General features: G+C 36.0%; 6 protein-coding genes across 7 annotated transcripts; 3 read left to right on the top strand and 3 right to left on the bottom strand.

The window, feature by feature from the left end:
- The first annotated feature begins 20066 nt into the window (after positions 1-20066).
- On the top strand, positions 20067-20708 carry LOC133032979 (uncharacterized). Its single transcript, XM_061107471.1, has one exon. It carries the CDS (start codon positions 20067-20069, stop codon positions 20706-20708), a length of 642 nt encoding a protein of 213 aa, XP_060963454.1.
- An 8385-nt stretch (positions 20709-29093) lies between these two features.
- LOC115720099 (MADS-box transcription factor 23-like) lies at positions 29094-29620 on the top strand. The gene has a single exon (XM_030649262.2). The coding sequence runs from the start codon at positions 29147-29149 to the stop codon at positions 29618-29620; it is 474 nt and encodes a 157-aa protein (XP_030505122.2). The 5' UTR covers positions 29094-29146.
- A 6898-nt stretch (positions 29621-36518) lies between these two features.
- Positions 36519-37541, bottom strand: LOC133032954 (MADS-box transcription factor 23-like). The gene has a single exon (XM_061107440.1). The coding sequence runs from the start codon at positions 37227-37229 to the stop codon at positions 36759-36761; it is 471 nt and encodes a 156-aa protein (XP_060963423.1). The 5' UTR covers positions 37230-37541; the 3' UTR covers positions 36519-36758.
- A 1288-nt stretch (positions 37542-38829) lies between these two features.
- LOC133032926 (uncharacterized) lies at positions 38830-44625 on the bottom strand. The gene is made up of 13 exons (XM_061107397.1): positions 44432-44625; positions 44179-44274; positions 43900-43977; positions 41814-41894; positions 41514-41733; positions 41364-41422; positions 40872-40921; positions 40692-40779; positions 40323-40580; positions 39977-40069; positions 39724-39828; positions 39431-39547; positions 38830-39340 (listed from the first exon to the last, which is right to left on the bottom strand). The coding sequence occupies exons 1-13, from the start codon at positions 44495-44497 to the stop codon at positions 39269-39271; spliced, it is 1383 nt and encodes a 460-aa protein (XP_060963380.1). The 5' UTR covers positions 44498-44625; the 3' UTR covers positions 38830-39268.
- Positions 44626-47202: 2577 nt separating this feature from the next.
- On the bottom strand, positions 47203-49351 carry LOC133032921 (uncharacterized). The gene is made up of 8 exons (XM_061107393.1): positions 49109-49351; positions 48963-49019; positions 48800-48875; positions 48403-48482; positions 48205-48254; positions 48043-48127; positions 47854-47952; positions 47203-47748 (listed from the first exon to the last, which is right to left on the bottom strand). Exons 1-8 carry the CDS (start codon positions 49349-49351, stop codon positions 47491-47493), a joined length of 948 nt encoding a protein of 315 aa, XP_060963376.1. The 3' UTR covers positions 47203-47490.
- A 186-nt stretch (positions 49352-49537) lies between these two features.
- On the top strand, positions 49538-53590 carry LOC133032922 (DNA polymerase zeta processivity subunit-like). 2 transcript variants are annotated; one of them, XM_061107395.1, is made up of 6 exons: positions 49538-49675; positions 51001-51125; positions 51240-51311; positions 51504-51616; positions 52901-53090; positions 53244-53590. In XM_061107395.1, the coding sequence occupies exons 2-6, from the start codon at positions 51095-51097 to the stop codon at positions 53429-53431; spliced, it is 594 nt and encodes a 197-aa protein (XP_060963378.1). In that variant the 5' UTR covers positions 49538-49675; positions 51001-51094; the 3' UTR covers positions 53432-53590. The 2 variants fall into 2 exon arrangements, with proteins under 2 accessions (XP_060963378.1, XP_060963377.1); XM_061107394.1 differs by having other exon boundaries at positions 50913-51125.
- The last annotated feature ends 18499 nt before the right edge of the window (positions 53591-72089 follow it).

Genomic DNA, 72089 nt, shown 5'->3' with positions numbered 1-72089 from the left:
AGGAATTCAATGATAATTTGAAAAGATTATCAGAGTAAAATCAGTTACCAATTATTCGAAGTCAAACATAATGTCAACACTATAATTGGCAAAGCGGAAGCAAAACTGAATTACTTAAAAGGTAAGAATCAAGAAAGGATTGTTCAAAACAATCTTAACACTAAAGTGTAATTCAAGAATAAGTGTGCCAACATAGATAACATCAACTCCAACATAAGTGCCACTTTAAGCTTTGACTCCCTCTCACTTATCTTCTTGAGATCCCTTAGCCTCTGGTTGTGGTTGTTGTTGGAAATTATTTTACCAGGATCTAGATTTACTAACAAGTATGTTGGATTAACAACCTAATATGAATTCTAAAATAATGAAAATAAACACATATAAAGTTAGAAAACCTTACAGTGGGTGCAGCGGAATAATATGACTCCTTCCGTTCAGATCTCTAGCCCTTGATTCCTTTCTGTAGAAGAGCATCACCAAGATCTGAACCTGGATCTTCTTTTCTCCTTCTTTGATGCAGAAATTCCATAGTCTTACATACTATGATTTAGATACCACTTGATGTGTGTGGGCACTACTCATTCACTCAAAGTTTCGAAATTTAGAGAGAAGAAAAGAGAGAGAGGCGTGTGAGGCTTTTTCTGAGAGAAACAAAGTGATCAAAGATGTGTGTATGTTTCCTCAAGCCAACACTTTCTATTTATAGAAAACCCTCTAGGTTTGGGTTAGAATTGTATGGCATTAAAATAATGGAAACCACAAATGGAATTTCCTATGCATAGGCTCGGTCATACAAAGGGTATTGGGCCTCACTTTTGCAACTTTCCCATTTTGTTATTTTCCATTCCCATTTTCTCAAAAATGCCAATTTTCCAATTTAACCTTTTAAATGCCAATTCTAATTATTTAATAACTTGGAAATAATTATCAAATAATATTGCCATTTAATATATTTATTAATTTAGACATATAAAGTCTCTTAATCAATAAATAAACCTAAAATCTCTTTTCTTTACAATTTCGCCCTTGCTTAGTGAAAATTCATAAAGTAGACATAGTCTAACTTTTAGAATTTTAATTGATTAATTAAAATCAATTAACTGAGTCTTACAAGCAGTATGGTCTCAACTAGTATGGGGACCATGGGTCTATATAACCGAGCTTCCAATAAGTCGAACAGAATTTACCAAGTAAATTCCCTAATTTATTAATTCCTCATTGAATCCACACTTAGAACTTGGAATTGCACTCTCAGTCATATAGAACGCTCTATATGTTCCATGATATAGACACGTCATTAGTTATCCATTGTTATAACCCTAATGTAATCAATGATCCTCTATATAGATGATCTACATTGAAAAGGCACTACTGTTACCACTACACCTTCAATGTATTTTATCCTTAAAACACTTAACCCTGTATAAATAATATTTCACCTAAGTGAAATGAGATCTCCACCATTTATCTTCCTTTGGTTAAGCTCGAAGGAAATCATCCTTTACTTCTATTTGCCAAATAGAAGCTATAGATTCCATATTTATGTTAGCGCTCCCACTCAATTGCATTACCGTGTTCCCAAAATGTATGTATTACCTTGACACAAAAGTAGGCTTAACTTAACAAATCAAAGAACACGAATAACATTCTTGAGATTGAGCCTAACCATATCAGGATTGAGATCATTTGATCTAGGATCAACAGGTGATATTGAATTGAATAGATATTACGGTAAATTTTAACATATCTAATCAAAGTTCAATATCGGTCCCTTCCGATGTATACTCCATACATCCGATACTGGTAAACTTTACCAATGTCCTGGAAAGGACATAACACTTTTCCAAGGTGTAAGAATACCTATCGCTGATTATACCATGTCAGTCTAAATCCAGTGTTCTGACAAATCAGGGAATAAACTTTTGAACATATAATAAAGATTATATTCCACTATGCTGACAACACTATAATCTTTAACAAACACATATGTTCTGGACTTAAAAGGAATTCATACATTATATACATATAATCATGAAATAAATCATTTGAACCATGCAACATAAAATGTTATTTCTGATCTTTAATAATAAGTAAATCTGATTATATTGAAATGAGTTTTATTTAGGGCATAAAACCCAACAGTTGTTTCTTTTCATATTTTGTTTATCCTTTGTTGGGCTTGAGTTGAGAAACAAAGTGAGAAGACTCATTCTTTTCATTTTGTTAGCTTGCTTGTTTCAGCTACACACTGAGAAATAAGGTCACTAACACTCCATCCTTTATTATAAGTGTTTAAGCAATCTTGATAAAGCTAAAAGAGGTAGGAAGTTCATGAAGAACTTGAAGAATAGTGTAAAAGTCGGGAAAAGGAATATTATGACCTTTCAACTTGGAGTGAACATTAATAATTTTCAAAATAAAATTTTGCACTCCTTTGGATTCATCATATGTAATGGTTGTCATTTCATCCATAAGATGTCCAGTGTTAAATAGTTTTCATATTACTTTGAAAAACTCATTAGCATTTGAGGTGTTTGGCAAACCATTAAATGAATGTTCAGGAATTGAACTTTCATAGCAATGAGAGTAAGATGATTTGAATTTTCCACTGTGCATGAAGAGAGTTCTGGGCAACAATGCTGATACTAGTAAGATCAGCAGATTTTTCTTCTCGAAGGCATAAGTCCAAATCTATTATGCCTAAAGTAATTTTCACATCTCATTTCCATGTCTTAAAGTTGGAAGCATTCAGAATTCAGATGAAAACGTTATTGTTATTCGCAGAAAAGAGACCAAAAAATCCAAAAAATTAAAACTTGATCAAGCTATATGAGGCAAGCAATTAGAAAATATTGTAGAGTCAACTGGTCATTATAAACTCTCCTTTGGGGTGAGAATATAACACACACATGATCTACCTTCATGAAGTTAATAATAAAGAAAAAATACATATCAATTAAGAATTTATTACCTTTGGGCAAATAAATTCTTAAATAATATATATTAATTCAAGCAAAAAATAATAATAAATATATATATTTAGATTATTATCTTTGGGCAAATAATTAAAATATACACATTTAATATTAACTCACTTCATAGAATATGAACTAATATATATAACTACTACCTTTGGGCAAGTAATTACACATATAACCAACCAAAATAAATATTTTCTATAACATATGAAATTTGGTGATAAATAATCATTAAAAGATTAATAATTTTCAACCAAATTTTCAAAAGGTTATATATTAATTGCTTGTAATATATTGATAATAAAAAATAAAGTGTCCACCATAACACATTATTTTTACATCAAACAATCAAGTTTTACAATTTTTTTTTAGAACAACAAATAATGAAAAGATGTGAAAGAAATAATATTGGTGGAGATTACATAGTCAAGATAAATCAAATAAGAGAGTGACTATGTCAAATAGAACGAGAAGAAACTCAAAATTTTTTATATGATTTACGGATTTCAAAAAATCATCAAAAAATATTTTTAATAATTTTTTAACTGCATAATTATCATTAAAATAATAATAATTATTAAATGGCGTCAAAAAATAAATTAAAAAATCACCAAAAAATCAGAAATCAAATTCTAATAATGCTGGAAAAAAGAATCGTCGAAAACGGAGTTACGAAACTACCTCACTCTCTCTAACTCTCCGGCAACCGCGAGTGGGCTTCGCCCCAGCAGGTTGTCTTCAACCTCCAGCAGCCCCAAAACCAGTCAAGTCTGACCCAGTTAAGATCCGATCGGGATGAAATTCTGGCCAAAAATACGATGAAACCGACGAATCTTTGAGGGATTTTGCTTAAAATTCTAATTCTAATCCTTCTATTCATTCAATTTGAAGTAAGAACAACTAAAAGAGGATAGATCTAATTGAAATTCAACTTAAAAACTAAGAACTAAAAACAAACCCAAATATCCAATGTATCTCATGCAATTTAAAAAATTAATTATGTAAAAATATTGGAAATAATTCGGTAAAGAAATTTATCCAATCAATTTTAGCCAATAATCAATATAATCAAAAAAACTTAAAATTAATTTCATAAAAAAAAATACATAAACCCTAAAAGTTTAATCTTAAAATTCTCTTAATTTACTCAATAATTGTATGCAAGTAATATATCAAAAGAAAGAGAATTTGATGAGGAATAAAACCCCTAAACTTTTAAGATTGAAAAACAAAAAATTGAAACATAAAATAATAACAAAATTAATATGTAATTGAAGAAAATTAACATATACATATTAATTATTATACAAATTATAAGTTCCAAATCATATACAATCGAGCAATCTGATACCACATGTTAGAAAAATTAATAATAATCCCAAAATTCAATTTGTATATAACATAGAACACAATAATAATATATAATATAATAATTAGGTATGCGTACCTGATTGTTCCATAGCAATTACCTCAATTCGATCCATAGCAATTACTTCAATTCGATAGTGCAATACTATCAACTAAGTCTTCCTCCCTAGATCTCTAAATCAAAACCAGCTTATTTATCTGATTATCAAAAAGGTATACAATTGTGATGAGACAATATGTATTTATAGAGTTAGGGAGGGGACTTAGCTACATAACCCTAGTTGGACTGGGCCTGCTCATCAAAGGCTTCAGTTAACTAGAAAAGCCCACACTTCTGCTTCACCTAGACTTTACACACAGATGCTAAGCCCATTAACAAGTGATCACCAACAATATGGGCTAACGCAGCAAAGAACTATCCAATCAACCCAAATTTTAATAAAACCAATAAAAGTTAATGTAAGCCCAAATAAAAAGTCTAACATCGACACGATATGAATATGAACACGAATTGCCACCCCTACCTTTCCATCTTCAGCGATACCTCTGGCCAGTTCCTCCCCCTTCCAATGGGTACCGCCACAAGTTGGTCATTTAAACTTGAATATTGATGCAGCTCAAGATACTAAATTATAAAATGGGACTGGCTTTATAGTAAGAGATTATAATAGTGTTATCATAGTTGATGTTTCCATTGCTTGGTTTGGGGTCTTCTCACCACTTTTGATGGAAACTCTCTCTCTTAAACAATATCTTAAGTAGTGTCTTGAAAATTCCCTTAAAATTGGTTACTTAGAATCGGATTGTAAGGTTTTGGTAGACAGTGTCAAACAATCTACCATTACCAATATCCATTTGCAGGATTTTATTTCTAACATTAATAGTTTGTTATCTTCCCTCCCTTAAGCTACTATTAGCTATGTTGCTTGAGAGGTAAATACTGTTGCTCATTATCTAGCTAAGTACACTTTAGGCTTTGATAAGAAAACTATTTTAACAAAAGAACATTATAATTTGCTTGCTTAACTTTTAACTCTTTATCAATAGATACACATGTTTCCTTTAAAAAAAAGGAACAATTTTGTAGTTTTACTAATGAAGTTTTCCACTATCCTTCCTATTTCCTGCCACACACCTAATACCAAACTTTAAGTATAGAGGAGATTACTCTCCATCTCACTCTGGCTCATTCCTACCAAACATAACCTTAAAAAAACACAATTTTTTTTTTAAGTGTGACTACTATTCAGGTATTGTGGGTGTCTTAGGTCCCGTTGGCTGCTGCAAACAGAACACTCACCACACTCCTTCCCATCTCCTTCGTCTTCCTCAATTACGCAGTCAACCAATCATCACTCACGCGACAACCGTCATGTACCTTCCTTCTCAATTTTTGTTTTATTTAATATCATTTGGCCATTCTTGTCTTAGAAATCAAATTAAACCTAACTCGTCTATCTCATTCCCAACAACTATTAATAGAGAAACCAAAAATTAAAGGATTGTTGTGTGTTACATTCATATTTGTGTGATTCAACTCGATTTGAAATAAGATTTTCTATTATTGATTTCTCGTTCTGAATGTGAAAATTATATTTGATTTCAACCCTGAGACTATTCTTAGTAGTCTTGATTTTTTTTTATTATTATTTTCTTCTTATTTATAATTGCCCAAATGTATGTTTGCTTGACTTAGAATTTCTTTTTTTGCTAGAGCAAACTGCTGTTTTTTTTTTTTTTAGAATTGCATTTTGTGAAGAAAAAAAATTGATATTGCTAGAAGACATCTGTTTTAAATAGCTTCATAGCTCACTTGTTCTTACATTCTATATGATCCCATCCCATATTGCGATTTCACAAGATGAGATGGGTTTGAATATGGTGTTATAGTGAGATTTCTCTCACCTAGAAACTCGAGACCAGACTCCTATTTAAAAGACACGTGTATTCAGATTTCCAATGAAAGCTGAAATGTCCGTGAGAGACTTCTCGAAGTTTAGACCTCGCCCAGGATAAAACCAGCGAGATACTGCGAGTACGACCTAAGTCGAACCACGTAACCGTAATTCACATTATGCAGGGTAGATCCAACTCGCATGTGTCAGGACATATGCGAGTATCCCCTCTATATTTCTGCGAAAGCATAGAGACCAACTCTCTATGATGCAATTTGGTCCCAACGACCCAATAGCCCTGACAAACCGATATAAATTCGCATGTCTAGGTTCTACCAGCCCGACATGTGATGTCTACAAGAGGCGATTACCTAAGGGCGCAGACGTTCCAAACGTACTGATGACCCTGCGAGCTCAACAAACGGAACATGAACAGTCAACTCGCAGATGCGGAAGACGCATACGTTGATGGACTTAGTAATTGTCACACATTTATTAATGTTAACGTTGTTTGGGTTTAATTATTGCAATTCAATATGTAAATAATGGATGAACAATGAATGTGATCCTTATGTAACCGATTGGACACCTACTTTGTATATAAAGGGGTGATCCACCATGAAAATGGCACCTACGAATCCTTTACTACAGTGGACTAAGCAGATCACAATCTGACTGAACCACTATAATTCTTTGTCTTATTGATATTTTTCCAGCCTTGTTGATTGTTCTTGCATTCCCAGTCGAGTACTCGCCATTCTAGGTCGAATACTCGCACTTGTCACTTCCCTGAAAATTCTCTTTTTATATTAATTAAATAATACATTTTGGTGTTGCGAAATTCACTCGACAACATTTGGCGCCGTCTGTGGGAATTCGACTAAAGATTTCATTCACTTCAAAGAACACTATTCATCATGGCTGGAAATCACGCTAACGAAGCTAACAACGGGTCCATCAATATTGGGATGATGAGTGTACCACTGCCTGGAGCTGGAGTGCCACCTGTGGACGTCATCAACGGCGGAGTAGGGAAGAGCAATATCAGACCTCTCAACCTATTCCCGGAAACGACTGGCCCCCAAGTCGGGGACACGTCCACACCACCAGCAACCATGCATTTTCCCCCCGTCACTCCGGCCGTGGTATTCGAGGGAATGGTCCAGCTCACCACTGATCAATATGCTGCAATTCAAGATCAACTGCGGGTACTACAAGCCGAGATAGATGGACAGAGTCGAGCTCGACGCCCTCCTCGAGTTCCCGCCATTCGCAACGATAACCCTCAGGTAACAACTTCTAGACGTCATACTAACCGTGTACGCAGGGAACGAAGAACTAACCCTGAAGCTCTGGACTTGAACCATCCGATGTCAAGAGATCAATCCGCAAGGTTTCCTAACCAGAGCGCACAAATTGACGAAGATCCTGAGCGCCGTAATCCTCGCAGTCGACCATCGAGAGACAACGACGCAGAGTCAGCCTCTTCGTCATCGCATGGACGCACTCCGAGCAGGTATACAAGGTCCGGCTCTGTACAGACACAACAGGGAGGACGTTATCAAGTACACCGAGGTGATCTACGTGATCATCTCAACGCAGTTTTCAGGGCACGCTCCCGCGGCCCACATAATACTGAGACACTCCGTGATCCCCAGGCGGGCGATCAGGGTGTCAACGCAGGTAATAACCCGCCTATCGCGCCGATCGCGACCACTGGGATTAATATCCCAGCAAACCTTGCCGCAGTAGTTGCGAGCCCCGCAGTCGCAGCGACTCCAGCCCCTGCGACAGGAGGAATCGACCAAAGCATGCTTCTGCAAGCTTTAAAGATGCTCGAGCAGCAGCGCAAGCCTATATATAAGCTGCATGGCACCTCGCCTTTTACTGCAGAGGTGCGGCAGGCTCAACTTCCGAAAGGGTTTCGTTTATCCGAATCCCTCAAGTATAAAGGTACTTCTAACCCGATAGACTATTTAGAAAAATTCAATACTATAATGGAAGTAGACCAGGTACCACAACTCGCGAAGTGCCGCATTCTTGCGGCAACACTCGAGGAAAATGCTCATGATTGGTTCACCCAATTACCTGAGGCATCAATATCGACGTGGGAAACCTTCGTCGACTTATTCCTCACGCATTTCCAGGCCACAATGACGTATAGACCACCCTATACGACTTTGGCCAACATCAAACAAGAACCTGGTGAGTCTTTACAAGACTATTTCAAGCGTTTTAACGCAGAAGTAACAAAGGTCGAGAAGGCCCCCGAGTCTTCGCTTGTTTGTATGTTGATAACAGGTATCTTGCCGAGGACCGACTTTTGGAAGGAACTACAAGCTCGAAGGCCGGAGTCCTTAGTAGAGTTCTTCGCCATGGCCGAACCTCACAAAAGAATCGAGAACTCTCTAGCGGAGTTAGAGAAGGGGAAGGACAAACGTCGGTCACCCATACCGCGGTCACGATCTCGCAGTCCGCGAGGGAAGAACTCCAGGGGCCGAAGCCCGAGAAGATGCAGCCCGCGCAAACAGCGAAGTCCGAAGCTGGCTAAGTCACCCCCAAAGAAGGAGTCCTCGCCAAAAAGGAAGGGAGGACCTCGCTTCGTCAATTATACTGAACTCGCAGTACCTCGAGACCATATCTATGCGATTGAAGAAAGGAACGGAGTCTTCAAGAAGCCGCCCCCCATCAGGGGGAATCGCGACCGGAGGGATCCTAAAAAATTCTGTAAGTACCACAAGGACATTGGTCATACTACTCTAGAATGTTGGGTCTTGCAGGATGAAATAGAGGAGCTGATCCGGAGAGGGAAGTTCGACAAGTATAAAAGGAGCGAGGAAAGTCATCCCCAAGCGGATGGCAAAGGAGAAACCCAGAACGCAAGTGGCTCCAAAACACCCCGCAATATCCTAACTATAATCGGAGGACCACACATCGCGGGCGACTCTCGCAAATCACAAGAACGGTATGCCAGAGAAGCCAAGGAGAGGCCGCTTACCAATGTGAATAATCTTGGTGAACGGCCTGAGAAGCTCTTTAAGAAAGAATGCGACGACATCGTCTTTATGGAGAGCGATGCGAGATGGGTCCATCACCCGCATTCTGACGCACTGGTAATAGTCGCCAATATTGGTGGGGACAATGTCCATCGTATACTGGTTGACAATGGGAGTTCAGTGAATCTGCTGAATTTCCAAGCCTTCAAGCAAATGGGGTTGCAAGAGAAGGATTTGCGACCTATGACATCAAGCATTTATGGCTTTTCGGGAGATGTCATAGCAATTAAAGGAATGATCAAGCTCCCAATCACTTTGGGAACTGCCCCAGTAACAGCCAAGTCAATGGCCGACTTCGCAGTAATCGACCAATACTCAGCGTATAACGCCGTAATTGGTCGACCAATCCTGAAGGAGATGAAGATCATAATCTCGATCTATCATCTGACGATGAAGTTCCCTACTCCCGCTGGAGTAGGTTCGGTGCGGGGAGTCCAGTCTGACTCACGAGAATGTTATAACGCAGCCGTTAAACTCGCAGAAAAAAGGACGGTAAATGTTATCTACCTTTTGGAAGCACCACCTCCTCGCCAGGAGATCCTCAGGATCGAGGAGGTGCCGCATATAGACGAACCAGACTTGGATCCAAGAATCCTCGATCACACCGCCGCAACCCAAGCCACGGAAGACACAATCGAGGTACCTATAGATCCTATAGATAATAACAAGGTTTTAAAAATTGGTTCTAAATTAAATTTACAGCTGCGAGAACAATTAACGACCTTTTTAAAGTAAAATCTTGATATCTTTGCCTGGAAACATTCAGATATGGTCGGGATATCTCTGCAAGTCATGTGTCATCGCTTGAACATTGACCCCGAAGTGCGAGGTGTCCGACAAAAGCGCCGCAAAATGGACCCCGCGAGGTACCAAGCGCTGAAAGAAGAAGTCGACTGCCTCCTTGCCTGCGGCTTTATACGGGAGTCATTTTAACCCAACTGGTTAGCAAACCCCGTACTTGTGCCAAAGCCTAATGGCTCATGGCGCACATGCGTTGACTTTACGGATCTAAACAAAGCCTGTCCCAAAGACAGCTGTCCTCTTCCTAGCATTGACCAGCTTGTCGATGCCACTACAGGTCACGCACTTTTGAGCTTCATGGATGCGTACTCGGGATACGATCAAATCCCGATGTATGAACCAGACCAAGAGCATACCTCGTTCATTACTGATCGAGGATTATACTGTTACAAAGTAATGCCTTTTGGTTTAATAAATGCAGGTGCAACTTATCAAAGGCTAGTGAATATGATGTTCGCAGATCTCATTAGAAAGACAATGGAGGTATATGTTGACGATATGCTCGTAAAATCACAACATGCGAAGGATCATATTACCCACTTGCAGGCCATGTTCGACATACTGCGGCGATACAAGATGCGTCTAAATCCGTTGAAATGCGTCTTTGGGGTTGGCTCCGGGAAATTCCTTGGTTTTATGGTTAATCAGCGAGGAATAGAAGCCAATCCTGCGAAGATCGGGGCATTGGTGGAGATGCCATCACCGACCAAGCCAAAGGAGGTTCAAAGCCTCACAGGTAAAGTCGCAGCTTTAAACCGCTTTATATCCAGATCTTCTGATAAGTGCAAGGAGTTTTTTCAGATTTTGAAGGGCAACAAAAGGTTTCATTGGAACGAAAAATGCGAGCAAGCCTTTCAAGCTTTAAAAACGCATTTGGGGCAACCTCCGATCTTATCGAAGCCATTGTTCGGAGAAGTTTTGTCCATCTATTTGGCCGTCTCCGAATATGCGATTAGTTCAGTACTAATACGCGAGGACCAAGGACGCCAATACCCGGTGTATTACGTCAGTAAGCGATAACTGGATGCCGAGACGCGTTATCCTCAAATGGAGAAATTGGCTTTCGCTTTAATAATATCCTCAAAAAAATTGCGACCCTACTTCCAGGCTCACAGCATTGAAGTTTTGACAAACTTTCCCTTGAGACAAGTTTTAGCGAAACCAGAAGCATCGGGGAGATTGTTAAAGTGGGCGATGGAGTTGAGTCAGTTCGACATCAAGTATAAACCGAGAACTGGGATCAAGGGGCAAGCCTTGGCAAATTTTATACTTGAATTCCCCAGCACCAAGGTGGCAGTCATAGAGGAAAGAAGTGACATTGCTATAGCAGGCAAAGAAGCATGGACATTATACGTCGATGGAGCCTCAAATAACGAAGGTTCTGGCAGTGGGATCTTGTTAATCAGTCCCAATAATTTCAAGGTACACGCTGCTTTACGTTTTGAATTTTCTGCATCTAACAATGAAGCCGAGTATGAGGCTTTAATCGTAGGATTGAAACTGGCCCTCGAGATGAAAGTCGAGTATCTACAGGCTTTTAGCGACTCTCAAATCGTGGTATGCCAGGTGAATGGAGAATACCTAGCAAGAGGCGGAAGATTGGTTAAATACTTAGCCATCGTTCGCAAAATAATGCAGAAGTTCAAAAATGTAGTTGTATCTCGAGTACCGCGTGCTCAAAATGCCCACGCAGACGCATTGGCCCGTTTGGCCTCAACTAGAGAAGCCGAATTACTCGATGTGATTCCGGTAGACGTACTGGCTCACCCAACCATAGATCGAGAAGCAATCATGGAGATAGATGATATTCAGGAGATTACCTGTATGACTCCTATCCTCGCATATCTTGAGAAGGGGCTCCTACCTGATGATAAAGTAGAAGCGAGAAAATTGCGACAGCGAGCAGCCCGTTATGTAATATATGACCAAAGGTTGTATCGCAGAAGTTTTAGTCAACCGCTTCTCAAATGTATCAGTGGAGAAGACTGTGGTTACATACTTCGTGAAGTACACGAGGGGATTTGTGGCAATCACACCGGAGGTAATTCCCTTGCTTTAAAAATTATGCGGCAAGGGTATTACTGGCCAACATTGCGACAAGATGCTCTCGCGTTTGCAAAGAGGTGTGATAGATGTCAGTGAATAGCCACTTACACCCACCAGCCTCTGAGTAACCTCCATTCTATCACAAGTCCATGGCCCTTTGCAATATGGGGAATCGATTTAATCGGCGAGTTACCCAAAGGAAAAGGCGGAGTCAAATATGTTGTAGTCGCAGTTGATTACTTCACAAAATGGGCTGAAGCCAAAGCACTTGCAACCATCACAGCAACGAAATTGCGCGAGTTTGTCTATACCTCCATCATTTGTCGTTTTGGCATTCCGCATAAACTCATTTCAGACAATGGAAAACAATTTGACTGTAAAGAGATGCGACAGCTATGCGACGATTTGGGGATTAAAAAGGCTTTTTCCGCAGTTGCTTACCCGCAGAGTAACGGACAAACTAAAGCCGTTAATAAAATAATCAAACACACCATAAAAGGGAAACTAGAAGATCGCAAAGGGGCTTGGCCAGACGAGTTATCGCAAGTCCTATGGTCTTATAATACGACCCCTCGATCTACAACTGGCGAAACACCCTTCTCACTTTCTTACGGGTGCGAGGCCATGTTGCCAGTTGAAGTTGGGGCAGGTTCCCTACGCAGGGATATTTTCAACATCTCGCAGAACAACGAGAATCAGCTATTCTGCCTTCATCTTTTGGAGGAAAAGCGTGATAAAGCACACCTAAAAAATGCGGTTTACCAACAGCGAACTGCAAGATACTTTAACTCCAAAGTGAAAGTAAAAGCCCTGCGAGCAGGAGACTTGGTCCTTAGAAGAGTAATGCCAAACACCAAAAACCTGTCGCACGGGGTCTTCGGGGATAATTGGGAAGGACCATACCTCATCGCAGATAAAATTAGTGATGCAACGTATCGACTCGCAACACTCGATGGAACTGCGATTCCACGAGCATGGAATAGCGAGAGCTTGAAATTTTATTATCAATAGTATTCGCATTATTCGATTATGTTCATTCTTGTACTTATACTTAGATATTTTTCATTCAACAAGGAAAAATCCTAAGTATAGGGGGATGCCCGAATGTACTATTGATTATATGAATGAAATTACTTGTTAAATTTTCAAAAATTTTACCAGCTTTGTAAATATTCCTACTTATTACACCAAGCTGTAATTGAAGTCGCAAATATATATATAAAAAACGCGAGTACCCGTGTACTGCGTAAATATTAAAGGATAGCTATCCCTGCGAGGATATAAATTTGTCCAAAATGAAAAAAAATTTGTCCAAGTACAAAAGCGCGAGTACCCTTGTACCGCATATATATAAAAAAAAACAGAGAATTAAAGTTAAAAAACAACATAAATTAGAGGATAACTAAGCATCTGGAGCAGCAGGAGTAGTCTCATCCAGAGCAGTCTCATCCGCGACTTTGCTGATGACCTCGTTCTTGACTTCTTCAGCTTGTGTGCCCTCGACCTCGTCAAGAAGGTTCCCTCCCCCACCTTGAGTCTGAGTAGGCAACATGGCACGAAAAGCCTCAGCCATCTCAGCGGCTTCTGTTCCGAGAAGAGAAAAGTCGAAGTCTGGGACTTTGGAAAGAGTGGTATAGATATAATCGGACACTGCCTGATCATACTGCTTCTTCCCATTCTCTTTCTCAGTCTCCAAATCGCGGGCCATCTCCACGATCGTCGCCTGCGATTTCTTGACCTCAAGCTCCGCCTGTTCCTTTGCCTTGCTGAGTTCTTCGAGCTCCTTCTCCTTGGCCTTGCTGAGTTCCTCGAGCTCCTTCTCCCTCCTCGCTACTTCTTGCTTCAGCTTTTTTTATGTTCTCCTGAAACTGAGCATTTTGCCTCTTCAGCGAGTCGGCTTCCTTCGAAGGAGTAACAGCAGCTTTTATGAACAGAGTCATCGACTGCGCGGCCAGCTCGGCAGATCGCGTAACAAGATCCTCATAAGGAATCTCAGCCAGGAACTTCTCTTGCATGGCTAGGAAGTCGCGAGCTCGAACAGGTGGATCAATTACGACTTTCTTCCCCTTGTCCTGTGTGGTCTTGGCCAGCTTCTTGGAAGAGTCTGCGACAATTGTAGCCATCGCATCGCTCTTCCTCTTTTGGGCGATAACCGGCGAAGTCGTTGTTGTTCCACCCTTCGGTTTGATCTTCAGGACGGGGACAGACTTCAGAAAAGTCATATCTGCGAACATAAATGAAAGATAAGTATAAATCAAACCCTACCTGTCAGTTTATAACAAGAGATGAATTACCTGAAATTTGTCGAGGAGTTTGCTTAGAAAGACGCTTGTCTATTCGCTCTTGCTGCTTCTCGGATGGTTCTTTGTATATTGGCTCCCTTTGAAGACTTGCGTTCTCAGGAATCAGCTGATGTTCTCGCAACTTCGCAGTTGTACACAGTAATCGCCAGTCGCGATCTTAACTGGAAGGCTCCCGAGGACTTCAACTGTCTCCTTGCTAGTCGCGTCAAGGGTCGGTCGAACCGGTCTATCTGCGATAACAACAAAGAGCGAGTAAGCAAAAGATCTCAAAAGTAATGCAAAAAATGTCTAAGTCAAGAGATACGCGACATACTAGGTCTGCGATTAAAGTCAGTCCTAATCCCAGGAACTTTAAAGACATAAAACCACTTCGATTTCTAATCCCCCATGTTCGACACCATTCCTTCAACTCCGTTGATTTCAGAAGTCGCCCATTTGCTAAAGCAGTAGAAGCCATTATGAAGACCTACGCTTTTTATGTCGTAGAAATAGCTGAACTCTTCTACTGAGAGAGCCCTATGGACATACTCCATGTACATCGCATAGAAGGCTAGGGCAGTGCGGTAGCTGTTTGGAGTTAGCTGAAAGGGCGATACATCATATCGCCTGAGAATAGCTGCGATGAAGGGGTGAAAGGGGACCGATACCCCACACCGAAGAATGGGTATTGAGACTACCACATCCTTTGTGGGAATGATCGCAGGGTTAGTAAATGGAAGGTGCGCTCTCTGAGATGGCTTAGGTCGTTGAAACGCGAGTCGCAGCAAATTTAACCTCACAAAGGTAGTGAAGTATGATTTGGAAACTCTTGAGATTAAATCCTCACACGGGAAGGGCTCGTTCAGCTGGGAATCGTCGACCGAATCTGTCCCACTCCCTTCCGCCTCCTCCTCTTCCTCACCTGACTCGCGAACTAGAGTCGTCCATTCCCCGTCCATCTCCTCGACCTTGATGTCAGGAGCATGCCTCGAGTGTATAAGGTAGTCGCGTGCCGACACTGTAGACTCGCTGTCTCGAATATCGATGGTCCCGGGTTCTGCGAGTTCTTGCACCATCTTCTCGATGTCCACAGAAGACATCGGGCCTAGCTCTATTGGAGCGGCATCCTCTTCGGAAAGCGAAGTGGGGAGAAAACTGTCCTCCTTCTGGTCAGCTTCACCGTCAAATGCGCGGCCTCCGGAGCCGAGCTGTTGGCTATCCGACAAATCGCTCATCTGAAAGATAGAAGATCTTTTCAGCGTGATGGATGTGTGAAAAGCAAAGTAAGTGATCTCACCCGCATTAGATTATAAAGTCGCACTCGATAGAATGGTCAGCCTCCTTGCGAATACTGACCATCCCCTCAATATGCGAGAAGAGATAAAACTTTCTTGGACGAGTAATTCACGCATCCTCGACCAAGCGGTATACCTCCAGAAACGGCTGGGAGTTTCCCAGTGACTTAAGGGGTACGCGTTGTCGAGCATAACCCTGAAGTTACTGGGAGACCCCCACCGTTTCGAGACTACCTATCAGCCAAAGAGTACGATCATTTGAGTATCATCGCATATTGCAAATGGCTGGGTGTACCTCAGTATCTCAAGGGTCATATAATCGCATATATGACCATTAGAATACTGAGATACACCCACCATTTGGAACGACAATTGATACCCTCGCAACTCAGCCCGCGACATATAAAAATTCTAAAAGATCTAGCTAACAGTCAAATGGAAGTAAATCTTGGCAATATGCGAGTATTCAAGTTGTTCATCTGAACACCAGCGAATATTCAAGGTGTTCATCCGAATATCCGCGAGTATTCAAGACGTGAAACAGTGCCTATGAATTGTGTGCGGTTATGTCAGTTTACAGGTCATATTCTATGAATTTACCCAGGTTTACTTACCTAAAACACATAGCCTCATAAACACCCACTAGCATACATTCCTAAAAAAGCCTTTAAAATACCCGAACCCAGAAAGTAAAGCATATTTTCTCCAAACAGAAAACGAAAAATGCAATGACTTGAAAACTAACCTTTAGTTCTGATTTCTGCGATTGCTCTCGATCACTTCTGAGATTGAGAATGTTGTGGAAAAGTGGTAGAAAATCTGGGAATGGATTTTTGAAGTGTCTGTAATGGAGGGAAAGAAGAAGTTAAGAGCAAGAGGGAAAAATGGGAGTTTTTGATTCGTATCAAAGAATTTAAATACCCATATCCCTTATTAATTGGGATTACGACACGTGGCAGCCAGAATGCCTAAGGTCACCCAATCTAACGGCCAACGATGGCCACGCCTACACAAAAACCGAGGAGTTTTGTGACGTGGCACCATAAATGTAATAAAAACTAATAATTACAGCCGTCATTTTTCGAAACTCTCGATGGGACAACCAAAAGGTCACCTCCTCGTGACAACCTTTCACCTGTCTCTCGAGTAATAGTTTCCCTCAGTGACCGCTCCTGTCACATCGCGAAACTAGGGGCATGTGTTATAGTGAGATTTCTCTCACCTAGAAACTCGAGACCAGACTCCTATTTAAAGGACACGTGTATTCAGATTTCCAATGAAAGCTGAAATGTCCGTGAGAGACTTCTCGAAGTTTAGACCTCGCCCAGGATAAAACCAGCGAGATACTGCGAGTACGACCTAAGTCGAACCACGTAACCGTAATTCACATTATGCAGGGTAGATCCAACTCGCATGTGTCAGGACATATGCGAGTATCCCCTCTATATTTCTGCGAAAGCATAGAGACCAACTCTCTATGATGCAATTTGGTCCCAACGACCCAATAGCCCTGACAAACCGATATAGATTCGCATGTCTAGGTTCTACCAGCCCGACATGCGATGTCTACAAGAGGCGATTACCTAAGGGCGCAGACGTTCCAAACGTACTGATGACCCTGCGAGCTCAACAAACGGAACATGAACAGTCAACTCGCAGATGCGGAAGACGCATACGTTGATGGACTTAGTAACTGTCACACATTTATTAATGTTAACGTTGTTTGGGTTTAATTATTGCAATTCAATATGTAAATAATGGATGAACAATGAATGTGATCCTTATGTAACCGATTGGACACCTACTTTGTATATAAAGGGGTGATCCACCATGAAAATGGCACCTACGAATCCTTTACTACAGTGGACTAAGCAGATCACAATCTGACTGAACCACTATAATTCTTTGTCTTATTGATATTTTTCCAGCCTTGTTGATTGTTCTTGCATTCCCAGTCGAGTACTCGCCATTCTAGGTCGAATACTCGCACTTGTCACTTCCCTGAAAATTCTCTTTTTATATTAATTAAATAATACATTTTGGTGTTGCGAAATTCACTCGACAACATATGGATTTCATTTATTTTTAAATCCCTGGCTAAGCTTGTATTGTTCTTTTAACTCATATCAGGTCGTGACCTTTTGGGAAGGAGAAATTTTTTATGCCAAGAATTATAATTTTCTCAGTAGCCAATTGGAAGCAACGTATGTTATTTTTGATTTATTTTTTTCCCTTGTAACCTTTCATTCAATACTATACATTGTCGCACCATAGACCTATTTTCCAATGCCTATTTATACTCTTATTAGACTAGAGTAGAGGATGATACAAGGCATTGTCCAAGTTTTTTTCTCTTACCACCTAGTAAGGAATCTTCGTCTTCTTTCCTCTTCTCAAGATTATATATTTTATTAAGAAAAAAGAAAGTATTTTAAAGAGAAAGATAATGCAATCAGAAATGTATAATGTAATCTACCAATTTATATGTTGGTTTTATTGTTTCTTATTTTCTTAATTACAGAGCCAAGTGAAGATTGTTTCTTATTTTGTGTTTTATATCTAAAGTTAGTTTGTATTCTTTATGCTGGTTTAATGAATTTGTTTTCTCTGGTTGAGGCATCTTTAATGAAAAGATATGATAAATTTAAATGATATATATGTATATAGATAAATATATGTAGGAGTTTCTCCATGTAGATGATGTCTTGTGACTTTTGTGGAAATGTACATTCTATACTTTTTGACTTGGTGTTGGTGGATTGTTGAATTAAGTCACATTGATGTGTTTGTCATTACTTATATGCTCTTTAGTCCTGTGAATTTAATATTTTTTAATAGGGAGATTGAAACAAGTTTCTATGCTTATGCAGTTATGCTTTAAACATGTCATTTCCTCTGTTTTCTCTGTTTAATCAATGGGGTTAAGTTTTTAGTCTTATAGAATCCATGATAAAATCTCTCGTATGAATGAAGCAGCTCATGATCGACCCATTTTAGTTCGGTTAAGCTTCATGAATAAATCATAGTACTAAAATTTGGACTGACCATTTTGTCTTAGTCACTAACAGTGACAAAGTTTTGTTTTGTTTCACATAAGAAGTTTTTCCTAATTATGAATTATTTGACAGTTTACAGCAGTAGAGAGCTTTGAATTGTTACTGAGCTCACGCAATTCATTTAATAAACAGTAACAAGCAGCAGTGATCTGAATTGGTTCATTGAACAATTGGTTATCTTTATCAACGTAGAATGTTAATTGAAATAGTGGCTGGCATCCATAGCTTTTGAGGCGATATGCATATTGGAAAAGATGCATTATAGGCGATATCTATTTTGGAAAAGATGCATAAAAAATATAGTATTTTTTAAAAAATTTCCAATGTAGTATAAAGTTTGCTTATATTTTATTGTTAATTAAAGGAGTTTTATTTCTTTTCTCATGGTGGTTGATTGTGCATAAAAACACAAGCACAACAATCACTTTCAATTAAACTGGTCAGATAGACGAATTTTATCTAAAATGATGTGTAGTTCTACAGGCCATTGTTTATTTTGATAATAATGGTTCTATGAATTTTCTGTCGTTATTCTTGTAGATATGTACAAGGATTGTTCCTGCAGATATATTGTTGGAAATGTTGTGAATATTTTAACAAAATATATGTCTTAGTGTGTGTGAGTTGGAAAGAGTCCCACATGGGATATGAACCCTCATTTACAAGGGTATAAAGAGTGCAACTTTGGCATTTGGGTTTGGGCCCCAAGGGGTACCCAGTTTTGTGCGAATGGGTGAGGACACACACTTGACCCACCACACGAGCGCGCCGTCCGTCCGATCCGCGCTGGGTTGGTGTGGTGTGGTGTGCTTAATTTAATTAAGAAACGCGTTTAATTAAACTGATTACTTAGTCGTATCAGTTTAATGGGACACGTTCAAAACCAACTCACCCCACGTTTCAGAAAACGTTATTCTTCCCGTTATTTTTATTCAATCCATTCGCCTATATAATGCGATTGAACTGATGGGAAGAAAACATCTCTTTCGTATCAGAAAAATACAGTTTTCATAAAATTAAAAATTCCATCTGCGGTATCAAATTTTCTGGGTGTATTCGACGGTGCTCTACAGTGCAGTGGGGTTCCGATACAGTGCAACGACTGGGCTATTTTATCCTGGGGTCGACCGGTAATTTCTGACTGCTTGCACACTCCTGGGCAGTGCCGCGAACGTCTTAAAGAGAGTGACATAGTTTGCGACTCAACCCAGAATTCTTCATTCGGTAATATCGTTCCTCTTTCATTTTGCTAGCAGTTTGTTCAACAATTTTAAGACGTTCTTTCTGCTATGACTACTACCGATGAATGTTCTGGTTCTACTGCTGACATTAACAAGCCTTTTCGTTTTGAGGGTTTGCATTTTAAACGTTGGAGACAGAAGATGCTGTTTTTTCTGACCATGAAAAAAGTTGCATTTGTGCTTACTGTTTTGAAACCAGTTCTGTCTGAGACTCCACCTCCTGTCGAGAAGAAGGATGAAGTCGAGAAGTACGAATCGCAGGTTAAGGAAAGGGATTCCTGGGTAGAGAATGATATTCTGTGTAAGAATTTTATTTTGAATGGTTTGTCTGATGATTTGTATGATTATTATAATTTTGACAAATCTGCGAAGGAGATATGGGAAGCATTACAGAAAAAATATGATACCGAGGAGGTGGGAACAAAGAAATATGTTGTGAGCCGCTACCTGAAGTTTCAAATGACAGATGATAAATCAGTTGAAGCCCAGTCTCACGAGCTTCAGAAAATAACTCATGAAATTCTGTCTGAAGGTATGACTATTGATGAACAATTTCAAGTTGCTGTTATGATTGATAAATTATCCCCTTCGTGGAAAGATTTTAAAAATACTCTCAGGCACAAAACAAAAGAGTTTTCATTGGAAAGTCTGATCACTCGTCTTCGAATTGAGGAGGAAGCTCGAAAATAAGACCAAAAGGAAGAGGTGCTTGTTGTTGGAAACAACAACAACACTAATAAAAGATCCACTGTTGTTCTGAAACCCAATGGGAAAAACTTTAAGAATCAGAATCGCAAAGTGAATCCAAACCGCAACAATCAACCTCAGACCAATAACAACAATCAGAATTGGAACCATCAAAGGAACCATAATAACAGGCAGCAAGTACCCCCTAATAGAAATGACTCTCGTTTGTTCATGTGTTACAACTGTAACAAGCCAGGTCATATGGCACGAAAGTGTAAGAACATACCTAGTTCTGCTCTGTAGGCTAACCTGACAGAAGAGCTGCCATTTACAACTATGATTTCAGAGATCAACCTCATTGGTGGATTTGAAGGGTGGTGGGTAGATACTGGCGCTTCTCACCATGTCTGCTATGATAGAAATATGTTTAAAACATATGTTGCTGCTACTGAGGATCAGAAAGTGTTGTTGGGTGACTCTCACACCTTTATAGTTGTTGGTACTGGAAATGTGGAATTGAACTTCACCTCTGGAAGAACTGTGATTCTAAAAGATGTGATGCACACTCCAGAGATGAGGAAGAATTTGGTCTCGGGCTACCTTCTCAACAAGGCGGGGTTCACTCAGGATTTGTTTACTTTAACTAAGAATGGGATATTTGTAGGGAAGGGGTATGCAACTGAGGGAATGTTTAAATTGAATGTTCAAGTCAATAAAGTTAATGCTTTTGCTTATATGTTGTGTTCTTTTAATACTTGGTATGCTAGACTTTGTCACGTAAATAAACGCATAATCAAGAACATGAGTAGTTTAGGCCTAATTCCTAAATTATCTTTAAATGACTTTGAAAAATGCAAATTTTGTAGCCAAGCCAAGATTACTAAAACACCACATAAATCTGTGTTAGAAAAAGAAACTGGGCCTCTAGATTTAATCCATTCTGATATTTGTGAACTTGATGGAACTTTGACTAGAAATGGTAAACGCTACTTTATAACTTTTATTGATGATTGTTCTGACTTTACCTATGTGTATTTAATGAAAAATAAAAGTGAAGCTCTTGATATGTTTAAGATATTTGTGGCTGAAATTGAAAATCAACTTAGTAGAAAGATCAAGAAGTTTCGTAGCGATAGAGGCACTGAATATGATTCCACTACTTTTGTTGAATTTTATAACTCACATGGAATCATACACGATAAGACAGCACCTTATTCACCTGAAATGAATGGCAAAGCTGAAAGAAAAAATAGAACTCTTACTGAATCTGTTGTTGCTATTTATTGAATTCGGGTGCTGCTTCTCATTGGTGGGGAGAAATTTTATTAACTGTATGTTATGTGCTTAATAGAGTTCCTAAATCTAAAAGGAAAATTTCCCCATATGAAAGTTTGAAAAATAAACAACCCAATATCTCATATTTTAAAACTTGGGGTTGTTTGGCATATGTTAGAATTCCTGATCCTAAGAGAATTAAATTGGCTAGTAGAGCATATGAATGTATTTTTATTGGATATGCTATTAATAGTAAAGCATATAGATTTTATTTAAATGTGCATACTATTTTGGAATCTAATGATGCTAATTTTTTCGAACATAGATTTCCATTTAAATTGAGAAATAGTGGGGGTGCATAATCTAGTAACATGACCGCTTTTAGGGATAATGAGCATGAAAAAGGTATAGAAACTGAACCTAGAAGAAGTAAAAGAGCTAGAATTACCAAAGATTTTGGTTCTGATTTTTGTGCATATACTCTGGAGGAGGATCCTTCTAACCTCCAAGAAGCCTTGACTTCACTAGATGCTGATTTATGGAATGAAGCTATTAATGATGAAATGGACTCTCTTAAGTCAAATAGAACTTGGCATTTAGTTGTGTTACCACCAGGTTGTAAGACAATAGGTTGTAAGTGGACTCTTAAAAAGAAATTAAGACCCGATGGTACTGTTGAAAAGTACAAGGCACGTCTTGTTGCTAAAGGGTTTAGACAAAGAGAAAATGTAGATTTCTTTGATACATTTTCACCTGTTACTAGAATTACATCTATTCGTGTGCTTTTTGCTCTTACTGCTATTCATAATCTTGTTGTGCACCAAATGGATGTTAAAACTGCTTTCTTGAATGGTGAATTAGAAGAAGAGATTTACATGGACCAACCTGAAGGTTTTGTTGTTCCTGGTCAAGAACATAAAGTGTGTAAATTAGATAAATCTTTGTATGGTTTGAAACAGGCACCTAAGCAATGGCATGAGAAATTTGATAACCTTGTCATCTCACATGGCTTTAAAGTAAATGAAAGTGACAAATGCATTTACTATAAATTTGAAAATAATGTGTGTACTATTATTTGTTTATATGTGGATGACTTGCTAATTTTTGGATCAAATATTCATGTCGTGAACAATGTGAAATCTGTGTTATGTGAAAATTTTGACATGAAAGATCTAGGTGAAGCGAATGTAATCCTTGGTATACATATCAGTAGGTCTGAAAAGGGAATTTCTTTGGATCAATCTCACTACATTAAGAAGATTTTAAAGAAATATAATTACTTTAACTGTAAACTTGCTTGTACACCATATGATCCCAGTGTAAAATTATTTAAGAACACTGGTGATGGTGTAAGACAATCTAAATATGCGAGCATCATTGGCAGTCTTCGGTATGCCACTGATTGTACTAGACCCGACATTGCCTATGTCGTGGGATTATTATGCAGGTTTACTAGTAGACCTAGTGCAGAGCATTGGAATGCTATAGAGAGGGTCATGAGATACCTCAAAAGAACATTGACTCTTGGATTACATTATCAAAAGTTTCCAGCTGTACTTGAGGGGTACAGTGATGCTGATTGGAACACTTTATCAGATGACTCCAAGGCAACCAGTGGCTATATTTTTTGCATAGCTGGTGGAGCTGTTTCATGGAAGTCTAAGAAACAGACTATTCTGGCTCAATCTACAATGGAGTCTGAAATGATAGCACTAGCTACTGCTAGTGAAGAAGCAGGTTGGCTGAGAAGCCTGCTAGCTGAGATTCCTTTATGGGAAAAACCTATTCCAGCTGTGTTGATCCATTGAGATAGTACCGCGGCTATTGCAAAAGTACAGAACCGTTATTACAACGGTAAGAGATGACAAATACGTCGTAAGCACAGCACTGTTAGAGAGTTTCTCTCAACAGGAGCTGTTAGAGTGGATCATGTAAGCACTGATGATAACTTGGCTGATCCTTTGACGAAAGGTTTAGCTAGAGAGAAAGTCCTTATGGGACTGTTGCCCTTCGATTGATGAATCTCTCATAATGGCAACCGACCTATAGACTGGAGATCCCAAGAAATAGGTTCAATGGGTAATAACAAGTTATGAAGTGATAAAAGTAAGATCATGCTATAATTATACGAAAAGAGAAGCATGAATTCCTGAAGCGATTTAAGGCTGAGTTAATAGAAACTCTTAATGAGATCTATACTCCAAGTGGAGTGGAGTACCGAGCTACGTGAGTACTCTTGATAGACTCACCTATGTGAATGTGGGAGTGGGGCCGCTTCCTATGAAATTTTGGGCAAAATTTCTAGAGCGTTCACTATACTGGGATAGACGTGCATGGCCATCAACGCACGGGCTTCTGATTACACCCTTGAAAAGGTTGTTGCGAGGTACAATGTTAGAGATAGAGTTCAAGACTACAGGTCACTCTAGTAAAATCTAAATCGTACTCACTACGCAGAGGTTCAAATCGAAAGATACCTTTGTTTATGCTCAATCTTATTGTTGAATGATACTAGTAGATGGAAATATTTTTAAAAAAATTTAAGTGGGGGATTGTTGGAAATGTGGTGAATGTTTTAACAAAATATATAAGTGTCTTAGTGTGTGTGAGTTGGAAAGAGTCCCACATGGGATATGAACCCTCATTTACAAGGGTATAAAGAGTGCAACTTTGGCATTTGGGTTTGGGCCCCAAGGGGTACCCAGTTTTGTGAGAATGGGTGAGGACACACACACTTGACCCACCACACACGCGCGCGCGCGCCGTCCGTCCGTCCGGGCCGGGTTGGGTTGGTGTGGTGTGACACTACATTTTTTTTTACAGAAAAATTATTTAATAAAATAATTAATTTTTTATTATTAATTTAATTAAGAAACGTGTTTAATTAAACTGATCAATTAGTCGTATCAGTTTAATGGGACACGTTCAAAACCAACTCACCCCACGTTTCAGAAAACGTTATTTTTCCCGTTATTTTTATTCAATCCATTCGCCTATATAATGCAATTGAACTGATGGGAAGAAAACATCTCTTTTGTATCAGAAAAATACAGTTTTCATAAAATTAAAAATTCCATCTGCAGCATCAAATTTTCTGGGTGTATTCGACCAGGCTCTACAGTGTAGTGGGGTTCCGATACAGTGCAACGACTGAGCTGTTGTATCCTAGGGACGACCGGCAATTTCCAACTGCTTGCACACTCCTGGGCAGTGCCGCGAACGTCTTAAAGAGAGCGACATAGTCCGCGACTCAACTCAGAATTCTTCATTCGGTAATATCGTTTCTCTTTTATTTTGCTAGCAGTTTGTTCAACATATATACATGGGTTACTTTTAGATTTCATTGAGTATTATGGGTTACAGATTGGAATACTGCAAAATTTGGGCTAAACCTTTTACTGAAAACATTGAGTAACATTTCAGGTTTTTTTCAATTGCTTTTCTTTATGATTTTTTTGTATAAAAAAAGAGTAATTATCTTTTTATTTTGTTGGTTTCTATTTGATAATTATTTGTGAAGAGGAGAATAACAAATAAAGAATAAAAGAGATATAGAGAAATTAGGGTTTTCTTCAATTGTAAAGTTAAAAGTAAAAGAATACAGTTAATAAGAAAGTCTTATATAGGCAACTAATATAAAAGATTAAAATAACTCTAAATAATTATTTAACACCCTCTCTCAAAGCGTATATGACTTAGTAAAAAACTCAGCAAGCTGCGACGATGAAAAAACAAAAAGTAAAGTAATTGTGTCTAATTTCAGATGATGATGAGTAATCTGGCAATCAATCTCAATATGCTTAGTGCGTTCATGCAATCTAAATGGCACTTTGATTGTCACAATACATAAGAGTAGGACAAGAGTCACCCATCTCAACCAAACAATCTCTTTAGTAGAAGGTGTCATGGCACAATACTCAACTTCCGTTAAAAGATTGAGAAACAACATGTTGCTTCTTGCTCTTCCAAGAAATAACAAAATCTCCCAAAAAGATACAGAAACCAGTGAGATTTTTAGTCTGTGGGATCACGACCATGATCTGCATCACAGTAAGCTCGTAACTTCAGAGAGGAAGTGGAAGGCAGCAGTAGGCTCTGAAAGATGGTACGTCGAAGATACCGTAGAATGCGAAGAACAACAACCCAGTAAACAGTAGTAGGAGAAGCAATAAACTGACTAACAATATGAACAACATATGCAATGTCTAGACAAGTAATATTGAGATTAACCGGAGTGCCAACAATGGTGCGATACAAAGTAAGATCTTCTAAAGGAGTGCCATTAGAAGGAGAATACTAAACATTCAGATGGAGTGTCAACTAGTATCAATAGGCGAGCACGCTCAATAATGTCAATATTGTACTTTGACTGAGAAATAAGATAACTTTTGAAAGAAAAAAAAAGACAACTTCAACCCAAAAAATAATCTAGAGAACCCAAATCCTTCATCTCAAACTGAGAAGCTAATTCTAACTTAACATTTTAATTCCTTGTGATTACGCTTAAGAAATTCACTCTTATAAACCTTGCTCTGATACCATAATAATTATTTATGAAGAGAAAAATAACAAATAAAATATAAAAAAGATGAAGAGAAATTAAGGTTTCATTCAATTGCAAAGTCAAAAATAAAAAGATACAACTAATAAGTAAGCCTTATACAGGCAACTAACATAAAATATTAAAATAAACCTAAATAATTATTTAACACTATTGACAATATTTGGTGTGTATAAAGAAATTAGGTAATATAGCCACTCTTCGCGCGATTAATTTAATTTTTTTAGTATTATAATAAATAGTTACTTAAAAATATAATTCTAATATATAGTAAAATTATAAATATATTATCTTAGTTCATATAATATTATTAATAATTTTATTTATTAAAAATAAAATGCACAATTTTATTAATTATTATTTGGAATTATTTGTTAAGAAGTTTAAAATTTACTATATGTAGTATTTGAAATTGCTTTGTTAAAAGAAATTATTTTTATGAAAATAAATAAATAGGGTAGTGTATAAAAGAATTACGGTGTTCCCCATAATGCATTATTTTCATATCATAATCATTCAAACTATTATTTTTATTGTATCTTACTTATTTTTATCACCGTATCTCATATGTTGTCATCATTGTATCTCATCCCTTGTCGTTACCGTATAGTTCACTTGTAGTCGTCGCTATTGTATTTCCCAAATTTCGAATTTTAAATATTTTTTAATATTTTTTAGACATTATAAAAAATTTATTAGTTTGATCTATTATTATTAATTAATATGTTTTCTGATCGTATATTAAATAATATGTTTTTTTTTAAAAAAAAAAAGTGATTATTTTTTCTAAATATCTTAATTAGAATATATATATATATAATATGATATTTTAGTTATGAGAAATGCTAAACGGCAACCCTCGTTGGTATCATACCATTATTGGTCTAATTAAGTAGAATGTCCCATATAACTTAAAAAAATAAGATTTAGGGAATATCGCTAATCAATTGTAGGGTGTCACTTATGAAAGGTGTTGAACACTACTAGTGACCAATAGCAATGCTCTAAAATTGATTATGTAACAAACTAAAATTTTATATTGTATAAAATTACTTTATATAATATATATAAATACGTCCAACATTTTTTTTGAAAAAAAATAGTACTTATTAAATTTTAAAAGTGATATGTAACTTTTTTTAAATGAAAAAAATTAGAATAATTAATTTTTTGAAAAAAAAATCTCCAAACTATTTAAAAAGACTTGTTAACATGTATAATATTTTTACATACATAACATGTATTTTTCTTTTAAATGAAAAAAATTAAAATAATTAATTTTTTGAATTGTATATAAACATTTATAAGTGTATTAAAAAAAAAGAGAAAATTAAAGATAAAATTAATAGATATATTTTAAATGATTTTACCTTAATAAAAAATTAAAAAGTGAGAGAATTAAGAAAAAAATAATTAAAAGTGTTTGGAGTGATTTTAGAGTGTCATATTAATGCCTCATATCTCTTCTTTATATATAAATATAGATAGATTTGATTATATGGTCTTCTTTTTTTTTTTTTAAATTTAGTTTAGTTATTATATATATATATATATTAAATTATAGAATATAATAATTTTAGTTTTATACAAATATAAATTTATTTTTTGAAAAAAATACAAATATAACTCCAAGGATTTTCAGCCTTCATCCTTAAAAATGCTACAAGGATATACAAGACTTTATTTAAGACCACACAGGAATTGTTCTTAAAGAAATATTTAACTTGCATCACCAATCTTTAAATAAAGTTATAAAGAATATGTGATCACTATTATAAAAATTGGGTTTTAATAACACTCCTTTTTAGAACTCATAGGGGCTGTTGCTATATATTTTTTAAGAATTCCCAATTGGAAAACTTAGAAAATAAATATTTTAACTTTTATAAAAAAAAAAAAAAAATCATTATTTTAGTTTGTTTATTTAGTGAATATAGGTGGATGATGGATTCAAAATGATACCCATCAAGCAAGCACAAGACTTGATTTTTCTTTAATTGATGGATTTTTTTAAAGAAAAAAGTGTAACAAAGCAATATTAAATTGCTTTAAAATAAACCTCATTTTAGCATTTTAAAAATAGTGAGTTGGTCATTAAAAAAAAAAAATAGTGTGAGTTGGTAATTTTTTTTTCTTACTTATTTTAAATATAAAATATCATGTTCTTAAAAGTAATTCTTCTAATTTATATTGATAACACTATTTTAAAAAAAATATTACAGAAAGATGGTATTTTTATCATGCTAAAAATATGTTTTTGACTTTAAATCGTCCAAAGGACTATTTTAGTAAAAATGGGGTCATATATGGAATATTTGAAATAGGAGGTCTGATTGTATTTTGTAAAAGTAGAAGGACACATAAATAAGCCCATTCTCTCTCTCTCTCTCTTTTCTCAGACAAATAAATAATAATACAAATGACACATCAGCAATCAGCAGTGAATATTATAAATGACAGCTCAGCACTAAGTATCATATAAATAAGGTAATAGAGTGTAATATGTCATAACGGCTCCTCAGATATTTTTGTTCAGCTCTGTAAGAAAAACACACGAGAAAAAGAGTGATCAAATTCAAACAACCCTTGCACCAAAGAAATAAAAATGAAGAGAAAAATTGCTATTGAGAAAATCGACGATAAGCAAAGAAGATTGGTTTCCTTTTCTAAGAGGAAATCCGGTCTCTTCAATAAGGCCAAACAACTTTCTCACCTCACTGGGGCTCAAATCGCTGTTATCATCTTGTCCGAGACCGGTCGTCCCTACGTTCAAGCCTCCCCCACTCCCTCTTCCTTCGAGTCTCTCATAGCTCCCTTCGTCTCATCGTCTCCCTCGACTTCCACTACCGAAACCACTCATGAGATGACCTCGTCGACGACGGAGACGGAGACTTCGACGACTCAAGGTGAAGACGTGTTCAACCTTAACGATTCGTTGAGATATTTACTGGAGTTCGACGTTGAGAACTGCAACGACTTGAAAGAGCTTGAGGCACTGAAGAAGAAATTAGAAGAAACGAGAAAAAGGACTGCCGTGGCCTTGGATTTGTCAGTTGCCGAATATCTTCTTTCTGACTAGTATTCTTATCAACTTCTGGTATTATTATTCTCTATTAATTGCTATGATCAGATTAGGGTTTTTTTTTTTTTTTTTTTTGAGGAAGGGTTTATAATTTGTTTTTAATTAGTTATATAACTACGGTAATTTTCATATACATATAATTAGGTCATTGTAATAATATCTTCCTTGGTCAATTGTAATGGTTGATCATTCATTCCAATATATATAAGCAGTAGAGATTTTAATTTCAGTGTATTCTGTACTAATTGTTTTTCAGATATTTTTTACTTAAAAATTGGACAAAACTTAGTGGTTTATAGGTTTATTGTAGATAAGAAATTTATTAATAATTCAAAACTAGTGAGGGGAGGGAAACCGAATACTATAACCTAATTAATTAATATATTCAAAACTAGAAACTTAAGTGTGTAAAGAAAATTAGTGTTGAATTTAAGGAAGAGAGTGACGATGACATGGGTTTCAGTCTGTTTAATTAGGAGCTCCTTTAACTTTGCTATATTTTTAGTTACTTTTTTCTTTTTTTGGGGTTATTACCTTTTTATCTTCTGTTTTGGGAGTTTTATCTTTTATTCGTAACAATATATGAACTGTTCAGGGTCTTGTTAATTTGAACATCTTTAGTTCTTAAGGTTATCCTATATATAAAGCTTCGATCTTGGCATATATTATCTCTTTTGGAGTCAGTTTTGGCTTCATATTATTTAAATTTGAGCATTTGCTCTAATTAATGGATTCTAAATATCTCTACTAGCTAGACTGAGACTAGTCCACTACTATATATATTTTTTGCTCTAATCAATTCTAAATATCTCATATAATCATATTTATTTGATGACGCATCATCTATTTATTACCTGACATACATTAAATCAATACTAACAGAATGTTAACAATGATATTCTTTATTTCTCCTCAATTAATATTAATACTCTCTCTACTAACTAATACTAATTATAATACTTATATTACTTCGTATTGTTAATTAATATTTTTTATTGTTAGATTAGTTTGAGATAATGAATCATGATCTTATTGAAATTGTTCAAATCAAGGTATTGAATGTAATCATGACTATATATATATATATGTATTTATTACATTAATAGTACTCATATATGATCATTAATTAGTTTATTCATGGTATTACTATTTTACTTAGTTTTCAAGGGGAAAAAAAAAAGCTATCTCATTTATAGTTATTAATTGTATATAAAAGATGATTCCCAATCACAGAACATATACATATTATTTTTTTTATTTTTTTTTTAAAAAGAAAATTCATTTCCAATGAGAAAAATTATTCAAGGAAATGTAAGTCCAGAGCTGCAAGGCCTCATTCCATAATTAAAATGATAACGAGAGAGACTATATATGATCTCTAAAGTCCAAAAAAAAAAATTCTATGTATCAAAATATGATAATGATGAATATAAAAATGAAGAAAAAGTATCACTCGTTGTGTAAATTAACTCAGTTCTAAGTACCATAAGGGTTTGAAAATTATATATATAGTATCGATTGGGATAATATACATATATATATATATATATATATATTTGAGTGGGTGGGTATTAGGGTGACTAAGTGGAATGTCTCACAGATATGGGAAACACAAGATTTGGGGGTCCCTACTTTACTTGCGTACTGCTACTACTGTAACGGCCAGCTGAGCTGTCATTTTTTTTTATATTTTTTTAAGATTTTTATTTATTTGTCTGAAAACGAAAGTGGGATGATTATTTGTCCCTGTTTTCGCAAGATACGACCACATTTTTCAAATATGCCATAAAAGACCCCTTTTATCTTTTTAATTTAGTGTTATACCTATATATTAGAAGAGCTTATAAAAAAAAACAAAACAAAAACTTATGTATGAAAAATTAGAAGAATTACTTTCAAATAAGAATTAAAATTTTTTTGAATGGACATGATATTTGTACATTTAATTCCAAAAGCAAAATATTACTTTGCTCACACTATTTTCAAAAAGCCAAAATAAATTATTATTATTATTATTTTGATAAAAAGCCAATTTAATATAGCATATTAAAAAAAGAATATTAAAACTAATTATAAGTGTGCCAAAATTATATGTGATTTATAGTTGTGTTCACATATTATTAGTCATTATAAATATATAGCTCCAAAAAGTAGTGCAAATTTAATACTAAAATGTATGAGCATCTCCCATACTCTCTAAGCATATTTTTTTAGCTAAAAGAGAGGGAACACTAAATATGAACTACAACTATATATACAAAATGTGGATAAAAAAGGGATAGAATTTCCAATTTTTTTTAAAAAATACACTTTTTAATAGTATTTTAATGAAAAGCACATGAAACTACAACTTATTCATTATTTTATATCAATTTAATCAAAATTTAATAAATTCACAAACTATTATAAAGATCAATGATTGAACTAAGATTAAGAAAAATGAGTCTCTTTTTTAAGATTTCAGGTTAAATTTACCTAAAAAATAATGCCTTGGTCTACTAGAAATAAGTAAATATATATTTTTATATTTTTATTTATTGTGAATTAGACCAAATAGAAATAGGGCTCATTTTTTAAAGCTAAATTTGGCATAAAATTTCTTTAGTGTCACAACAGTGTGTACTGTATTGGACACCTCAACTAAATAACAATATTTTCTAATACTTAAATAAGGTTTATTTTTTAGTGTTATTATTTAATATGTAATTAAATAGGAAAATTCTTGTAGTTATAGCTTTTATAAAAAAAATATATCTATAACTACAATAAAAATGTCAATAATTTTAGTCCTAACATATTAATTTACAAAAATACCCTTTCACTATTCAATTATTACTTTTAAGACAAATTTTAATTATAAATTAAAAAAAAAATGTAACAATAATAATATAATAATTTTGGGTTTATATTTTATTTCATTCCCCATTTCTAATTTAGTTTGATGTACTAATACTAACTTATTAGTATTTATATATATTGTTAGAAAGTATTTTTTTAGACACTCTCTCAAATAGAATAGACTAATGTGTAAATACTTAAGAATAACGTACCTTTTATTTTAGAACAACAACAAAAAAATTCTTCTTAAAGAAAATATATAGCTAATAATAGTCGAAGCCAACATAAATCTTTAACTTGTATTCATTGTTTGATAATTTTTAAAAATATTACTATTAAGAACTAATGATATCTAACACCACTATGAGGTGACATCTTAAAAATTGTTAACGATATTCTATAATAATTATTATATTAAATCAATCTAACGAAAAAAATTATTATATAATTTATATTAAATAATGTTGAATATGATATTTAATTGTATCAATAACAATACAACATTTTGAGTGGTATCTAACATAGTTAGCCGCTCTATAAATTCCCAACAACCAGACTCTTAATTTACTATTATTAAGCTATTATTTACTTCTAGAAAATAACAAAAAATAAAAGATCAAGATATAAAATTGATATGTTACAATTTTTTAAAAAAATATATTTGAACTACGAGCTCACGTGCGAAGCATGTTAGACCCCAACTAGTATATATATAAAATACAAATAAAAATAGTAGGATACCGTAAATAAATTAATGATGCCTCGTTGTAATAAATGCACTATAAATGTATAAATGTAATGTAGTAATATATAATCATTACATGCATTCAATGATAACGGTAATCTTGTATTCTTGTTTCCTTTTCTTTTAACAATTATTATTTCCGATTGTTAATTTACAACACGATGCTATACACATAAATCTTGAGAAAATCCATTGCTCTAATTCTAAAGATAATATGTATCCATTGCTCTATATGAAAAGTTCAAATAATATAGAAAAAATCCAAAAATGCCAAAAATGAATAAAAGTTTAAATATATAAATTATTTTTTTTTTTTGCTCTCAATTTATATGTTTATTTTTTCTTTCTTACATCTCTATATTTAATTCAAATAACATAAAATAATATGTATTTATATAAATTAGTTTTATAGCTCTTATATATTATTTTCCCCATTCCAAATAGCAAATGTTTTATATCATTCAAATCATATTTTACACAAGATAATTCGTGTAAGAAGGTCCATATATATTATTACTTTAAGGACTAAAATTACCAATTAATATGGTAGTTAATATTTTTTTTAGAAAATAAAAGATATTACTAATTAGGTAAAACTCTGCAAAATCAAATAAAAGAATCTTTTCTGCTGATTTATATGTGATATACGTACGCAGTCACAACCATTCCGTTAAATATTTTGTCCATAAATATATATCTATTCTATATAAAGTGTGCCTATATAACCGAATTCTTGGTTTATGAGAAATTCATGGGTGACATCTTATTTATATTAAAAATAAAATAGTTTATTATTAAAATAGAATGGTTTATGAGAAATTCATGGGTCACTTTTTATTTATATATAATAAAATAAAAATAAAATAAATCTCATTAAATTCAAAAAAAAAAAAAATCATTAAATAAAAACAAAAAAAATGACTCAACATCAAATCTTCAATTACACGATACATGTAATTACTCAAACATCACATCTTTCAATTATAAAAAAAAATGACTTTTTAGGAGGGAAAATATGATTGTCTAATAGAGCTAAAACAATATGTTTCCAGTGTGATGAAAAATTAAAGCAACAATTTTGCTAATATCAAAAAGTTTAATTCAATTAATATTATAATCTTAATTTTACGCTTTCTAGAATCAATATATGAACAATAATTTGAATTAATCTTATAATTTTAATTTTTTAATTCAATTAATAATTATTTGTCACGTAATTATTAAGTCCTTTCCTTTTAATTTTCCTTTTGTTGATGATACTAATTTATTCATATTTTGATTTCTACAATTTTTGTGTTCAGACCATTAAGGTAGTGTTCTACTAGGATCTAACGAGTTTTGCCCCTTCGCTAATGGTCTTTAAGAGTTCAAATTCCAGTATTGTATAAATCTTCAATTTGTTCTATTTCTTATATTAACTGAAATTTTGCTATTTTTTTTCTTTTTTAATTTACAACTTTATTGTTTATATCTTATTAGGGACATTCATGGAAATTAGAGTTTCTTTGAAATATACAATTAATGAGCATTACTTTTTTATCATAGTGTATTTTCCATAGTTGAAAACCTCAATAATCTCTATCATTTGATATCAAATAATATAAAATTATCATGATGTATACATTATGGTTATTTAATAAGTAATTAGTGTGTTAAAATTGTCAAGCTGATATTTAGAATTGTTTATAATTGAATTGTTTCTTTGTCAAAATTAATATTAAATATATTTATATGTTTATAGGTTTATCTATTTTCTCTTAGATCAATCATGCTCATATTGCAAAAAAATCATACTCATATAAACATGTTATTTTCATTTTGTAATTTAGATCTTCTTAGTCATTATTTAGTTCACTTAAACCTTTCCGATTATGGTAACTGAAGTTAGCGTGACAAATTATTGTTCATATATTGAATAATTATTTTTGAATAATGGGATTCATATATATAACTGTGTATATTGAATTCTTTATTCAAATAATTATTTTTTATTTTTATGTGATTATTTATTGTTCATATATTTAAAACCCTATTTGATTAAAGTTAAGATTATAAGATTAATTAATTTGTGATTTCTTCCTATACACATAATAATAATCTCACATAATAACTAACAATATTTTTTCTTTTATTTTTAATTGTATAACTTTCAAATAACATAGAAAAAAATTAGCATAAAATTTAGTATACGTGCCTCGCACGTAGCTTTTTACTAGTAATATATAGATATATATATACATATATGCAGCTCCACAATTAATGCATATTGTATATAACTATATATGCACATATATAACTTTTTCATGAATTAAAATAAATAATAGTAAAATTATGTCGTTGTCTCAAATAATCCTAGCTAGCTCACAATATTTTTATAAATTAATTCCAAGTCTTAAAAGCAGGGCCGGCCCTAGGCGTAGGCGGGCTAGGCCCGTGCTTAGGGCCCACACTTTTCGGGGGCCCAAAATAAAAAAATAAAAAAAATTATTAGGTTTTCATTTAAGTAAAATTAAGTGTCTTATAAAAAATAAATATTCATAGCTTAGTTGGTTGAGGTGGAAGCCATATATTTTCAGGGCCGGCCCTGCTTAAAAGTAAGAAACCTCAAGAAAATGTTTATCAATCAATAGACAATATAGGCAAATTAAACTAACTAACATGCACACATAAAATATATATTTATACACACACTAAACACAAAATATATAAACATTTGCTGAGAAACAAATAGGCTCATAGAAGTGAGAATCAACTTCTTCTTTTCTTCTTTTTAGTATGGAAGTGAGAATTAACTTCTAACCTGCATCATATCAAAGATTCAAAATATGTAATTTTGATAAATTTCATCTCTCTCCTCTTTTTCAGCCATTTCAATTATAGCCTTTAAAGTATTAATTGAACGAAATTTTTAGATATAATTATTCTTAAATTAATGATTATAAAATTGTTTCTAATAATAATAAGAGCATGGAATTAAATATTAATCAATACAGCTTATAAGGCCTCTTTAAAATAATTAAATCTGCTGCTAATTATTAAAAAGACACTATATAGTGATGACCTTGACTGAGAGAACTGTGAATAGTATTCGGTTCCCGTAAAAATGAATGATCAACATTACGATATATTGACCAAACGAATTTAATTACAATTACCTAATTTTGTATATATATTTATAAAATCACCAAAAACAAATAAACATAGTATTCGGTTCTCCTTTGTCCAATTTTTATTAAGTAAAAAAATATCTGAAAAACAACTAGTATATATAATTGAACAAAATACTGAAATTAAAATCAGAACTAGTCTGAATTTGGATTTCTACTCCTTATATATTGGAATTAATGATCAGCCATTACAATTGACCAAGCAATATTTAATTACAATGACCTAATTATATGTATATGAAAAATCACCATAGCTATATAACTAATTACAAACAAATAAACCCTTCCTCAAAAAAAGAAACTCTAATCTTGATCATAGCAATTAACAGAGAATAATAATACCAGAAGTTGATAAGAATATTAAAGTTCTTTCTCATCATCGGTACTAGTCAGAAAGAAGATATTCGGCGACTGACAAATCCAAGGCCACGGCAGTCCTCTTTCTCGTTTCTTCTAGTTTCTTCTTCAGTGCCTCAAGCTCTTTCAAGTCGTTGCAGTTCTCAACGTCGAACTCCAATAAATATCTCAACGAATCGTTAATATTGAACACATCTTCACCTTGAGTCGAAGTCCCCGTTTCTGTCGTCGACGAGGTCATCTCATGAGTGGCTTCGGCAGTGGAAGTCGAGGGAGACGATGAGACGAAAGGAGCTACGAGAGACTCGAAGGAAGAAGAAGTGGGGAAGGCTTGAACGTAGGGACGACCGGTCTCGGACAAGATGATAACGGCGATTTCAGCGCCGGTGAGGTGAGAAAGCTGTTTGGCCTTATTGAAGAGACCGGATTTTCTCTTAGAAAAAGAAACCAATCTTCGTTGCTTGTCGTCGATTTTCTCAATACGAAATTGTCGCTTCATTTTTATTTCACTCGGTGAGAATGAGGAGGAATAAATTGAAAGTGTTGACGTAGGAAGATTTGGTGAGAATGAGGTATGGCAATAGTGGAGATCGATTGGGATTATATATATTTGAGTGGGTGGGTATTAGGGTGACTGACTCTTGGAATGTCTCACAGATTTGGACACAAGATTTGGGGGTCCCTACTTTACTTGCGTACTGCTACTACTGTAACGGCCAGCTGAGCTGTCATTGTTTTATTTTTTTTTTTAAGATTTTTATTTATTTGTCTGAAAACGAAAGTGGGATGATTATTTGTCCCTGTTTTTGCAAGATACGACCACATTTTTCAAATATGCCATAAAAGACCCCTTTTATCTTTTTAATTTAGTGTTATACCTATATATTAGAAGAGCTTATAAAAAAAAAAAACAAAACAAAAACTTATATATGAAAAATTAGAAGAATTACTTTCAAATAAGAATTAAATTTTTTTTTGAATGGACATGATATTATTTAATCGCAAAGTAAGCAAAATATTACTTGCTCACACTTTTAAAAAGCCAAAATAAATTATTATTATTATTATTATTATTATTATTATTTTGACAAAGCCAATTTAATATAGCATATTAAAAAAAGAATGTTAAAACTAATTATAAGTGTGTCAAAATTATATCTGATTTATAGTTAAGTGTTCCCATATAATTACTCATCATAAATATATAGCCCCAATAGTACTGTAAAAGTTGTGCAAAATTAGTACTAAAATGTATGAGCATCTCCCATACTCTAAGCATATTTTTTAGCTAAAAGAGAGACTCAACATTAAAAATATGAACTACAATTATACAAAATTTAGAGAAAAAATAATAGAATTCTCTATTTTTTTTTTTTTTTTGCTAATTTTTTAAATAGTATTTTAAATAAAAGCACGTGGAAGTACAATTAATTCATTATTTTATTATTATTTTATTAAGAGTGCGTTTAGTAACATTTTTTTAATCAGTTTTTTATTTTAAAATTAAAAAAGTAAAAGTATTTCTTAAAATCATATATATGAAACTATTTTTACTTTTTAATTTTTTAATTAAAAATCTAAACTTTTAAAAAAAAAATCACTTTCAATATTTTTTAAACAGTTTTTTTTTTAATCAATATTTTGGACTCTGACCCCAACTTAGACCTTAGAAACCGAACCCGACCCCAACCCCGGACTTGGATCCACCCCCATCCCGATCAGACTCGACTTAAATAAAATCAACAAATGGAAATAAAATTTACAGAATACACTTTTATTTTTTATTTGTAAAATTAAAAAACAAAAGTGATTATACAATACATTTTTATCTTTTAAAATCAAAATTTTAAAAACAAAAATTTTACTTTTATTTTTGTGATTAAAAAATTTTAAAATAAAAGTATTACCAAACAACACCTAAATTAATCAAAATTTAATAAATTCACAAACTATTATAAAGATCAATAATTGAACTAAGATTAAGAAAAATGAGTGTCTTTTTTAAGATTTCAGCTTAAATTTACCTAAAAAATAATACCTTTAAACATGGTCTACTAGAACTAATATATATTTTTATTTATAGCGAATTAGACCGACCAAAAAGAAATAGGGCTCATTTTTCAAAGCCAAATTTGGCACAAAATTTACATCTGTAATGGTCTTACAAATTCTCACTTCCAGCTAAGTTTGTACAAGAAAAATTCAGATTATAACAAACTATCATTCAAAGACCAGAATAGGAAATATTTTCTATGCAACAACATTATGTGGACTGTAAACAATTAAACTGTGATGAAGCTGAAGCTACACTCTTCAAACTCTTACAAACCCCTTAACAATTGCAAGTGCAGCAGAACCAAAAACAAAGAAATGCTCATCAAGACAACCCTTCTTGGACCTTGCATAAGCATATATTGGCATCTCCCTTTTGCTCTATGCTCACCAATCACCAAAAATATTCTCCGACCATAATAATCTTGTGCAAAACACAATATTGAGATTGCCATTTTGTTTTTGGACACATGCTCACTGATTTTCTCACTTCTCCTTCTTGGCCAAAGCTTCTGCTTTGAACTCACTGCCAGCACTGACCACAAAGCCTGCACCGACCTGGAATGCAGTGCAATGTAAGATACCTATTGCAAGTCTACATAAAATACAGAGAGAGAGAGAGAGAGAGAGAGAGAGAGAGAGTCTAACTTGGCAATCTTTTAGTATGACACGCTCTTGGAGTTGTACATTGCTGCATATCACCGAGCCTTGAATTGAACAACCATCTCCGATTGTAACATGATTCATAACTATTGAGTTAACAACCTGTACATATTCAAGAAAATGAAAAGTACACAGAAATTATAGTCGCACGTTGTTAGGAAATTATATCGAAATAACACCATTCATTCCCTCATGTTTATAAACTAATGAAGGATAGGAAATATAGAAAACAAATTAAGCTTATCCCTTAAACCTCTATAATCAAGAAACCCTTGTACCTTCACATTAGAGCCTATCCGACAGTGACGGCCAATAACAGATCTTTTAACACTGCACTTGTCACCCATTTGTGAACCTTCCCCTAACATACATTGTGGTCCCACCTAAAATCATTCAAACAGATCATGAGTACAATAATAATGAACTTAACTTGAAATTTTGTTGTAATGACCTAAACTTTCCAAACACATTATACTAACATTGACTTGTATTCATTTTGAAAGCAAATATTTGCATAGGTGTTGAACTCACAGTTGTTTTCGACCCAAGCTCTGCTGAAGGATGTATTATGTTATGATGGGCAGATAAAGAATACCCAGACAAATGAATCTTTTCTCCTATGACCTGACATAGTTAGAGAAAAACAGAAAGAAATTTGAAACTAGAAACTGCTTGAACCCAAAATGCAGTCAAGAAAAATATATATTTGTGTGTGTGTGTGTTAGAGAGAGAGAGAGAGAGAGAGAGAGAGAGAGGGAGAAACCCGAGCCAGAGCCAAGTTAAATGATTACATCAGAAGAGAGAGAGAGAGAGAGAGAGAGAGAGGGGGGGGGGGGGGGGGGGAGGAGGTTCAAAAGGGATTTTACAGTAATCTCACATCTCGATTAATGTCACTGAATGCTTGTATGGAATTTAATCTTGCACAGTATTTACTGCTGTCAGCAATGTGAACACAACACTTATGAGTCCTGACAGGGGAAGAGCCATTAGGACCTAAAGCATAAAGTTGGTGAAAGCTTGGTTTTGATGCATTAGCCAGGATCTGAGACTGAACCAGTTGGTTATTGTGTGAGCCAACCTTCTCATTTCCATTTTCTTCTGGCTGTGGTACACCATTTAACCATACTTCTGATCTCTAATACTCACAAAAAGAACAAAAAAAATAAATAAATGAAACTAGCAGTGATCTTAAAGGAAATCATCTAACTAAAAGGAACTTATCATGCAGCGAACAAAATGAACTAACCAGTTGGCTCCGAACAAGATAAGGTAATACATCTCGCTTTAAACTATGAAAGGTCTCCTTTTGATCTAGAACTTCCTGTAGAACAGACCTGGAGGGAAATCAAGAACTCATCAATGAATGTGACAATCAATTTGTATTCAAACAAGATTTAAAAATAAAAAAGCAGAAAGTGAAAAAAACCTCTTAAATGCATATAAATGAGCATCCATCAGATCTGACTGAATTTCCATCTACAAGAAGAGAGTAATGACAAAATATGTGTGAAACATCAAATTTTACAATATCTCATCAAAATCAGCTTATGCCAGCATAAATCTTTCAACAGACGCAGGCATACATTTATTTCAAAAAGTCATTCAATTAAGAATTAGAAGGGGTTATAAGAAATGAAAGTAATAGACATGGCCGCTTTAAAAAGGGATGCATATAAATTAGCTAGCCAAGTGTCTCGTTTGGCACTCCGGAAACATTATTAAAAGACTAGAAGTCAATCAATAACTCAAATTTAGGTTGAGCAGAAAAAAACAAAGCATCTCAAATGTTTCTAAATACTACCAACCATCTCACATTATCATCAACTCCAGCAGATGGAAACAGTTATATATAAAAGTCAATAGGAAATAAACAAAAAAATAGATAAAAAATAATTAGATGAGTTCTAAAATCCATTACCTGCCCCACTGCACGAAGTATGCTCTTTTGGATTCGAATATCCTTCTCAAGTTCTGCCCCTAATGAGAATTAAAAGGCACAAGCTAAGACACAAATCACTTAATATCATTACAGAAGAAAAAGATAAGAAATATAATGATCAGATATAACCTGTTGCTATGTAGAGTAAAAACTGTTTAGTTGGGTCCAACCCAATCAGATTAACACGTCCAGGCTTCTTGGCTTTGTCCTTTCCTCCAGAAGATGCAGAGTCTAGAGGTCCACTAATAGGAGTGGAGCAAAGCATTGCAGTTACAACTGCATCATTGCGTCTATGAGCAGCAGCCACTGCACCAGGAGGAACATCAGAAACAATATCACCACTCACAACCTGCAACAGCAAAAAGAGCCAATAGCTACAACAAAGCCAACTATTGAAAACTCAAAACACTATAGGGAACAGAATCAAACCAAAATATCATTTGCTGTCAGGTGGTGTGAAATTGCCCGAAGTGCACCAGCTGTTCCAACATCCTCTGGGACTGCAGCAACCTGCAGTATATTGAAAAATTTCTAAGCTCTGTGTTTCCATTAAACTAAAAATAATAATGATACCTCTATATGTTTAGTAAAGTTGATTGGTGGAAAATAGCAAATCATCATACAAGAGCCATGTTCTTATAACACTGTATTAGCCAGCTTTCAATGAACACGGATAGCAGAGGAAGAAGAGAAGTCATGCATAGTAACCCCACTCTACTGGAAAGAGCAAGATGGGAGCTTTGATACCAACCATGAGATACAATAAAAATCAGTTCTCATTACAGGAACAAATCATTTGAGGCCATTTGTTTGGCAGAAATATGGATGGGACTGGAATGTTGTAGACCAAGCCCATGTTTGGTACTCAAAGAAGATTAAACAAAATTAAGCAGAATTTAAAATATATAAAAATACTTCAGCTGGTGACATCAAATTAAATGAACACTGCAAGTAATCTTGTGATGGATTTTAAGGTCTGAAGACCCAAACAAAACATTTCAGATTGTTTGAGTGGCTAAGAGTTTCTAGATCCCTATATACTACGAAAGCTAACTGGTGAAAATGAAATAGGCACCCCTGTTCTAAGATAAAGAAGATTACAGTTACAGTAACTCTTGTCTACAATGAGAATAATGATTTGCCTAAATATTGGTTCAATGAAGATGACTAGGTGAGAAAAGTTTAAGTGGAAAGGGCTAAATAATTACTTGCAAAGATACAACTATGAATTAAATAACTACTTTTCTTCCTAGGCACTGCAACTGTCTCAAAGAAAATGAAAGCACAGAGGACACAAGCTTTCATTACACAAAAAAAAAAAAAAAATTAGCTTCTTTATCTTGATAATGCAAGATTGCAAACTCATAATCTGGTGGTTTCATATTTTTGGGTGGCTGAAAATGATGTTGGACTATTACGTGGGCTGTCTTGCTGGGATTTTCACTTTTTATGTGATTGAGAATTTAAGCATGCTTGAATACTTGAGTAACAAAGAAGAATTAAAAGCTAAGGACAAACAAGTTGGTAGGAGACAAGAACATGATAATGGTGATATAAAAATAGTCTTTAGAGCATCTTTTTTCATGCTTAGGTGTTTGGTAGGAAGGAGGGAGCGTAGGATGGATGGAGAGTTAATGAAAGATGGAGAATATAAGGGAGGGGGAGGAGAGTAATAATCTTTTTATGTTGTTTGGTAAGAAGGACGGAGTGATGGAAGAATAGAATTAGATAATGTTATTAATTTATAAAATTACAATATATCTCCATAATTATTTAATAATATTTGTTGAGGGTTTTTTGTAATTTACGATAATTGAATACGGAGAGTTCCAATCTTTCCATTAATGGAGGAATTCTGAATTGGAGGTTTGAGTGGATTTGCTATCTTCTCACCTCTCCTTTCTCTCCTTTAATCTCTCTTGTTAAACAAAAGGATTTGTCATCCCCTCCCACCTCTCATTCCCATCCATGCACTTCTCCCTCCTACCAAATATAGTGTTAGCTTTATAATTACCATGACCTCCCTACTCCAGATCTTAGTCAGCACACTTTCTTCCACTTAAATAATTACATTGGGCCTCCCATCGAACAATGCAATAGACTAATATATCTTTTTTCATGATTTTTAGAAACTATTCACTTGGCAGCAACCATCATTTCAACATGCAATTAAGCACCATAAACTATGAACAACAGCAATAAAGGAAAAACTAGACACTCTTCACATTTTATCAACTACGACAAGTAATTGAAGATGTTTTCAAACTAATATCGTGTGCCGGTCAACTAGGAAAGTATCAAAAATAAAAAATATTTATTAGTTATCTTAAGCTAAACTAATTAGTTAAAACTAATAACATAACAGCAATATGTACAGAAATAATATTGCGGGTAAGTATAAACTATCAACTATAATTCTTAATTTATCACAGCTTAAGCAAATTTTTCAGTCAAAAGTAGAAATTAATATAACTACATGAACAAAATTGAGGAGAAATTCCTGTTAACCAAGTACCTCGACATGTAAACGATCAACATAAGCTCCAGATATCCAACCCCCAACTTTAAGAGCTGCATCTTCACCTTCAACCACCTACATGATTGCACAAAGCAAAATCAACTCTTACTTTAGAGTATTCGCTATAGACAACAATACGAAATTTCCACCTCAACTAAGCCATGACTTGTTTGATCATTTTCTCAGTCAGGAGCATACAAGAACATACAAGACTCGGGATTAAAAAGAGAAAACAGATTGTATTGAGAAAAATAATAAAAAAAAAAAAAATCGTACAACAATGAGATCCTTGAGATTATTGAGTTCCAATAGCTCCAGAACGTAGGAGAGGACCGGCCGGTTCGCCACCGGAAGCAGCGCTTTCGGAACCTCCTGCCATCACGAAGAAAAGGATTGATTCGTAAGGTAATAAGCCGCAATGGAATTATAGAATAAAAAAGTGGGTGAGCATTTTCCGTTCCCGTTTCTGTTTTTCTCAGAGAATGAATTATTCTCGGGAATCAAAAGGAAAGAGAGAGTAGGGAAAAACCTTTGAGACAAGAGGAACGAGATTCTTTGAGGAGCCCCCTGCTAAGACCACCACCTGAAAATCCATGGTAGAGACTGTTGAGAGAGAGAGGGTTTTGGTGGGGTTCTTTGAAAATGTTGGATTGAAGGAGCAAAGCAACCAAACAAAGCCGGTCTGGTCTTTGGTCTGTGTCACTGTAAGTGTCTTATGTTTATGTTTGTGCCATTTACCTGGGGAAGGAGCCAGAGGAAAGGGCCTCTCATCAAATTTGGGTTCGTCAGGCAGGCCCAATAATTATATGAATTTTTTTCACAAATACACAAAAATAATATAATTATTTTTTTGAGAAATTTATACACCTAAAAGTAAAAGCAATTTTTTTTTATATATTTTTACGGATAATTTTATATTTTTATGTACATTTTTCTAATTTACATTTCTGTGGAATGTTTTGTACAGGTATTATTTGTTTTTATTAGAAAAAGTATATTGCTTTCACGTTTTTAATGTGGCATCAAAATGATGAAAAAGAAACACTGTTTTATTGTAAAATAAATCATGTTGCTTTCACTAGCACCAACATCAAAATGATATTTTTCAAAAACAACTGACAACTCTTTATTTTTGTAAAAAAATACAAATAATCCATACAAATGTAAAGAAAAAATGAAAGAAATTTTAAAAAAATAGTTCCGTGAAAATGTAAAATTTTTGTCAATTTTTATAGGGCTATTTTCAAAAATATGGGAAAAATTATTAAGGTTATGATAAATATGGCATAAAAAGTAAATACCACTAAATATGGCATTATCTAACCAATCAAACTAAAAATATGGTTTTTTTCTAAAAAAAACCATACAAAACATTAAAAAGAAATCTGAATTTAAAATTCATAAAAAATAAAAACTTAATTAAATTACTATAAAAAATATTAAAATTCCCTTCATATTTATTTTTTTAAAAAAAATAAAACAAATAAAACTATAGTGATTGCCGAAGTTGTCACTCGTGCTGGAAAAGTCACCGGAGTTTACTGTCGGCACCGGAAAAGTCGTCGGAGTAGCCGCCGGTGCCGAAAAAGTCGCCGGAGTTGCCGCTGCGCGAAAAAGTCGTCAGAATTAGCATTGTCGCTGGAAAAATCACCAAGAAACCGGTTTCTTGATGTTAGAAACCGGTTTCTTGTGATTTTTCGGTAATTTTACCAGTGACAATGCCAAGTCCGACGACTATTCTGGAGTTTGATGTCGGTGCCGAAAAAGTTGCCGGAGTAGTTCCTGGTGTTGGAAAAATCGCCAGAGTTATTGCCGGCGTAAAAAAAGTCATCAGAACTGGCATTGTCGCCAGCAAAATCATTAGAAAAATCACCAAGAAAGTGGTTTTTTCGTCAAGAAACTGGTTTCTTCACCAAGAAAGTGGTTTCTTCATCAAGGAACTAATTTTGTTACACAACAATAATAAAGATTATGAAAACAAAACAAAAATGATATACACTGAAAATAATTGAAACCAGTTTCATCAATCAACCAAATAGAGAAAAAAAATATAAAAAAATTACCAAGAAACCGAAAAAAAACCAGTTTCTTGGTGATTAGCCCGATAATTTTTCCGGTGACAATGACAATTTTGACGAATTTCCTAGAGTTTACTGTTGGTACTGAAAAAGTCACCGGAGTAGCTGTCGGTGTATTAGTCGTCAGAGTTGCTACCAACGCTAGAAAATTCGTCAGGCTATTGTCGTCAGAAAAATTACCGGAAAAATTACCAAAAAACCGGTTTCTTCATCAAGAAACCAGAAACCAGTTTCTTGGTAATTTTTCTGGCGACTATGCCAATTCTAATGACTTTTCTGAAGTTTACTATCAGTGCCGGAAAAGTCGCCGGAGTAGCTGCTAGCGTCAGAAAAGTCGTCAAAATTGGCATTGTCAACGGAAAAATCACCAAGAAACCGGTTTCTTAGACTTCAAGAAACCGGTTTCTTAGACTTTAAGAAACCGGTTTCTTGGTGATTTTTCAGTGATTTTTCCGGCGAAAATGCCAATTCCGACGAATTTTCCGGCGCCGGCAGCAACTCCGACGACTTTTCCGGCACCGACCGCTACTCCGGTGACTTTTCCGGCACCGGCAGCAAACTCCGGTGACTTTTCCGGCATCAATGACAAATAAAACTTCCTAAACAAATAAAAACAGTAAATATGGGATTTAGAAACCTAATTACATATATATGGCATATCAAATACCATACAAAAACCTAAAAATAAAAAAATACCATATAAATTGGCCAAACTTAAATGTGCCATATTTATCATAAGAACTTTTAAAATCCCATACTAAGTGTAATTTCCTCATTTTTATATTTATGAAATAACTTACATAACATCGATTTTTGTAAATTTTTTACATTTGTACGTTTTTTTTTTCCTTATATTTTTACAGTACTTTATAAAATTATATAAAAATAACAAGCAAACGACTTCAAAACAACAACAAGATAACATAAAAATAATACATAAATAATAAAAAAAATAACAAAATAACAAAAATACACATAAAAATACATTAAAAACCCACATTTTATGTAAATAGAATTAAAAAAAAATATATAAAAATGTTGAAAACTTCATTTTGCAATTATCCTAGGATTTTTCATAAAAACATTTTTTAATAAAATAAAAATACTATTTAATGGTCCTATCTTTCCAAAATACGACCTTAAATTTTCAAAAATATAAATACGATATCTTCGTTAGCAACTACAAATTAATTGACATCAATCCATTACACATTAATACACGTGAAACGAAAACCTTAAAATAACTAAATATGATTGATTGAAAAATTGCTACTGTATAATTTTGTTGTGTGTACATATTCAACAATTCAACAACAATTGCCGCTGAATGCTAGTTAGGAAGAAAGAAAAATAGTACACAATTCTTTCCAAAACTCAACATAATTCTTTCTGATTGCCTTTTGAGTTTTTCAGTGGATGGATAGTGTAATGGTACACACTTTGAAAATACATTTTCAACTATTTTTGTTGTCATATGATGAAGTTATTGCAATGGTCAATAATACTGAAATCATATCGAAGAGCTTGATATTGCTTCATGTTGATAAAAGCACTTTCTGTACATCCTTCTATATATTTTTGCACCTTCAAATTCAGCATGTATTTCTCTCTCAGTTCTAATCCCCATTGGATTCTTCAACAGCCATCCCTCACTATCACATAACACACTCGAATCTACTTCATCAATGTGTTTTAGAGTATTTGATTCACCATCAAATTGAAACCTCATGTCCACTGCCACTTCATACACATCTGACTGTATCAACACCTAATTGCCAACAAAACAGCATACACATATTTATTATTATAACAATATAGATAAGAATGAATACAAGATTATGGCATGAAAAGATGAAGAAAAGTGTTTATCTACCTCCCCTCCATCCATTAAACTTGCAGCTATGGAATCTACTAATGGCTTTTGCACCACCCTCCTCTTATGATGTCTTTTCTTAAAATGAGGATCTGGGCACTGCCCATTAAAGAAAATAAACATGACCAAACAAAGAATTGTCTAACCTCTGACTGTATTAGAAAGTACAGGAGAAGAGGGTACACTGACCAGGATTGAAACCAGCATCAAAGGTCCAGGATAGTTAGAGACTACTTGTTTGAAAGAATTTGTGGCATTTGCATAGATGAAATGTCTGTAATTATATATATATAATATCAGTTCATTGGTACAAGACCTTTCACGAACTAATATGAATTCATTAACCCTTACACATTATCAAGATTTATCTCCTTAACCCAGTACTGAGCACGGTTCACCAGCTGTATGAAAAAACAAGTGAATTAATACCTCATGATTTAGATGAGAGAAAGGAAAAAAATAAGAAGAGAAGGGCCAAAGATGATTTATCAAATTACACAGATGAAGCTTTCTACTACAATAAAACTAAACCAAAGAGTTTTTCCTTACTTTCTCTCTTATTTCCAATCCCAAATAATTTCTTACACCAGCATTTTTTTTGCCCAACCACATGAGAAATCTGCCGCTACCTGAAATATTCATCCTTTAGATTATGACTGCAATTTATGGTTTGCAAAAACTATGACTTAGGATAATTAGCAAAGGTTGTCTTTTTGTAATTCCTGCTTTAATAGAATAATGGCAAGTTGATTTGAACTGAATGCAGGAAGAACAAAAACCAATTATTCTGATCATAAAAGATAAATTAAATTACAACATAACGAACAAAGAACTGAATAGTGCAAAGAAAATACCAAACAAAGTAATTCTAGTATTCTATTGCAAACTCCATTGTTTTTTATTTCATTTGTGCATTTTCAAATAAAGATGTTTTAAGTGCTGGTACCACTTCCAATATCCACCATTAGTGGCAATGTTGGATCTCTAAAGACTTGATTCCAATGGGGCACTTGTACTGGCACCTACTCCAAAAAGAAACATGAATATGATTTCTACTAAATTTAGGTATTAAATGTTGTAGAAATGAAAAAAAGGAAAAAGGAACATACAGAAAAAGTGGTCTTGAGAGGATTGACATGTTGCCTGATTCTAACATTACCCAGTTCCTACATACATAGAAAGAAAATTAAAATTGAGAACTGAAGTGGGCAATGAATGAATATGAAAGAGTGAGATAATTTAATAAAGGAGGGACCTTGTCAGGAAGAGGAAGGTTAAGGTCAGCATATTCCAAGGCTACAAGTTCCGGACTACTTAATTGCTTGTCTTGGAGTTGGAGTTGGAGTTGGTCAGAGCAAGAAGCAGAGGTAACCATTCTTGTATAGCCGTTACAAGCCCAATGCTTAAACCTGAAGCTAAATCCCTTTAAACCCATTGAGGGAAAACTGGTTTGTCTAAATGTGGGAGATAAACCCACCATAATCCCACTCCTACTCATGCTATCACCCCGCGAATTCCCAACAACCCAAGTAAACTAATCCATCTTCCCTGAAATATTGAGACCAAGCACTTGAAGTTCAAGGAAGGAAAATAAAAAGGCTTCCTTTACAGGTCTTGTGTCTACAGTGTTCAGTTGCCCTGAGAAGTATCAGGGTGGGTGCAGTTATGGATAAAGTAAAAGGGCCGTAGAGCAAAATGAATAAATTTACAATAATAACCCTCAACCATTAAACCCTTTATTTCTCACTCTCTCTCAGTACCTCATCTCACTACAGTACGCACTCACCTTGGTCTCTGCAACACCACGCCCAGCCTCACACAGGTCAGTATTTTCATGCTTCTCATTATGGATTTTTATTTTTTCATTTTTTTGGTTCTTGGGTTATTTAGTTGCAAGAAGTTTCGTTTTAATTAAATGAAAGTTTATTTTGATTTCAAGTTTGTTTGCTTTTCTCATGTAAAGTAATTGAGTGAAAATCGTAAGTTTCAAGTTATATTGGCTTACTTGAACTTCAATTGCAGCTATGACTTCAATATGTGGTTTCCTATCTATAATTTGAGCCTGTGGTATATCTGAGCTAATATTGTTCAAAGGGGGTGGTGAAAATTTGATGACCGTAATGTTCTTAAACTCAACTACTCAAATGATACAAGAATTTTATGCTAACTTTCTGGAGTCAAGAGATGGTAAATGTTTTGTAAGAAAGAAAATGGTACCCATTACTTTTGAAGTTGAAGAAGATGCGTTTTGAGTTAATGAATTTTGATCATCTCTATTTAGTTGGATTTTGTTCAAACGGTGTTTACTAAGGGAGCCCGGTTTACTTTTAATGGGAATGACAATGAGAATTTGTTCTTTTGTCAACTTAATAGAGTTGCCAAAGCTTGAGTTTGCCAACACCAGTTTATACCCCTCTGCTCATTTCTCTGATATTCAAATGGATCACATTTAACTGGTTTATGCAATAATGGAAGGAAAAACCATTGATGTGGGTCGAGTTATTCTTCGTAGTTTTATTGAGAGGGTGAATGCTAGTACCACTAGTGGTTTGGGGGGCATGGATTGTTCATAACTACCTTTCCAAAGTTTGGTGGTGATGTAGAGAGGAAAGCCAAATAGCCAATAACTCACTCTAAAGAGTCAAATCATGAATTATCCATTACCCATGACAACAAAAGAAGCCGCTGCCCAAGCTTGAGCTCGCCGCAATAGGCATCACCCTGCATCTAATGATAACTCAGATCAAGATAATGCCAATGCTGTCTAGATAATATCCATTACCCATTTTTTTTTTTTTTTTGAGTTGTTATATCTTATATATAGTTATGTGTTGGATTTTTTATTTGATTATTCATTATCCCAAGTTTCTTTTTGGGTGTTAAAATGAAGAAAGTGAAACTTGCTGGGCTGTGTTTTTAAGTTATGAATTTGTTATCTCTTATGTCATTTGAATATATTGTTTCATATTTTATTGCTATATTCTGAATCTTTTTAATGAGACTTCTAATGTACACATAAATGCATTTCTCTGATTCTTTTTTTTTTTATTTTAAATTAGATGGAGACGTTCTTGTATTCATTGTAGTGTCGTCAGGACTCTTATCTGGGCAATTGTTGATGTATCTTGTAATAATCACATATTGTAGTTATAAATCTAAAGGCAGCAGCCACAAAGTAGGCCAATTCCATCTTATGGTCGCCATTATCATCTTCAATCGTGGGTAATCATTCTGCATTATCATGGACCATAAAGATAATCAATCTCCTCAAGGTTCCTTAACATGTTCCTTCTTTTTATTTAGTTATTTTAGTGGGGATAGTTTTAGTTTTATCTCATTGCGTGATTTAATTTTAATTTTAATATGGAGCCATGCATGTGGAACAGTTCGGATTCTGCTCGAATTCTTGGAGGTTGCAATTACTTCAGTTGTTTTCCTTAAAGGAGTTTACCCTTCAGGTTTGATTTTACATTGTTTCTTTGTAGTGTTTGGCTGCCAAGAAAATTTGTGTTTCAATATTACCGATAAAAATGAGATTTTTTTTTCTTTTTTCCTTCAATGAAAATATTGACATACAATGCACTTGTGGTCCCAGTGATAGAATTGCTTTTTCAATAACAGATGATCTATTTTTCGGGTCTTGTTTGAAGGTGCTTTTGAAAGAAGGAGGTATATGAATTTGGTAGTTCAAAGAGCTCGCCATCCCGAACTTAGAGATTATATCCATTCTTCAGTTTGGGGACTTCTTCCTTTCATTGAAAAGGTTGGCCTTGGTCCTTTGTTCTTTGTTTACTTCATTTCTAGATATTACTATCCATAATTGGAGTCTTAGAGGTGAAGTTAGATTATTCTCAAAATTTATTATTATTAATTGTCCTTAACAAATTGAAACACTACAATGAAAAGAATTGTAAGCAAAATTGATTCAAAATTGAGTTTAACCATCACATTGCACTAATCATGTGAGAGATTCACAAATTACATATGCAGTAACTGTGGAAGAAAACATAGTAATAGAAGCAAATCATTAAGATTTTGATCATAATCAATCAGCATAGCCATTGGTTAGTGCACTAGGAAAACAAACTTTCATTGATTAAAACTATAGACCAAGCATACACAAGCACTTTGGAGTCCATGAATGTTTAGCATTTTGAGAAAGTTTATTGTTTATATTTGGATTTTGGTCTTAGAAGCTCCAAACCGACCTCTCATCACAAATGTGTTTCTTTTTTGCATTTGGATTTTGAGAATGTTTTTTTTGTTAATATTTGGTCTTAGAAATCGGCATCCCACCAGTTATGTGTTTCTTTTCTGCATTTGCATATGTTGCATAACTTTTTTTGAGTAAATGAATAGATGTTGTCCATGGGATTTGAATTGTACAAGATCCTAGAATTTCACTTAAAGTTGATGTTTCTCACACCTTTTGTCACCAAATGATACTTGCTAGACACCCATAATAATCTTTAGAAACCCTCTCTATTAAAAATAATATCTTTTGAAACAATGATTCCCGCCTAGTCCTATAATATTTGGGGCCAGAAAACTATAGCAATTGTTATGTAGGTATCCAGGACGAACTTGAATCTTAGACCTTGTGGGATCAAACCACATGTCTTGACCATTTGAGCTATCCTGCTTGGGTTTCTACGAAAAAATAATCAGTAGACACCTTGTACTAGTATTTTGGGGTGTTGCTCATGCCTCATGCTAAGGCTGTTCAATCTGAATTTCCAATATTCTAGCAATTTCACTGAATAGTTAAAAGACAGAAATTGATTGATCCACAATTTGTTTCTACTGCTTTAGTGACATAGCATTACATCTACCTGATGTTGGGGAATGGGAAAATTGAATAAAGATTCCTGTATACTTTTCATTTACAATTCGACCAACTGGTCATAGGCTAGGAGAAGATTTGCCTTAACCAAATTCAACAAGATCATAGTATATGCTTTCTGGTTACATTGTTCTTACTTTTCTGGCAATGTTATCCTTTTAAACTACCAAGAAATTCCCCTAAAATAATGCTCTTCTGAATTAGGATTTGGTTGAAAGAGTAGCAGTAATCTTCTTCAATGCTGACAACAACCCTGTGGAAAGATTTATTTTCAAGCTTGTGGTGAACCAGTCTTATAGCTCTAAGGTTGAAGAAGCCGACTTGGAGTTCTCCCTTAGGTCGTTTTTGATCAAGCTTTCTGTCTCAGAACCACTTACTAATGTTCTTTCTCATGGTAATGCCTACTACTTTTTCGCATATTGTATTCAATTTCATCTGCTTTTGTCAATCTTGGGTTTAGCATTGATCAGATATTGGTGCTTTTGCATAAATGAATAATTTCACTCGTTTGTGTTTACATAAGTTGGAATTTGGTGCGTGTGTACAGATTGCAGGTGGGAGATTACAGCTTATTTCCGATCCCTCCTTGATAAAAGTACAAGTAAAGATGCAGGGTTATGGATTCCAACAGACACAAAACAATGGCATCAACCTCCATTGATAACTCCAATCAAGTCAATGAGTAGTGAACCTCTGTCTTTACAGTTATACCTAGAACATCCAAGTCTAAATTAGGCTTCCCCAGTTATACTTAAAACTTCTTACATGTGTTGTAAGAAATCTTGTGAGGACTTGTTCTGTTGTAATTCCAGCGGAAATAACATTGAGGATTCAATCATAAAATTTGTAATAAACTCACAACTTTGACAGTAATAATGAACACAAACCAATTAATCAACACAATGGATCAAATCCGAAATCAAACAAAGAACAACACAAGATTTTATCCTGGTTCCAGTCCTAGAGATCAACATGATCCCTGGCCATACTCCAGAGAAACATCACCAAAACTTCATTAATATGTGAATAAGAGAGCAGCAATACAATTACAATAACCAGAGCAATCACAACTCAGATGGCACTCGACACACACCAGAGAAAACAGTCACAGTTTTCTCTCTATCAACCCGAGTACACTCCCTTGTTCTTGACCCTCTTCAAGAACAGAAATCTCAGCTTAGAACCCTAAGCAACTCTCTCTAATCCTCTCTCGTATTCTCTCTCTTCTACCTTGTGTTCTCACTTTTTAAAATGAAAAGACTAGACTTATATATAGGCCCCAACTCAAACAAGGATAGCACCAGCTAACTAACTAACATAACCGAAAGTTAGTTAAGTTAGTTGGTTTAAATGAGTTGGATAATAAGTTGGTTTAGAGGATCAATTTCCACATGTTCTTTATGCTCCTCACCAAGAGTGCTTCGAAAGTAAATAAATAAATATTGCTTCTTCACAAGTTCGGTTTGATCTGGGTGATTGATTTCACACAGAGTAGACTTGTAAAGAGCAATGGAGTTGGAGAGGACTCCTCTAAATTCTCTCCCATTTACTGTAACCACTTCCTTTTGTCTCAGTTTACAGTGTTTTTTTTTTAAGTACTACATTTTTATTGGATTAATAAAATTAAGTTGTTGATTTCATGTTATGGCTAAGGCACTGAGTCACTATTAAGTGTTTGTAAAAATTTCTCCCTAGATTTCACTCTTGCTTTTGATCCCATATTTATATTATATAAGACTCAAGTTTTTCTACAACACAATTCACTTAGTCTTGATCAATTTACCTACCTTCTTCTACTTCAGTGCGAGTCTCTAGAATCTGATATGAATCCTCACCTACTTCTCATCACCTTTCACTCTCACTAAAGTTATTTCTCTTTTGAATCTCTCAAACCCTAAATCCAATCCATATAGCTACCTCAAGGGCCAGGTATCTAAAGAAAGGAACATCAAAGCTACTAATCTCAAGAGGATATTTTTCCTCAGCCCCCACCCCAAAAAAATAATGATCACATATATAATAGAATACAATTTTGTGGTATGGATTTTATTCCAATCTCTTGTTAATTTGAAATTTCTTTTTTATTTCTGATTTTGATGTGTAGTAAAATGATTTCATAGTTGCTAATCTTCAAATTTTATAGAAAAATAAATGGAGCTTCAGATAAGGACAGGAGGAAATGAGAAGGGGGCTTAAATATATGACTTTTGGCTATCCAAACAAAATCCCAATTTAATTATCATTTTGTTATATTGATGGTGACTAAGGGAACCTTATACATAAGGGATACCCAATTGGCTCAGAGCAAGTGGCCTATTGCTTAAGTGTTAATATATGGATTTTTTTTTTTTTTTGGTAGGAGGAATGGATAACTCCAAATTGGACCCATGTCTGGGCCTGCCTTAATTGGTATTGGGCTTCAAAATTGCACACGTCATCATTCTGAAAACCTGGATAACATTAGTTTAATGATTTTTTTAAAAATATAATTTTTAAAATTTTAAGTGTTGCCCCTGATTTTGTCCAATATACGTGGACCAACTAGACAAGGACACGTGGATCAAACAACTTATCATTCAAACTATTTGCTAAGTCCTTATGTAATAAGGACTCATCCGGGACATGCCTCCCGGAGAAGGCATATGGGACCCCATATGCTCCCGAAAGCCCAAGTAACACTAAGGCATCTCCGCGAGGTGTCAGGCTTCGCCTGAGCAATCAAGTCGCATTTAATGCCGCATGGGAGGAAGCGTGTTGGGACTGCTACACGCAATAAAGTCTGACAGCACAACCTCCAACCAGCAGCTACAAAGTAATGATCATTTAAGTCTATCGACGGCTACACTGTGAAGAGTCACGTCAGTCAAAAGACGATAAGGACATTCCACATAAAAGCCCTACAGCACCTAGGGATTTGACCATGCATTACTCATGGTATATTCATTGGGAATGCCCAACTTTATGGATACTTACAGATACACTTGTACAATAGTTCTGGGGATCACTCCACCAAAAACACTATAAATACCCCTTCAAAGCTCATTAAATGGGATCGAGAATCTTGGGTTGCATAAGAGCAAGAAGAGTAAATACTCACCAAGAACATTCTCTGTATTTATAAGAGTAAAAACACTCATGAAGTACATTCTCTGTATTAAATACATCCATAAATAACATAGACTCGTGGACTAAGGCTCATTAACGCCCCAACCACGTAAAAATCCTTCTCTAATTTTCTTACAGCTCTAGAATCTTATAATATTTTATTGGTTGCCGAAAACCTCGGTCAACATTTTGGTGCTTTCATTGAGAGCTGAAGAAAGCTATTGCAAACATACACTTCACTTCACAAGAATGGTGGAGACTAGAAGTACTCGTCAACCTCGCCCACTAGAGGATGCTCTAGATCCAAACGAGGAAGATGTAGCCTCAAGAGCAACTGAGGGCTCTGAGGAAGAAGAAGGAATTCCTGATGATGACTACGAGGCGAAGCTCCCCAAGAACTTTAAGATGCCCGAAATGGCAGCTTATACCGGGAACTCCGATCCAAGCAACCATTTGTCGCGGTTTAACCGTGTCATGACGGTCGTGAGAGTCAGCAATGACGCAAAATGTCTGTGCTTCCCGTTTACTTTGAGTGGGTCCGCGGAGGAATGGTTCAAGAAGCTGGAACCAGGATCTGTGGGATGTTGGAACAAGTTACAGACCAACTTTCGGAGACAGTTTTTCGCCGCAAGAAAGGTCAACCTAGAGGTCAGTGCCTTGACTAACATCAAGCAACTGCCCACCGAGACCTTGAAAAACTATATAAAGAGGTTCCGAGAGGAGGCCTCAAAGACCAAGAAAGTTGATGACGGACAACAGCTTGCGCTTCTCCAGGCAGGCATCCGTACAGGGACTCCCTTCTAGAACGAACTACAACAAGAGGGGGCTGCTAGCCTTCAGGACTTCCAGAAGAGAGTCCAAAAATATATCAACCTTGAAGAGGCCCATATAGTGGCCTATGGAGGATACTATCCCACCGGAATAGCAGGGTACATGCCCGGTGCACCGCCCTCGGGTACTGTCCCGACCGCGGCTCCACCAATAAGCAGCATACAGTTCTCTGCCACCCCCGGATATAGTCAGGGCCAAGCCTTGGCACCCGCATCATCTCATTTTGGAAATCCCTCGGGGATAAATGGACAAGCTCCCTCGCACTCCGCTCCAACCGCTAGCCTGGCAGGCCCTTCCCAGGGCTCGAGGAGCAAAAGATCCTCCAAAGGCAGCACCCGGACGGGGGAAAAGTGTCAAAAAAAGGGGGTACACTCCCCAATACACCCAGTACACGGAGCTGACGGACTCCCAAGAGCGTGTTTACTTTGCTACTAGGAAAAATACACACTACCGGAGGCCACATCCTTTGTACAAAGATAGCTCCCGGAGGGATGCAAGGAAAAGATGCGAGTACCACAATGACATTGGTCACAGCACCAACGAATGCAAGAATCTCAAAGACGAGATTAAAAACCTGATCCGATTGGGCCACCTCTATGAGTGGATCAAGAATAGGCTGCCCCACCTCAATCCGGGCCTGGCGACAGGGGTTGTGCCCCAGGGAACACCGGGGGGTGCAGCAGGAGTATTGGCTCCAGCTGCTCCCGCGGGCGATGCCCAGCACATCCCCGGTCTGCCGCCCAGACCCAACGGGAGGGTAGCCATGATCTCCGGAGGTCCTCATATTGGAGGGACTACCCGCAAAGAGCTAAAGCGGTATGCTGGGGCTGTAAAACACAATGAGTTTGGGAGGTTACTCAACTCCCAGCTCAAAAGCCCCGGCTGATGGATCAACCCATCACGTTCACGGAAGAAGACGCCAGGATGGTGCGCTTCCCTCATCATGACCCGTTGGTCATAGAGACCCCCATCGCTAATAAAGTGGTGGCCAGAATCTTGATTGACAACGGAAGTTCCGTGAATCTACTCTTCAAGGAGGCCTTCACTGCAATAGGCCTGACGGACTGAGACCTCTCACCCAGTGGTTCCCAACTCACAGGGTTTAATGGAACGACGCTTATCCCAATGGGAAAAGTAAGACTCCCCGTAACCTTGTGTCCGGACACCCCCCAGAGCACATTCAAGTACTGAACATTTGTGGTGGTAGACTGGCCGACCGCTTACAACGCGATCCTCGGCCGGCCGACCTTGGTAGATTTTGGCGCAGTCACGTCCATTCGGCACCTGTGCTTAAAGTTCCCTACCCAGGAAGCTGGAATCGGGACGGTGAGAGGAAACCAGGGGGAAGCAAGGCAATGTTACAATGTTGCAACCCACCTGCCCGTGCTGATGGTCCGGGAAACCATTGAGCCAGAAATGGCTGAAGAAGATGAGTTGGATCCCCGTGTGGGGTCCGAAAAAATTGTGGAACCAATGGAGGATGTCGAGGAAATATCAGTGTGTGACCTCGACTCCACCAAAGTACTCCGGCTGGGAAAGAGCCTAGATCCGGAGGAAAGAGAAAAAATAATAAAGACACTGAACGGCGCCATCGACATTTTTGCATGGCGCCATGAGGACATGACTGGCATAAGTCCCCACGTCATCACCCACGTCCTCAACGTCAATCCGGACATGCCGCCGGTCCAACAAAAGCGACGCCCTCTCGACTCGGTAAAAGCCGAGGCTCTAGAGAAAGAGGTGGATAAGCTTCTGACCAACGGCATGATCCGCGACGTATACTATCCGGAATGGCTAGCCAATCCGGTCCTGGTGCCCAAGCCGAACGGAACTTGGCGAGTTTGTATAGATTTCACTGATCTAAACAAAGCTTGTCCGAAGGACTGCTTCCCGCTACCCAGGATCGACCAGATGGTAGACGCCACTTCTGGATTCAAATTACTATCCTTCATGGACGCCTATGCCGGGTATAACCAAATAAAGATGCACACGGCAGAACAAGAATGCACTAGCTTCAGGACCGACAGGGGGGTATACTGCTACCTAGTCATGCCCTTCGGACTGAAGAACGCCGGAGCGACCTACCAAAGAATGGTCAACCGGATGTTCAAAGGCCTCTTGCGATGAAACATGGAGGTATATGTAGATGATATGCTCGTCAAGTCCAAAGCATGCAATAACCATGCGGACGACTTGGAGGAGTGTTTCGAGGTGGTCCGGAGATACGGCATGAAGCTCAACCCAAAGAAATGCACCTTTGGGGTCAAGTCAGGGAAGTTCCTGGGCTTCATCGTCAGCCAGAGGGGAATTGAGGCAAACCCAGAAAAAATCCAAGCCCTCCTGAGCATGCCATCCCCCAAAAAGCATAAAGATGTGCAGAGCCTAACCGGAAAGGTTGCTGCCCTGAGCCGTTTCATCTCACGGTCTACAGACAAGTGCATCCCCTTCTTCAACATACTGAAGAAGTGTCAAAAGTTTGAGTGGTCGGACGAATGCGAGGAGGAATTCAAGAAGCTGAAAGAACATATGGCCAAGCTTCCTATCCTGTCAAAACATGTTCTCGGAGAGGACCTATTTCTATATTTGGCTGTCTCCGAGCACGCGGTCAGCGCTGCCCTGGTCCGGGAAGAAGAGAAAACTCAGCATCCCGTGTATTATGTTAGCAAGCGCATGATAGGAGCAGAAACAAGGTACCCCATCATCGAGAAGCTGGTCTTCTGCCTCCTGATGGCTTCAAGAAAATTAAGGCCATATTTCCAAGCACATCCGATCAAGGTACTGACCAACCACCCGCTCCGGCAAGTCCTCCAAAAACCTGAAGCTTCCGGAAGGCTCCTCAAGTGGGCAATGGAGTTAAGTCAGTTCGATTTACACTACGTTCCCCGAATCTCCATAAAAGGCCAAGCCTTGGCAGACTTCATTACCGAATGCAACGAAGCCGAGGCAACCGCAAATGTGTCAGCACCATCGGTCCCCACATGGAGAGTGTTTGTGGACGGATCCTCCAATGAAAATGGATCTGGAGCAGGAGTGGCAATGATATCCCCGACCGGACTGCGACTCCAGGCAGCCTTACGGTTCGACTTCCCGGCTTCGAACAATGAGGCAGAATAGCAGGGCTGAGGTTAGCAAAAGCCGTAGGGGCCAAGAGAGTGGAAGTCTATAGCGACTCCCAGCTAGTCGTAAATCAGATATCGGGAGAGTACCAAACACGCGGCGAGCGAATGGCCGCATATGTAACAATAGTCCGGGAGCTGCTCCACGAGTTCACGGACTACAAAGTAGAAAGAATCCCCCGGGAAAAGAACGCTCACGCGGACTGTCTGGCTAAGTTAGCTTCAGATAGTGAAATCGAAGGGCTGGGGGTAGTACCAGTGGAACGCTTGGCAGAGCCAAGCATCAAAGTAAAAGAGGCCACAATAACGGTTGGGCAAGAACCCAGCTGGATGGTCCCCATCATAGAATACATAACAAAAGGTGAGTTGCCCCAAGAAAGGGCATTGTCTCGAAAGATTCAGTATCAGGCTCATCGTTATGTAATGATGGATCAAATTCTTTACCGAAGAGGACTCAGCATGCCTTATTTAAGGTGTGTATCGGACCTTGAAGCTAGACAAATCATGCTAGAGGTACACGAAGGGTTCTGTGGAGATCATACGGGAGGACCCAGTCTCTCAAAGAAAATATTGAGACAGGGATACTTCTAGCCAACAATGAAAAAAGATTGTATAGACTACGTCCAAAAGTGTGATTCGTCCCAAAGGTTCGCGAACATACCGAGAGCTCCTCCCAATGAGATTACCCTGATGACTAGTCCCTGGCCCTTCGCGGTTTGGGAAATAGATCTTATTGGGTCCCTGCCAATAGGAAAAGGAGGAGTAAAGTATGCAATAGTAGCAGTAGACTACTTCACCAAGTGGACGGAGGCTGAGCCCATGAAGACTATAACTGCTAAAAAAGCACTAGACTTTGTTATCAAAAACATAGTATATCGATATGGCCTGCCTCACAAAATAGTCTCTGACAATGGAAAGCAATTTGATTGCGAAGAATTTACTGACTTCTGCAACCAACACGGAGTAGTGAAAAGCTTCTCCGCGGTGGCAAGACCGCAAACAAACGGTCAAGCAGAAGCAGTCAATAAAATCCTAAAGGTCACCCTGAAGAAAAAGTTGCTGGCCTGCAAAAACAACTGGCCCGAAGAGTTGCCAAGAGTGTTATGGGCCTACCGGACGACCCCTAGAACCACGACTGGCCACTCGCCTTTTTCAATGGCGTACGGTTGCGAAGCGATGGTCCCGGTAGAAACGTTATTCCCGTCCCATAGGAGAACTACTAACGATCCAGCCACGAATCAGGCTTTGCTTCAAGAAGCTCTGGATCAAGTTGAAGAACTCCGGGACGAGTCTCAAATACGGATGGCAGCTTATCAAAAGAAGGTGACCAAATATTTTAACTCCAAAGTTAAAAACAGAAAATTTGCTATTGGGGATATGGTCTTAAGAAGAGTCTTCCCAGCCACCCAAGAACCCGGAGTGGGGGTACTTGGGCCAAATTGGGAAGGACCATATGAAATCGAGGACGAAATCGGTTCAGGCACTTACAAGCTAAAAAGGATGGACGGAACCATTGTGCCAAGGGCCTGGAACGCCGATCACCTCAGAAAATATTACCAATAGCCAAAAATGTAACTTAGATTTTGTTTAAAGAGTTTGTACCGTCTAAATGTATACAGCCTCCGCATGTTAAATAAAACTGAGTGCCTTAAAAACAAAGTTTCTATGCCACTCAGGGGGGTACTAAGGTATACCACACGGACAGACAAAAAACAAACTAAGTAAAATATCCTGACCCATAGGGCAGGTCAAAACATCCTGACCCAAAGGGCAGGTCAAAAAAGAGTATGCACAAAAAAGAAAAATGAAAAGCATATGTATAAACATCCTGACCCAAAGGGCAGGTCCAAAAGAAAGATATGTGCATCAAAAAAGATCATATATAAATATATAAAAATCCTAGCCCTAAGGGCAGGTCAAAATATATACAAAGGGCCCGGGGACAGGCCTTAAATACTGTCTCCCCTTTTTTTTTTTTAAAAAAAAAAAGAAACAGCTATGTAAATAGAAATTGTCTTAAGTACAAGATAATTAGCTGTAAATAAAAAAAAAAGAAGAGAGAAAAAAGAGTGAAATCCTGGTTGTAATGGGTTGAACTCAAAGCGGCCTAGTCAATGCGAGGAGGAAGGCGAGGACCGATGCGCGGCTCCATCATGGCATCGAGCTTTTTCTTCTTCTCCCGGAACTTTGCGATCATCTCCTCGGGTTTGGGGTAGAAGGTAAGCTTGATATTCTGGTCATTTGTAGACCAGGCCATGAAGACGCCATCATCGAAACGCTTGGCGCACCGGCTGCAGGAGACGGGAGAAAGGAGCTCATCTCTCTTTGCCTTCTTCAAGGCTTGGTCTTTGAAGTCCTTGAGCTCCTTCAGCTCCACGGCCAGGTTGGCCCTAGACTCCAAGTTTTCCTGGTGAACTTCCTCTAAGGACTTCACCTGGGCAACCATGTCATCCAAGGCTTCCCTAGCCTCCCGAAGCTCTCGCCTGGCCTTGGCAGCAGCTTCGCCCTCCGCTCTCAACTCCTCCTGGTGCATGGCCTCCAGCCTATCCCTCCGAAGGGCCTCCTCCCGGATCATTGCCTACGCTTGTGCCTCCCTCCGCCTGGCCTCTTCCTCACTGGCCTTGGCTCGGCGCTCGACATCCTCCTGATAAAGCCGCCTTTCAGCAGTTAGGTCCTGAAGGATCTTCTTGACTTCGTCCATGCCTCCAAAGTCGGACAGGACGAAGCCATGGTTAATTATGTTCTTGGAAAGGCGGCCGGCCTCAGCAGCAAGCTGGGAAAGGATACAAGTAGGAGTAAGAATCCTTAAGAAAAAAAAATATATAAGGAGAAAAGTAAACTACAAAATACTTACCACAGTGAGGGAATGGCTGAGATCCTGGACCTGGAAGATGGAGTTCAAGGATGCACAAGCAGCGAACCGCCTGGGTGCACACCGGGTAAGCTGGGACGCAAACTTGTCGGTCATCTCCGCGATAAAGGGAGCTAGTGTGGGCCCGAGGAAGCGACCAAACCAATCCGACAAGGGATCCAAATTTAGATCCCACAGATTCTGGTAGTTCGGGTCGTTGAGAGTATTTTGCATCTCAACCCGCAAAACTCTCTTCAGAGCCTCCACCTCAGCATACCCCCGAGAGTATTCATCCATGGCGTAGTTGTGTTTAGCTATCCGGAGCTCCTGTCTCGCCTCATCTCCAGGAACCGGAGTCAACACAATGTTGGGAGGGGCTGTGTGTTCCTCCATCTCGGGAGAGATCCCGCCATCAAGACCATGGGCCGGAGTATCAGCTCTCCGCTGCCGTTTGGGCTCTTCCTGGGCAACCATCTTGCCCTTGCGCTTGCAAATGAGAGCAACTTCTTGCTCTTCTTCACTTTCTTCAATTTCCTCAAGAAGAGCCCGTTGCTCTTCTTTACCTTCTTTAACTTCCTCAGAAAAGCCCCATTGCTTTTCTTGACCTTCTCCCGGAAGCACCTCCTCCTCATCCACTAAGTCAATAGTGTCTGGAGGGGCACTGGAAGAAGCTTTCAAGGGGGTGGCCCTCTGGGAGGAAGTTAAAGGAGGGGGAGCATCAGGAGTATGAACCCCGGCAAGTTCGGCCAAAATGGCATCCATGGAAGTACCTGCTACGATAAAAGAAAAAAAAGGCAAGCGTTAGAACAGCCATGGAAAACAACAAACACTCAGATATAACAATCAAGCTAGTCCTACCCTGACTCTCTAATTCGGCCCTAGCGAAGTTCTGAATCTTAACGCTGGCAGCATCGTCTCCGAGATAGATGTTTGAAGGCCGGAACCACCTGGATGAAATATAAGTCGAAGGGTCTAAGGGAACGGGCTCCGGAGGACCAGAACCCATCCGGGACCGACCTAGGAAATCTCCTAAGTTGGAAAAATAAAATTCCTTCATATGGTCTCCCCACCGGGTCGAGGGCATCCTAAACCTATGAAGACGCTCATCGAACCCTACAGGCCTAAGACTGGCATATTCGCCAACGGAAGGAACGTAATGTACTGCTAAAGGAGACTTACCGGAGCCGGAAGTGCTGGCGCCAGGAGCCCCAGTGTTCGGCTCCTGAGCCGAAGGCTTTGGCCTAGAAGCCCTTCTCTCAGCTGAGTCCCCAATGCGAAGGGGCTTCCCAGCGATCGCCTGGCTTCTCCTCTCGACTGGGCTCCCCACGCGAAGTGGCCTCCTGGAAGCTGCTTGAGCCTTGGAGTAAGCTTTCTCCTGAGCCTTCCGGTAGAGATACTCCTGGTACTTCTTCTCGGCAGTGGCAATGATTTTGTCCCGGAAGGTCTTCTCCGTGACAGGCGCCCTCACATTCGGGCAAATAACCCGGGGAAGGTTAGAGTCCTCCACTGATTGGTGCGGCAGGATGAGCTCGGCCTTCTAGCAATTCTCCATCATAAGTTGCAAAGACCTGGGCCCTCCGGAGAAAGACCTGAGTAGGCGCGGTCCGCTCATAGGGAGGAATCCTGACCCACTCCGTGAGAAGCTCCGGGTGCTCCACTGCTCGGAACCCGGAGGAGAAGAAGAAACGGTGGCGATACTCCTTAACATGAGTTTGCCTATTATAAGGGACCACCCCATCATTGGCAGGGTGGGCCCGGAATCCATAAAAACCATCTTTAAATTTGTCCCCCTTCTTGGGGACAGAAACAAGTTCATAAAAATACAAAATCTCCGCCGGACTGGGAGAGCCCCATCCCCGGGCGGAGTAAAAAATAAATAAGCCTGAGAGCAGGCGGTATGCTTGAGGAATCAGTTGGTATGGCGCAAGGCCGACAAAAACTAAAAAATTAACAAAGTAGTCTTGGAGAGGAAGCATGGCCCCGGCCATCAGGTGCGTCTGGCTCCAAGCCCCGAAGCCGCCATAGTTATGGTTGGGCGTCTCCGCATCTCAAGGCGGCCGGTGGTACGTCCCGGATGTGGAATGCTTGATTCCAGTCACCTCCACGATGTTCTCCAGCTGGTGGGGGCAGGTTAGGGTGGAGTGAAGCTCTGCCGCCTCCCATCCGGTGGCCCGAGACTTATACCCCTCCTGGGCAACGGGACCCAGAGAGACATCTTCGAGGGTAGCCAGACGCTTACCACTCTTCTTGGACGACTTTGAACCAGATGCAGACATGTTTTGATTCTGAAAAAAGAGTTAAGATTCCAGCAGTTAGGCCCCATACCAAACCCTAAACCAAGAAAAAGGGAATGGGGGTCCCCTATGTTGGAAATTATTTTACCAGGATCTTAGATCTACTCACAAGTATGTTTATTAACATCCTAAATAAGAACTTTCTAAAACGATAAATTAAACACATATAAAGTTTAAGAAACCTTACATTGGGTGCAGCGGAATTAAATGACTCCTTCCGTTCAGATCTCTAACCCTTGAATCCTTTCTGTAGCAGAGTATTATCAAGATCTGAACCTGGATCTCTTTCTCTGAATCCTTGATGCTGAATCTCCTTTGCTGATGATCTTTCTTCACGATCTTCCTCACTATGATTGAGGTATTGCTTGATGTGTGTGGGCACTACTCTAATCACTAAGGTAATTTCGAAATTCAAAGGAAGAAGCAAGAGAGAGAGTGGCGGCTAGAGAAGAGAGAGTGGAGGCTAGGTTTTTCTGATTCAGAAAGTGTCAGGAAAAAGTCTCAATTTTCTAAAGCCTTCACTATCTATTTATAGCATTCCACTAGGGTTAGATTTGAATTATATGGCATTAAAATAATGAAAAAATCAACTTAAAATACTACAATAGGTGGCCGGCCATAGCTCTAGTGGATTGGGTCTTGCTTTTTGCAATTTTGCAATTTTAACACCTTTTGTATCTGATTTTCTCAAAAATGCCAATTTCCTAATTCAACCATTTAAATGCCAATTCTAACTATTTAATAACTATAAATAATTATTAAATAATATTGTCATTTATCATATTTAATAATTGAACCATACAAAGTATCATAATTAACAAATATGCCCCTATAAACTCTTTCTTTACAATTTCGCCCTTACTTAGTGAAAAATTCACAAATAGACATAGTCTAATTTGAGAATTATAATTGATTAATCAAAACCAATTACATGAGTCTTACAAGCAATATTATCTCAACTAGTGGGGGGACCATGGGTCTATATAACCGAGCTTCCAATAAGTAGATCAAGAATTTATTACTAAAATTCACTAACTTATTAATTCTTCGTTGAATCCACGCATAGATATTAGAATTGCACTCTCAGTATATAGAATGCTCTATATGTTCCACCATATAGACACATCATTAGTTATCCATTGTTATAATCCTAATGTGATCAATGATCCTCTATATGAATGATCTACACTGTAAAGGGATTAAATTACCGTAACACCCTACTATGTATTTTATCCTTAAAACACTTGACCCCGTATAAATGATATTTCAGCTTATGTGAAATGAGATCTCCACCATTTATTTTCGTTTGGTCAAGCTCGAAGGTGATCATCCTTTGCTTACTATTCGCCAGATAGAAGCTATAGATTCTATGTTTATGCTAGCGCTCCCACTCAATTGCACTACCGTGTTCCCAAAAAGTACGTTTCACCCTGACCTAAAAGTAGGCTTAACTAACAATTCAAGGAACACGAATAGCCTTTCAAGATTGAGCCTAATCATAACAGGATTAAGATCATTTGATCTAGGATCAACTAGGCGATATTGACTTGAATAGATTTTACGGTAAGTTTAATAAATCTAAGTCAAAGTTCAATATCGGTCCCTTCCGATGCATACTCCATGCATCCAACCTGAGCTTTACTTTAACCAATGCTCTGGAAAGAACATAGCACTTCTCCAAATGCAAGTAAACTCTGTTGTAGATTATCATATCAGTAAAACCCAGTGTCTGATAAATCTAGGAAACTTTATTCACATAGTCATGTTTACTTTCCAATGTGTTGACGGCACAATAAACAGGATCAAGTATGTGAAAAGGGTTTCAGATAAATTTATACATTATGTACATATAATCATGAAATAAATCATGTGAACCATGCAACATTAAATGTTATTTCTGATCTATATTAATAAGTAAATCTGATTATATTGAAATGAGTTTTATTTAGGGCATAAAACCCAACAAACTCCCACTTGCACTAATATAAAACAAAAAGTGCGTTTCAAATAATCTCAACACCTTGATATACAAATCAAGTGTAGTAGTAGTAAACTCCTCGTAATAGGATCTGAAAGGTTGAATTAACCACAACCTTTTCTCCACTATTACTCTTCCTTTAATCACAAAATCATTGATAATGTGAAATTCCTCTCTATATGTCTACTCTCTTGGGATACTGGATTCTATATCTTTGGCAACTACTTTTGGTTAATCAGGAAATTAACACTAGTAGTTTAAGGCAATTTGGAATGATGCCAAAAATGTATAGAACTTTCCTTAGACTGAATAAGTACCTTTCCTGCAGCTTTAACATTCAGTCTCTCTCTGGTAGACCTAGAGACTTCAGATAGGTTTTTACACTTCTCCAAAATCACTATTCCACCCCCAGAGTAATCACCATCTTATCAGAAAGATTTTCTAGCACATAGGCAAATTTCGAAATCTGATATGGTATAGTCTAAGAGTTTTAAACACACCCTTATAGACTAACATATAGTTCCTCTTCTTAATCTTAGGATTTACTTGATTGTCTTCCAATGTTCTTCTCCTGGATTAATCTGATACCTACTCATTACTCCCACTCAACAGCAGGTGTCTGGTCTAAGGCATACAAAAGCATATCTAAGACCTCTCACTGTTGATATAAGAAATTCTTTCATGGCTTTATCTTTTCTGGAATAGTTAAGACTTTTCCTTAGATAAATAAAATCTATACCTAAGAAGTTGTGAAGCTTCTATAGATTGCCATTAGAAAGAAAATGCTTCAGCATCTTACTAAAGTAAGTTGCTTGCATTAGAGTAAGTAATTACCAGGTATACCACAAGCCATAGGTTTAGATAAACTCAAACCTATAATACTAGGAACAGGAAGTTTTGTTAAGTCCATTGAATGGACTTATAAACGAAAATTTCCTTTTATGTCCTTGTAATAGAAAACTTTAGGTTACTCCATGTGAATGGATTAAACCATAGTTCTATTGGCTTTCTTCTTAGTTTCTTATCTTGACAATCCATTACTTGTTTAAACTCACAATGGATTTTAATCACTAGTGTCTCCCAAGTCATAAGAAGGTGAGTTCCTAGAAACTCTCCCACTACGACAAGGTACCGTGAATTATGTCAAAGAAAACTAAATGGTATTAACCTCTTTGGTTGTGACAAGACAACAGAGGCAGTGGGATCATCATATGTCAAATAAGATGATAGAACACTTTTGGAATCAAGAATTAAATATCTCCTTTATTTTCTACTTGTTTTCAGACTTAGTCATTTTCTTAGAAAAGTAGTATTTGTTTGAACAAACACGTTCTTATCTATTGACTATGGGATGGTCCACCCTTAATCACTTAGAATAGCTAACAAACCATGGTTAACAGTTCTAGCTTTTCTTAAGATTTTGATTAGGTCATCCATGAATCTAGTAATGATTTACATTAAGTAGCCAACCATTACATCATTCTGAAATTGTATTACCATAGAAGGATTTAGGCAACGACTAGTAACTAATCATCAACATGCAACTCAAAATTTCTGGGGAGGTAAGTTTGGATATAATTCAAAAATCAATTTAATGATCTTTGAACTGCATATCTACTAACTATTTCTCCACCCCTATCAGTTCGCAAGATCTTTAACCACTTACCTTAATGGTTTTAACCATTGCTAGAAATTAATGAAATTTTTCAAACATTTCAAATTTCTTTGCTAAAAGGTATAATCTAGAGTTATCGTTTTAAGAATACAACAAAAAAACTCATATCCACCCCTGAATGTACATCCATCTGCGAATGAGATGAACTACTTTCAGTGGATATAGGCATATTAACTCTTTGCAGAGATTGATCTTGTCAAATCCACTATGCCATAGATTAAAAAAAATGTGGTTGTGTCGTTTTGATGACTTAGGTATAGTTACATCAAAGAGTTCTTAGAATACTGCAAGTGGATCCTGGTCACAGAATACCTAACTCATATTCCATACAGTTTTAATCCATTAATAGAAGATGGATATTAAACACTTGAGAAAGTGTAACTGTATTGTATCTGGAATTAGAAATATAAGAAAATTTCTGTTTGGATTCTAAAATTAAAGTCAAAGACTTAAATTCAACCAAATATAATGAGTAATTCTTTCTTGGATCAGCACTACTAATACAAACTCTAAGTCAGATTTGCCCATACAAGTAGGAGATTTCTAAGATTGAGGATTTATATCAATTGGGAATAGAATTTCGGGATTATAATCATATGCATCATTTAATTTCTTAAGAGAAAATATAATGACATGAAATGATTTATAGACCATTCATCCAATGATATATTATTGAGCTAATTCGAAATGAATAAGCTAAGAGGAATTAGGATAATTTCGTTTAAAATAAGAATCCAACGATGCTTCGATTAGCGAAAGACAAAGTAATCTTATTTATGTAATCTTCTTGTTTCATATTGTAAAAATACTAGTCTAAGGTGTCATCAATTGATGAACAGCTAGATGTTGCATATACAATATTTATCTTTCGAGATCTTACACTATTATGTATGTCTAATGGTGAAAATCCATTAGGGATTTATCTCATTAGAAAAACAAACATGTTAGACCAACAATGAAGATTCGAAATTAAACTACAACTTAATAACAGAAAATAACATGGTTCAATATAAATTCATACACAATTCAGAAATTATAAGCATATAGCAAGTAGGAATGACAAGTGAAAATACTAAAACATACAATCCTAAATAATTTCCAAGGTTTTTCAACAAACTGATACAGTGTCCCGTTTAGGCGAGAGTCAAAGCATCATCCATTGAATAGAGTTGTCAGCTCATCTAAAAGGATAACCATTCTAGCAACCTTTTATTCGATCAAGATTGGAATTCAGCGTTGTCCCGTTTAGGCGAGAGTCAAGGAAATTCTATCTTATGAGCTTCCACCATTGTTTCATAATTTGCATGTCAAGTATGGTCGCCATTATTATGGTGATCCATACCATACAAAACACTTACAAACTACTTATCATGCGAGGTTAAACGGTGCGAAATTGCTAATGAACGTTCCTCCATTAGGGATGATTACTCACTAAAACAAACGCGGTGTAAAACCCACAATGGAGATCGAATGTCTTTTGATAATAAAGCTCACTATTTAAAAAGAGTTGTATTTTCTTTTATTCTCTTTATTTATTCTATTTATTTTAAATATATATTTATTTAATTAAAATTTCTAATTTAGAATGAAAAATTCTAAATATAAATTTTAATTTAATATTTATAAATTTTACTTAGATGGATATGAAATAATATGAATTATTTCCATCTTAGTAATAATTTCCAATAAATATTTAGAAAAATATTCAATTTAAGTTGTTACAAAATTAATTTAAATTAATTTACAACTCAAATTTAATTTTCTATAAATATATATTGCATTTCGAAAAATTAAAGTATATAAGAATACAATTTTCGAAAAATTCATATTAAAATAAAATATAAATCCTGGAAAAATTATTCTAATTTAATGTTGGCCCAAAATTAATTAATAAAATTAATTTACAACAAAAATATAATTTTCCTATTTAATTAAATATATAAGAAAAATTTAAATATTTAAGTATGATGATGAAAATCAACTTAAATATTAATTTTCTATTTAATTAAATACACTAGAAAAATACTTCAAGCAAAAATATCACCTATCTAGATTTTCCTTTGACTAATTAATTCAATTTCTAATAATATACTTTAATTCAATTTATTTTAAATTAATCAATAAATGAAAAAATCATTGATTTAAGTTGATCCAAGAATTAATTAAAATAAATAATTAATTTACAACTTAATCTATTTTTCAAGATAAAATTCGAAATTCTAGCATTTAAGAAATGCAATTTCGAAAATTGATTAATAAAATAAAGAAAAAAAATATATTTTGAAAATTATTTAAATTTAGTTGAAAAAATAAATTTCAACTAAATTTTTTTTTCTATTTAATTAAATGTCATGAAAAAGAAATATTTAAGTATGATGATAAAAATCAACTTAGATATTTAATTTTCAAATTAATTAAATGTATTAAATTCAAGAAATAAATAATTAAGTGTAGAGAAAGCTTAATTATTAATCTCTAGTTTAATACTAGGAAAAAATATACTTAAAATAAATTGTACCAAAATTAATTATTTAAATAATTAATTTCAAAATGTATAATATTTTCCTATTTAATATTAGAAATAATAAGTAGTCTAGAAATAACTATCTAGAAAATATCTTATTTGACTAAGTATCTTTTCCACAAAATTTGAAGAAAAAAAATATCTAATTTAAGTTGTATTAGAAAAAATCTAGAACTTAAATATTTTATAAATTTAAATTTAATTAAATATCAGAAATTAAGTTGTAACCACTTAATTTGAAATATTTCATTTTAAGTTAATATTCGAAAAGATATTAACTTAAAAACTATCTAAAGAATCTTAATAACCAATGCCTAAAATTTCTCAACTTAATTTTGAAATTTGAAATTCAAAAGATATTCATATTTCAGTTGGTTAGTTGTAGATAACTAAATATCAACTTAAATAAGAATATTTAATGAAAAATTTAAATTAAGTTCCAGAAAGAATCTAGATGGTTATAATTCTATATTTAATTAAATACAAGAAAATACATATAGTTTAGCTTAGAATAAAAAATTCTTTAAACTATAATTTTCTTAAATTAATTTCAAAATAAATGAAATTAATTATGTTGCTAGTCAATTTTATTAGGTTAAACTAGTGTAATTAACCTAGTACAGTTGTTCAAATCAGGCAAATGGGCCTTCACAATTGGGGTGGTGTGAGGGGGTGCTGGGTTCAGTATGTCGTACCCACTTCTATGGCTCCCAACTCTCACACAAGGCCCAAAAGAGAGGAATTTAACCTTAATAAGAACAACTGTTATTAATTGAATAGGCCCAAAAACTAAATGGGCCTAAATAAATTCTATCAAGAACTATGATAATTTATTTTAGCAACAACAACCTATATGTATCTATAATCAAATTAAACACATAGGCTCACACAGGCACACTTTGGATGGGTCCTATCATGTTGCTAGGCCATACACAGATGAAAGAAGATTGTAAATATACCTGTTACAAATTATTATCTTGACCAAGGGAGCCATCAGATCATTAGATCTGGCAAAAAGT

Source organism: Cannabis sativa, unplaced genomic scaffold, assembly GCF_029168945.1.
Source record: "Cannabis sativa cultivar Pink pepper isolate KNU-18-1 unplaced genomic scaffold, ASM2916894v1 Contig1, whole genome shotgun sequence".
Classification (NCBI taxonomy): domain Eukaryota; kingdom Viridiplantae; phylum Streptophyta; class Magnoliopsida; order Rosales; family Cannabaceae; genus Cannabis; species Cannabis sativa.
Note: the sequence above shows the minus strand (reverse complement) of the source record. Positions and strands in the feature narration are given on the sequence as shown.

What these genes read in the sequence shown, in the direction of transcription:
- LOC133032926 (XM_061107397.1), bottom strand. Translation starts at nt 44,497, where the DNA reads ATGGATTTTCAGGTGGTGGTCTTAGCAGGGGGCTCCTCAAAGAATCTC. An exon ending in TGACAGCAAATGATATTTTG is followed by an intron (nt 41,734 to 41,813) that starts GTTTGATTCTGT and finishes TTGCTGTTGCAG; the next exon opens with GTTGTGAGTGGTGATATTGT. An exon ending in CATTTATATGCATTTAAGAG is followed by an intron (nt 40,780 to 40,871) that starts GTTTTTTTCACT and finishes ATTTCCCTCCAG; the next exon opens with GTCTGTTCTACAGGAAGTTC.
- LOC133032922 (XM_061107395.1), top strand. Translation starts at nt 51,095, where the DNA reads ATGGACCATAAAGATAATCAATCTCCTCAAG. An exon ending in TAAAGGAGTTTACCCTTCAG is followed by an intron (nt 51,312 to 51,503) that starts GTTTGATTTTAC and finishes TCTTGTTTGAAG; the next exon opens with GTGCTTTTGAAAGAAGGAGG. An exon ending in TTCTTCCTTTCATTGAAAAG is followed by an intron (nt 51,617 to 52,900) that starts GTTGGCCTTGGT and finishes CTTCTGAATTAG; the next exon opens with GATTTGGTTGAAAGAGTAGC.
- LOC133032954 (XM_061107440.1), bottom strand. Translation starts at nt 37,229, where the DNA reads ATGAAGCGACAATTTCGTATTGAGAAAATCGACGACAAGCAACGAAGA.
- LOC133032979 (XM_061107471.1), top strand. Translation starts at nt 20,067, where the DNA reads ATGACTACTACCGATGAATGTTCTGGTTCTACTGCTGACATTAACAAG.
- LOC115720099 (XM_030649262.2), top strand. Translation starts at nt 29,147, where the DNA reads ATGAAGAGAAAAATTGCTATTGAGAAAATCGACGATAAGCAAAGAAGA.
- LOC133032921 (XM_061107393.1), bottom strand. Translation starts at nt 49,351, where the DNA reads ATGAGTAGGAGTGGGATTATGGTGGGTTTATCTCCCACATTTAGACAA. An exon ending in AATGGTGGATATTGGAAGTG is followed by an intron (nt 48,483 to 48,799) that starts GTACCAGCACTT and finishes TGAATATTTCAG; the next exon opens with GTAGCGGCAGATTTCTCATG. An exon ending in TGATGCTGGTTTCAATCCTG is followed by an intron (nt 47,953 to 48,042) that starts GTCAGTGTACCC and finishes TTTAATGGGCAG; the next exon opens with TGCCCAGATCCTCATTTTAA.